Source organism: Mustelus asterias, chromosome 16, assembly GCF_964213995.1.
Source record: "Mustelus asterias chromosome 16, sMusAst1.hap1.1, whole genome shotgun sequence".
NCBI lineage: Eukaryota > Metazoa > Chordata > Chondrichthyes > Carcharhiniformes > Triakidae > Mustelus > Mustelus asterias.
In genome coordinates, this window is record NC_135816.1 from 99,945,765 (window position 1) to 100,017,853 (window position 72,089).

At 44.7% G+C, this 72,089-nt stretch overlaps 1 protein-coding gene across 1 annotated transcript; it reads left to right on the forward strand.

Moving 5' to 3' along the window:
• The first annotated feature begins 34,404 nt into the window (after positions 1–34,404).
• LOC144505583 (NACHT, LRR and PYD domains-containing protein 3-like) lies at positions 34,405–55,608 on the forward strand. The gene is made up of 14 exons (XM_078231703.1): positions 34,405–34,468; positions 34,948–35,114; positions 44,208–44,379; positions 44,479–44,544; positions 46,161–46,262; positions 46,361–48,098; positions 48,617–48,703; positions 50,134–50,304; positions 50,572–50,742; positions 54,001–54,171; positions 54,376–54,546; positions 54,694–54,864; positions 55,184–55,351; positions 55,521–55,608. Exons 1-14 carry the CDS (start codon positions 34,405–34,407, stop codon positions 55,606–55,608), a joined length of 3,507 nt encoding a protein of 1,168 aa, XP_078087829.1.
• Positions 55,609–72,089: the final 16,481 nt, after the last annotated feature.

Below are 72,089 nucleotides of genomic sequence, written 5' to 3' on the forward strand. Positions count from 1 at the left end.
AATTCCCCGAGTCGCCACACTCCGGCGCCTGTTCGGGTCAATGCACCCAACCAGCACGTCTTTCAGACTGTGGGAGGAAACCGGAGCACCCGGAGGAAACTCACGCAGACACGGGGAGAATGTGCAAACTCCGCACAGACAGTGACCCGAGCCGGGAATCGAACCCGGGTCCCTGGCGCTGTGAGGCAGCAGTGTTAACCACTGTGCCACCGTGCCACCGCTGAACAGTGTATGTGATGGTGTTTGGGCCAATTTGTTAACGAGCTGTAGTAGCAGGCACCTTTAATTGGGAGTGTCATGTGATCCGATCGCCCAATGGGGAACAAGCATGGGGATCACAGGGCAGAGTGCGGGCTTTTGCAGCCATATCTGGAAACCTCGGATGAACCTGTATCCGAGGTCACCATTGCAGATGTCGGAGCAGCTTTCTCGAAGGTCAACCCACAGAAAGCAACTGGCCCGGATGGGGTATCCGGATGAGAACTCAGATCCTGCGCGGATCAGCTGGTGGGGGTATTCACAGAGATTTTCAACCGCTCTTTACCCAGCACTCTGAGGTCCCTATCTGCTTCAAGAAGATGACCATCATCCCGGTACCTAAGGAAAGCCAAGCAGCGTGCCTTAATGACTATCGGCCGGAGGCTCTGACATCCATCATTATGAAGTGCTTTGAAAGGTTAGTCATGGCATGAATCAATTCCAGCCTCCCGGACTGCCTGGATCCATTACAGTTTGCCTATCGCTGCTACAGGTCCACAGCAGGTGCCATTTCCCTGGCCCTGCACTCAACCCTGGAACACCTCGATAACAAGGACACCTATGTCAGACTCCTATTTATTGACTACAGCTCAGCCTTCAACACTATTATTCCCATGAAACTCATCTCCAAACTCCATGGCCTGGGTCTCGGCACCTCCCTCTGCGACTGGATCCTGAACTTCCTAACTCACAGACCACAATCAGTAAGGATAGGTAACAACACCTCCTCCACGATAATCCTCAACACCGGTGCCCCACAAGGCTGTGTTCTCAGTCCCCTACTATACTCCTTATACACCTATGACTGTGCGGCCAAATTCCCCTCCAAAACGATTTTCAAGTTTGCTGACGACGCCACCATAGTGGGTCTGATCCCAATGATGAGACAGAGTACAGGAATGAGATAGAGAATCTGGTGAACTGGTGCGGCAACAATAATCTCTCCCTCAATGTCAACAAAACGAAGGAGATTGTCATCGACTTCAGGAAGCGTAAAGGAGAACATGCCCCTGTCTACATCAATGGGGATGAAGTAGAAATGGTCAAGAGCTTCAAGTTTTTAGGTGTCCAGATCACCAACAACCTGTCCTGGTGCCCCCCATGCCGACACTATAGTTAAGAAAGCTCACCAACGCCTCTACTTTCTCAGAGGACTAAGGAAATTTGGCATGTCAGCTACGACTCTCACCAACTTTTACAGATGCACCACAGAAAGCATTCTTTCTGGTTGTATCACAGCTTGGTCTGGGCTCCTGCTCTGCCCAAGGCCACAAGAAACTACAAAAGGTTGTGAATGTAGCCCAATCCATCACGCAAACCAGCCTCCCATCCATTGACTCTGTCTACACTTCCCGCTGCCTCGGCAAAGCAGCCAGCATAATCAAGGACCCGACGCACCCCGGACACTCTCTCTTCCACCTTCTTCCATTGGGAAAAAGATACAAAAATCTGAGGTCACGTACCAACCGACTCAAGAACAGCTTCTTCCCTGCTGCTGTCAGACTTTTGAATGGACCTACCTCGCATTAAGTTGATCTTTCTCTGCACCCGAGCTATAACTGTAACACTACATTCTGCACTCTCTCGTTTCCTTCTCTGTGAACGGTATGCTTTGTCTGTCTAGCGCACAAGAAACAATACTTTTCATTGCATATGAATACATGTGACAATAATAAATCAAATCAAATTAAATCAAAAAGAACATAGAAAAGAAGAGTCAACAAAGAAAAGTACAGCGCAGGAACAGGCCCTTCGGCCCTCCAAACCCGTGCTGATCATGATGCCCTAACTAAACTAAAAAATAACCTTCTGTCCTTACTCGGACCATATCCCTCTATTCCCTCCCTATTCACATACCCTTCCAGATGCCGCTTAAATGTTGCTAATGTGCTGCTTCCACCACCTCCTTGATGTGAAGATGTTGGCGTTGGACTTGGGTGGTCACAGTAAGAAGTCTACTGATGAAGGGGCAGCGCTTCAAAAGCTCGTGATACCAAATAAACCTGTTGGACTTTAACCTGGTGTTGTGAGACTTCTTACTGTGACCGCCTCCTCTGGCATGGACTCCAGGCACCCACCACTCTCTGCGTGAAAAGCTTCCCCCGCACATCTCCCTTAAACCTTCCCCCTCTCACCTTGAACCTTGTCCCCTTGTAATTGCCACTTCCACCCTGGGGAAAAGCCTCTGACTATCCACCCTCTCTCATAATTTTACAAACCTCTATCCGGTTTCCCCTCAGCCACCGACTTTCCAGTGAAAACAATCCTCGTTTATTCAACCTCTCCTATTAGGACTACTTACTGAGGGTAGAATTATAGAATAGAATCATAGAATCCCTACGGATCAGAAGGAGGCCATTCAGCCTGTCAGGTCTACACTGACCACTATCCCAACCAATCCCGAAGCCCCACGCGTTTACCCTGCTAGTCTTCCTCACTGATTTTTGATTTGATTTGATTTATTATTGTCACATGTGTTAACATACAGTGAAAAGTATTGTTTCTTGCGCGCTATACGGACAAAACATACCGTTCATAGAGAATGCAGTCATAGCTAGGGTGTAGAGAAAGATCACTGAGTGGCAATTTAGCATGGCCAATCAGTCTAATCCGCACATCTTTGGACTGTGGGAGGAAACCGGAGCACCCGGAGGAAACCCACGCAGACATGGGGAGAACGTGCAGACACCGCACAGGCAGTGACCCAAGCTGGGAATTGAACCCGGGTCCCTAGCACTGTGAGGCAGCAGGGTTAACCACCGTGCCACCGTGCTGCCCCTAGAAGATAGAGAAACATTTCAATCTGGCTTTGGTATCTATTCCAGTAAAAGGGCATGGGGCAGCGCCAAGGGGGCAGGGCCTGATGGGGGTGGGGCCTGATGGGGCAGGGCTTCTGGGACAAAGCCCCGGGAGGAGGGGGTGATCTGTGGGGATCCCATTGCCATTCTGCAGTCGGGGTCGGTGGGGAAAGGAGGGTGGCCAGCGATCGGGGCTGGCCATCCAGGTGCTGGGTGGGGGGGAGGGGGGGCTGCGGGTGAGGAGGGCGGGGAGGGTGGGATTGGGGGGGGGGTGTTGATCGGGAGATCAGGACGAATGGGAGGAGGACGAGGGGGTGGTGATGGAGACGGGCTGGAGGGGAGTGGGGCAGGGGAGGGAGGCTGGCCCAGGCATGCTTGGGGGGTGCGGGCAGCGATCAGGCCAATGGGCGAGGGCGGGGGAGTTAATAGTAAACTAATGGTGTCTTATTGAAACTTACAGGATACTGCGAGGCCTGGATAGAGTGGACGTGGAGAGGATGTTTCCGCTGGTAGGAAAAACTAGAATCAGAGGGCACAACCTCAGGCTAAAGGGACGATCCTTTAAAACAGAGATGGGGAGGAATTTCTTCAGCCAGAGAGTGGTGAATCTGTGGAACTCTTTGCCACAGAAGGCTGTGGAGGCCGGGTCATTGAATGTCTTTAAGACAGAGATAGATAGGTTCTTGATTAATCAGGGGATCTGGGGAAAAGGGCAGGAGAATGGGGATGAGAAAAATGATGTGGAGATGCCGTCGTTGGACTGGGGTAAACACAGTAAGAAGTCTCACAAACACCAGGTTAAAGTGCAACCTTGGGGTATGAGAGTTTGAGAAGCATCGTGGGGCTAGCATGTATTCACTAATACAGACACAGCTCGCTCAACAGGGCCTCCTATTTTAGCCACCCCCGGGCAGCTACGCTTGCATGTACTCATTCCTCCATTGATATAGAATGTGAACAAAGAACAAAGAACAAAGAACAAAACAGCACAGGAACAGGCCCTTCGGCCCTCCAAGCCCGTGCCGCTCCCTGGTCCAAACTAGACCATTCTTTTGTATCCCTCCATTCCCACTCCGTTCATGTGGCTAGCTAGATAAGTCTTAAACGTTCCCAGTGTGTCCGCCTCCACCACCTTGCCTGGCAGCGCATTCCAGGCCCCCACCACCCTCTGTGTAAAATATGTCCTCCTGATATCTGTGTTAAACCTCCCCCCCCTTCACCTTGAACCTATGACCCCTCGTGAACGTCACCACCGACCTGGGGAAAAGCTTCCCACCATTCACCCTATCTATGCCTTTCATAATTTTATACACCTCTATTAAGTCTCCCCTCATCCTCCGTCTTTCCAGGGAGAACAACCCCAGTTTACCCAATCTCTCCTCATAACTAAGCCCCTCCATACCAGGCAACATCCTGGTAAACCTCCTCTGTACTCTCTGCAAAGCCTCCACGTCCTTCTGGTAGTGTGGCGACCAGAACTGGACGCAGTATTCCAAATGCGGCCGAACCAACGTTCTACACATCTGCAACATCAGACCCCAACTTTTATACTCTATGCTCCGTCCTATAAAGGCAAGCATGCCATATGCCTTCTTCACCACCTTCTCCACCTGTGACGTCACCTTCAAGGATCTGTGGACTTGCACACCCAGGTCCCTCTGCGTATCTACACCCTTTATGGTTCTGCCATTTATCGTATAGCTCCTCCCTACATTATTTCTACCAAAATGCATCACTTCGCATTTATCAGGATTGAACTCCATCTGCCATTTCCTTGCCCAAATTTCCAGCCTTTCTATATCCTTCTGTAGCTTCTGACAATGCTCCTCACTATCTGCAAGTCCTGCCAATTTTGTGTCGTCCGCAAACTTACTGATCACCCCAGTTACACCTTCTTCCAGATCGTTTATATAAATCACAAACAGCAGAGGTCCCAATACAGAGCCCTGCGGAACACCACTAGTCACAGGCCTCCAGCCGGAAAAAGACCCTTCCACTACCACCCTCTGTCTTCTGTGACCAAGCCAGTTCTCCACCCATCTAGCCGCCTCCCCCTTTATCTGTGCTTTTCCCCTGTAATTTTGTTTCATGGTCTTCTTCTCTTCTCTTGTCACTTTCAATGATCTGTGCACCTTTGCCCCCATTTCTCCATTCCTGCCTCCCCGTTAAAGGGGGAACAATTCACAGCCATACAGCCGGTTAGCCTGATGTGTAATCCGATGCCTGACAGGGCAATAGAAGAAGTTACACCAGGAAATGTGAAGAGAGATTTGAATAAAGAAAGAAATTGCAGGACTGCGGAGACAGAGGAGGAGGTTGGGATTAATGCGATAGAACCTTTCACAGAACCAACTCACACAATCATCCAATCAGAATCCCTGCAGAAAGAAGCCATTCAGTCACCAACCTGAGACAAAGGACGAGCTGATTCGCGATTATACTTCAAATAAATTTTGGTCTTTATTTCAATGCTCGTGGTACCAAACCTCTTACAACACTTTTGTAAGTCAAATAAACAACTCTATCTTAATGTACCCAAGACCTAGATACTACCTGTGAGATTGAACTGGCCAAGCTCGCTCCGTAACAAGCCTCACAACACCAGGTTGAAGTCCAACAGGTTTATTTGGTCGCAAAAGCCAAATAAGCTCCCAAATAAACCTGTTGGACTTTAACCTGGTGTTTGTGAGACTTCTTCCTCTGTTTACCCCAGTCCAAGGCCGGCATCTCCACATCAAGCTCGCTCCATCAGGTACGAATCTGGGTCTTCGCTGGTGAATGTTGGTCTTTGCTGCTTCCTCAACGCGTCTCTGCTGCCAGTGCCAAGGCTTCGCTGAGGGTGGCCTCCAGGTGTCTCTTCTGAACTCCCTCTTCGCGCCCTTCTGGAAGGTTCTCTCGTTTCCAGCCAATGACCACAATCCCACCCAGGCCCCATAACCCCATGTATTGACCCTGCTAATCCCGCTGACACTACGGGCAGGTTGGGTAGACTGGCCATGCTGAATTGAGCCAAGTGGTTTTAAACAGGTTTCTAATTTGCTAAATGTTCTGAAATGTGAGTTGAAGATTCTTTGCATTTTCTGGGTCGGCTGTGCTTGGGCAGAGACCAAGTTGAGATAAAGATGCCTCGGGCAATGTACAGAGAAGGCCTAAGGACAAGGGGGTCTGATAAGGGGTCTGGGAAGCATGAGAGAGGACACCTATCTGTTCACCAGCTGATGCCGCTGCCTCATGATGCCCAGTTATTAATTTTATTGGACCTATATGCAATGTATATAAATCTGTAACTTGATTGATTGGATTGCGTCCAGCCGAGTTGAGCTGAGTAACTGTACAAGAATTAATGTTTTTCTTCTTGCAGTGGAGTCAGCACTGGCTGGCGTAACTTAGCAAACTCTTCGCTGATTAAAATCAGGCTTTAGTGTGGAATAATTATTCTGAGTTCATTCTCCCTCAAACTGGCAAGGTCAATTCCATTCTGCCAGACTCCAGGATGAGGGACACTGGATTGATTTGATCTGATTTATTATTGTCACATGTACTAACATTCAGTGAAAAGTATTATTTCCAGCGCGCTACACAGACAAAGCATACTGTTCATAGAGAAGGAAAAGAGAGAGTGCAGAATGTAGTGTTACAGTCATAGCTAGGGTGCAGAGAAAGATCAACTTAATGCGAGGTAGGTCCATTCAAAAGTCTGAGCAGCAGGGAAGAAGCTGTTCTTGAGTTGGTTGGTGCGTGACCTCAGACTTTGTATCTTTTTCCTGAAGGAAGAAGGTGGAAGAGAGAATGTCCGGGGTGTGTGGGTCCTTAGTTATGCTGGCTGCTTTGCTGAGGCAGCGGGAAGTGTAGACAGAGTCAATGGATGGGAGGCTGGTTTGCGTGATGGACTCGGTTTCATTCACGACCTTTTGTAGTTCCTTGCGGTCTTGGGCAGAGCAGGAGCCAGACCAAGCTGTGATACAACCAGAAAGAATGCTTTCTATGGTGCATCTGTAAAAGTTGGTGAGAGTCATAGCTGACATGCCAAATTTCCTTACTCTCCTGAGAAAGTAGAGGCGTTGGTGGGGCTTTCTTAACTATCGTGTCTGCATGGGGGGGACCAGGACAGGTTGTTGGTGATCTGGACACCTAAAAACTTGAAGCTCTCGACCCTTTCTACTTTGTCCCCGTTGATGTAGACAGGGACATGTTCTCCTTTACGCTTCCTGAAGTCGATGACAATCTCCTTTGTTTTGCTGACATTGAGGGAGAGATTATTGTTGCCGCATCAGTTCACCAGATTCTCTGTCTCATTCCTGAACTCTGTCTCATCATTGTTGAGATCCAACCCACTACGGTGGTGACATCAGCAAACTTGAAAATCGTTTTGGAGGGGAATTTGGCCGCACAGTCATAGATGTACAAGGAGTAGAGTAGGGGGCTGAGAACACAGCCTTGTGGGGCACCGGTGTTGAGGATGATAGTGGAGGAGGTGTTGTTGCCTATCCTTACTGATTGTGGTCTGTGGGTTAGGAAGTTCAGGATCCAGTCACAGAGGGAGGTGCCGAGGCCCAGGCCATGGAGTTTGGAGATGGGGTCATGGGACTAATGGTGTTGAAGGCTGAGCTGTAGTCAATAAATAAGAGTCTGACATAGGTGTCCTTGTTATCGAGGTGTTCCAGGGTTGAGTGCAGGGCCAGGGAAATGGTAGTTTAATAAAGGAAATACTCAGTATGTCTGGTCGTTGTAAAGAAAAGTTATTGGCCTGAAATATTGACATGGTTTCTCTGTCCACAGAAGCTGCCAGACCTACTGAGTATTTTCAGCATTTTCCGCTTCTGTTTTGGATTCCCAGCGTCCACGGTCTAACAGTTTAATCGTTAGAAACTCATTTCTCTCCTCCCTCCACTTTTTTGGGCAGGTCAAGTTCAACTATCTCGGGTTAGCAGTGGCCTGGGCCATGAGATCCTGGACGTAACTTCATCCATTTCCAGTCCAGCCTCCTGAGCTCTGTCTAACCAGACCACCCCTAACCCTCACCATGGGTAAATCAAAACCAATGCATCCACCATCCCTGCTGCCAGCTCTTCTCAATTCCTAGGATGCAGGTCACCAGGTGCAGGGGATTTGTCTGCACTTTTTCCCAGGAATTTCTCAAGCACGATTCGCACTTAACCAGATTCCTTAAACTCTTTATTCTCAACAGTCCTTTGGTTTCCCCATTATATTGGGGACGAAATAGAAAGGGTCGAGAGCTTCAAGTTTTTAGGTGTGCAGAACACCAACAACCTGTCCTGGTCCCCCCATGCCGACACTATAGTTAAGAAAACCCACCAACGCCTCTACTTTCTCAGAAGACTAAGGAAATTCGACATGTCCGCAATGACTCTCACCAACTTTTACAGATGCATCATAGAAAGCATTCTTTCTGGTTGTATCACAGCTTGGTATGGGCTCCTGCTCTGCCCAAGACCACAAGGAACTACAAAAAGTCATGAATATAGCCCAATCCATCACGCAAACCAGCCTCCCATCCATTGACTCTGTCTACACTTCCCGCTGCCTCAGCAAAGCAGCCAGCATAATTAAGGACCCCACACACCCCGGACATTCTCTCTTCCACCTTCTTCCTTCGGGGAAAAAGATACAAAAGTCTGAGGTCACGTACCAACCGACTCAAAAGCAGCTTCTTCCCTGCTGCTGTCAGACCTTTGAATGGGCCTACGTTGCATTAAGTTGATCTTTCTCTATACCCGAGCTATGACTGTAACACTACATTCTGCACTCTCTCGGTTCCTTCTCTATGAACGGTATGCTTTGTCTGCCTGGCGCGCAAGAAACAATACTTTTCACTGTATGTTAATACATGTGACAACAATAAATCAAATCAAAAATCTGGAATGCTCTATTTTGTCTTGTACGTTTACGGCAGGTACAAAGTATTCGTTTGAAATCTCTGCTACCTCCGGATGAAATTTATTGAGGGGAAGTGTGACACATTTTGGTAAAATGAGGAAATGCCGTAGAAACAGGAATGCGGAATTTTAACGGGAATAGAGAAATGGGGGCGAAGGTGCACAGATCATTGAAGCTGACAAGAGAAGAGAAGAATCCGTGGAACAAGAACATAGGGGGAAAGCACATTCTATATAAATAGAGGAATGAACACATGAGTAGAAAAGATTTACTGGGATGCTACCGGGACTTGATGGATTGAGTGATAAGGAGAGGCTGGATAGACTGGGACTTTTTTCTCTGGAGCGTAGGAGGCTGAGGGGTGACCTTATAGAGGTCTATAAAATAATGAGGGGCACAGATAAGGTAGATAGTCAATATCTTTTCCCAAAGGTAGGGGAGTCTAAAACTAGAGGGCATAGGTCTAAGGTGAGAGAGGAGAGATACAAAAGTGTCCAGAGGGGCAGTTTTTTCACACAGAGGGTGGTGAGTGTCTGGAACAAGCTGCCAGAGGTAGTAGTAGAGGCGGGTACGATGTTGTCTTTTGAAAAGCATTTAGACAGTTACATGGGTACGATGGGTACAGAGTGATATGGGCCAAATGCGGGCAATTCATAGAAAGAATCATAGAAACCCTACAGCACAGAAAGAGGCCATTCGGCCCATCGAGTCTGCACAGACCACAATCCCACCCAGGCCCTACCCCCATATCCCTACATATTTACCCACTAATCCCTCTAACCTATGCATCTCAGGACACTAAGGGCAATTTTAGCATGGCCAATCAACCTAACCTGCACATCTTTGGACTGTGGGAGGAAACCGGAGCACCCGGAGGAAACCCACGCAGACACAAGAAGAATGTGCAAACTCCACACATAAGAGCATAAGACCATAAGACATAGGAGCGGAAGTAAGGCCATTCGGCCCATCGAGTCCACTCCACCATTCAATCATGGTTGATTTCAACTCCATTTACCCGCTCTCTCCCCATAGCCCTTAATTCCTCGAGAAATCAAGAATTTATCAATTTCTGTCTTGAAGACGCTCAACGTCTCGGCCTCCACAGCCCTCTGTGGCAATGAATTCCACAGACCCACCACTCTCTGGCTGAAGAAATTTCTCCTCATCTCTGTTCTAAAGTGACTCCCTTTTATTCTAAGGCTGTGCCCCCGCGTCCTAGTCTCCCCTGTTAATGGAAACAACTTCCCTACGTCCATCCTATCTAAGCCGTTCATTATCTTGTAAGTTTCTATCAGATCTCCCCTCAACCTCCTAAACTCCAATGAATATAATCCCACGATCCTCAGACGTTCATCGTATGTCAGGCCTACCATTCCTGGGATCATCCGTGTGAATCTCCGCTGGACCCGCTCCAGTGCCAGTATGTCCTTCCTGAGGTGTGGGGCCCAAAATTGCTCACAGTACTCCAAATGGGGCCTAACCAGTGCTTTATAAAGCCTCAGAAGTACATCCCTGCTTTTGTATTCCAAGCCTCTTGAGATAAATGACAACATTACATTTGCTTTCTTAATTACGGACTCAACCTGCAAGTTTACCTTTAGAGAATCCTGGACTAGGACTCCCAAGTCCCTTTGCACTTTAGCATTATGAATTTTGTCACCGTTTAGAAAATAGTCCATGCCTCTATTCTTTTTTCCAAAGTGTACGACCTCGCACTTGCCCACGTTGAATTTCATCAGCCACTTCTTGGACCACTCTCCTAAACTGTCTAAATCTTTCTGCAGACAGTGACCCAAGCCGGGAATCGAACCCATGTCCCTGGAGCTGTGAAGCAGCAGTGCTAACCACTGTGCTACCGTGCCGCTAATTGGGATTAGCTTAGGGGTTTAAAAAAAAAAGGGTGGCATAGACAAGTTGGGCCAAAGGGCCTGTTTCAATGCTGTAAACCTCTATGACTCTATGACGGCATTAGGGCAGCACGGTAGCACAGTGGTTAGCACTGCTGCTTCACAGCTCCAGCGACTTGGGTTCAATTCCCGGCTTGGGTCACTGTCTGTGTGGAGTTTGCACATTCTCCTCGTGTCTGCGTGGGTTTCCTCCGGCTGCTCTGGTTTCCTCCCACAGTCCAAAGATGTGCGGGTTAGGTTGATTGGCCATGCTAAAATTGCCCTTAGTGTCCTGAGATGCGTAGGTTAGAGGGATTAGTGGGTAAATATGTAGGGATATGGGGGTAGGGCCTGGGTGGGATTGTGGTCGGTGCAGACTCGATGGGCCAAATGGCCTCTTTCTGTGCTGTAGGGTTTCTATGAGGGAGAATGTTTTGCTAAATCTTTATCTAAGATTGAGGTCAGTCCCAGCTGGAGTTTTGTGCTCTATTCTGGGCAACACCCTCCGGGCAAATTTCAAGATCTCAGGTGAGGGAGCAGAGGACACTGACCAGGATAGTTCCAGGAATGTGGGACTTTAGTTCATGTGGAGTGACTGGGGAAGCTGAGATTCTTCTCCTTGCAGCAGAGAAGGTTAAAGAGCTGTTTCGTAGCGCTCAGTAAAATTATGAAACGTCTCGATAGAGCAGGTAAAGAGAAGCAGTTTCCCATGTCAGGAGGATCAGTACGAATACAGGGCAAATTGCAAAAGAACCAGAAAGAACTAGAGGAAACAACACACAGCCATCCAGCCGGTTAGCCTGATGTGTAATCTGATTCCTGAAAGGGATGTAGAAGAAGTTACACCAAGGAATGCAAAGAGAGGTTTGAATAAAGACTCACAGGTAAACAAATTGCAGAACTCTGGAGACAGAGCAGGAGAGTGAGATTAATGCGATAAAACTTTTCACAGAACCAACTCGGACAATCGTAGAATCAGAATCCTGACAGTGCAGAGGAGGCCATTCAGCCCATCCAGTCTGCACTGACCACAATCCCACCCAGGCGCTACCCCATAACCCCATGTGTTGACCCTGCTAATCCCCCTGACACTCCGAGCAGTTTAGGTAGATTGGCCATGCTAAATTGAGCCAAGTGGTTTTAACCGGGTTTCTAATTTGCTAAATAAAAAGTTAAAAGTTTATTTATTGGTCACAAGTAAGGCTAACATTAACAGTGCAATGAAGTGACTGTGAAAGTCCCCTCGTCACCACAGCCCGTTCGGGTCAATGCACCCTAACCAGCACGTCTTTCAGACTGTGGGAGGAAACCGGAGCACCCGGAGGAAACCCACGCAGACACGAGGAGAATGTGCAAACTCCACACAGACAGTGACCCAAGCCGGGAATCGAACCCGGGTCCGTGACGCTGTGAGGCAGCAGTGCTAACCCACCATGCCACTGTGTTCTGAAATGTGTTCTGAGTTGAAGTTTTTGCATTTTCTGGGTCGGCTGAGGCCACATAATGATGGTGTTAAAATAATGTGCGTGTTTCAGGGCAACAGAAGGTTCATTGAGTTAGAATTCAGGGTGTGGAGTATGACTTTGAAAGATTGTAAATGCTCTTCTCCTCAGTCACAGATTCAACAATCTCAGGTTCACCACAAGGTCAACCAACCCAGTATTGACCGGAAATTCAACCAATAAACTAGTTTACCCAGGTGCTCTTACTCACAAGACAAAGAAAGGACAAGAGTTGATTCGCGATTAAACTTAAAATAAATTTTGGTCTTTATTTCAACGCTCGTGGTACCAAACCACTTTTTTAAAGTCAAATAAACAATCTAGCTGGCGGGAGTATTCACAGGCATCTTCAACCTCTCTTTACAACAAGCTGAGGTCCCTATCTGCTTCAAGAAGATGACCATCATCCCGGTACCTAACAAAAACCAAGCAGTGTGTCTTAATGACTATCGGCCGGTGGCTCTGACATCCATCATTATGAAGTGCTTCGAAAGGTTAGTCATGGCACAAATCAATTCCAGCCTCCCGGACTACCTGGATCCACTACAGTTTGCCTATCGCTGCTACAGGTCCATAGCAGACACCATCTCCCTGGCCCTGCACCCAACCCTGGAACACCTAGATAACAAGCACCTATTTCAGACTCCTATTTATTGACAACAGCTCAGCCTTCAACACTATTATTCCCACAAAACCCATCTCCAAACTTTGTGGCTGGGCCTTGGCATTGGGCGGCATGGTAGCACAGTGGTTAGCATTGCTACTTCATAGTTCCAGGGACCTGGGTTCGATTCCCAGCTTAGGTCACTGTCTGTGTGGAGTTTGCATATTCTCCTCGTGTCTGCGTGTGTTTCCTCCGGGTGCTCCGGGTTCCTCCCACAGTCCAAAGATGTGCGGGTTAGGTTGATTTGGCCATGCTAAAATTGCCCCTTAGTGTCCTGAGATGCGTAGGTTAGAGGGATTAGTGGGTAAATGTGTAGGGATATGGGGGTAGGGCCTGGGTGGGTGCAGGCTCGTTGGGCCAAATGGCCTCTTTCTGCACTGTAGGGTTTCTATGATTCTATGATCTCCCTCTGCGACTGGATCCTGAACTTCCTAACTCACAGACAACAATCAGTAAGGAAAGGCAACAACACCTCCTCCACGATAATCCTCAGCACCGGTGCCCCACAAGGCTGTGTTCTCAGCCCCTACTATACTCCTTATACACCTATCACTGTGTGGCCAAATTCCCCTTCAATTCGATTTTCAAGTTTGCTGACGACACCACCGTAGTGGGTCGGATCTCAAACAATGACGAGACAGAGTACAGGAATGAGATAGAGAATCTGGTGAACTGGTGCGGCAACAATAATCTCTCCCTCAATGTCAACAAAACGAAGGAGATTGTCATCGACTTCAGGAAGCATAAAGGAGAACATGCCCCTGTCTACATCAATGGGGATGAAGTAAAAAGGGTCGAGAGCTTTAAGTTTTTAGGTGTCCAGATCAACAATAACCTGTCCTGGTCCCCCCATGCTGACACCATAGTTAAGAAAGCCCACCAACGCCTCTACTTTCTCAGAAGACTAAGGAAATTTGACATGTCAGCTCAAACTCTCACCAACTTTTACAGATGCACCATAGAAAGCATTCTTTCTGGTTGTATCACAGCTCCTGCTCTGCCCAAGACCGCAAGGAAGTACAAAAGGTCGTGAATGAAACCGAGTCCATCACACAAACCAGCCTCCCATCCATTGACTCTGTCTACACTTCCCACAGCCTCGGCAAAGCAGCCAGTATAATTAAGGACCCCATGCACCCCGGACATTCCCTCTTCTACCTTCTTCCGTTGGGAAAAAGATACAAAAGTCTGAGGTCACGTACCAACTGACTCAAGAACAGCTTCTTCCCTGCTGCTGTCAGACCTTTGAATGGACCTACCTTGCATGAAGTTGATCTTTCCCTGCACCCTAGCTTTGACTGTAACACTACATTCTGCACTCTCTCGTTTCCTTCTCTATGAACAGTATGTTTTGTCTGTATAGCGCGCAAGAAACAATACTTTTCACTGTATGTTAATACATGTGACAATAATAAATCAGATCAAATCAATCTTAATTTACCCAAGACGTCGATACTACCTATGAGATTGAAAGAAGGAATATGGTATACATAAAACATAGAACATAGAACAGTACAGCACAGAACAGGCCCTTCAGCCCACGATGTTGTGCCGAGCTTTATCTGAAACCAAGATCAAGCTATCCCACTCCCTATCATCCTGGTGCGCTCCATGTGCCTATCCAATAACCGCTTAAATGTTCCTAAAGTGTCTGACTCCACTATCACTGCAGGCACTCCATTCCACATCCCAACCACTCGCTGCGTAAAGTGAAGAAGCTTCGACGAGCCTTACAAAGCCAGAGAACATTATCAGCTATTCTCTGTGGTAAAAAAGTAAATTACTAAGGGAGAGCCCCCAAGAACCCCAGCACACTCACGGTTCCGAGATTTGCCGCTGCTATTTTCTCGGTGCAGTATTTTAATTTTAGCTTCTCGTGACAAATAGCAATATATCGATCAAATGTGAAGGCAACTGTGAACCAGACCGAATTATTTGTTGCTGCAAAATGCTGCATATTCGTGGAACTGCACACAGGAGTAATGATGCGTGAATTACTGTGAAGGGTTCGCCTCAACGAGGGATCGATGATGACGACGAGGAGATCTGCCACTGCCATTCTCACCAGATAGGCTATGATACATTTTGTCAGGTTAACTTTTAAAGGAAAAAAATTGTGGAGAGAAATAATCATCATGCAAACAAGGCAACTATTTGAATAAATATGGGTTATGCAATCATGATTATTTTATGCAGCACATGGTAAATCCTTCACCAATTATCTGGGACGTTTTGGAAAGCGATGTTGTAAATGCAATTATGATTAATGGAAACTAAATTTCTACGAAACGTTCATAATGCTAGCCTCGTATATTCTGGAAGGACTCAGACGGCAACATGCAAATACAGAAGAGTGAAGGAGTTTTACACAGAGGAAATCGAGTAGGTTCAATTCGGTTCCATGCTTTTATTTTCAGCCTTCCAAGTTTGCGACTTTGCGGAAATACAACTGCACATTTGTCTTTTGGATGAATGGAAGTGACGGGATCAGCGAAAAAACACAATATCCTACTGAAAGTCGTGTTGTGAGTTTGGAGCCTTTGAGTCGAATTCAAGAGATGACCACATGAATCTGAAAAGCAGCCAAGGAAGGGGGCATGGAAGCGCTAGGGGCAGGAAAAGTAGCATATTTTGAGGAAAAGGACAAAAGGACAATCGGAAAGAATCTTATACGGCGTGAGATAAACGATCAATGCTTATAGAGAGTAACGGCAACAGATTTTTGATGTGCATCGGAACTAGAGATGCCAATAAAACTATGCAATTAAAATGATCACTCTCTGTGTGGAGTTTGCACATTTTCCTCGTGTCTGCGTGGGTTTCCTCTGGGTGTTCCGGTTTCCTCCCACAGTCCAAAGATGTGCGAGTTAGGTTGATTGGCCATGCTGAAAACAAATTGCCCCTTAGTGTCTAAGATTTCTAAGATTCTAAGAGTGTCCTGAGATGCATAGGTTAGAGGGATTAGCGGGTAAATATGTAGGGATATGGGGGTATGGCCTGGGTGGGATTGTGGTCGGTGCAGACTCGATGGACCGAATGGCCTCTTTCTGTACTGTAGGGCTTCTATGAGTTCTATGAACAATACGATATAAAATGCTGGTTAGGCCACAGCTGGAGAATTGTGTGTAGTTCTGATCGGCATATTATAGGAAGGATATGATTGCACTGTAGGGTTTCTATGATTTCTAAATCTCCAGTTTTCAGCGTTAGCATATCAAATATTATCAATCGGTTTACTTCCTATGACAGTTAATACTGAATTATGAAGTACTGGCAAAATCCATTTCGCCGTTGACTGAATTTCGCTGACAAAGCACAGCTGAAATACTGTATTCTTGCAATTCAATAAAAAAAGAAACATTGATTCTATTCCACAATCACATCTATTAACAACTAAACTAGTAAAATTAAATGTTTCTAAAATAGAGTGAAGGTCTACCCTTCATGAACACTATTCATGAGTGCACAAAAAACTATTAAACTATTACAAAGGCGTCATCACACTTTCAAATATCGTTTTCCATATTTTGTACTGGAAAGTTCAGCACCCTGTTCTCCCAATTATTCGCAAATTTCTCTCTCTCTGTCTCTCTCTCTCGACGTCACTCTTTTATCCTGTTTCTTTCGTTCTAATTTTTTCTCCTCAGCGTCTTCATCGACCTGATCTTCATCAACTTATATTGTCTGTATGATCTTTATTGATTAACGAAATTGTGTTCCTGATGCAATCCAGATATGCTGCGTCACACTCTGCTCACGATGCCTGTGTTTCAAGAACTATTTTCAGAGTTTTTTTTAAAGTGGTCAAGTTATGTGCAAATGTTTCAATGCAATCAACGATCACCCATTTCTCCACCTCGTTACCAGAGTGTGACTTTCCTCTGCAGATCATCGAATAATCTTTACACAATACCTCCCGACAAATCTCTCAATAAATGAAATATTTTCCCATTACTTTAAAGCGATGGAAGGTCAGATTGAATGATCGGAGATATGGCCATGTCAGTGGATATTCATTCACTGGATGAACTATTTACCAGGGACGCCCAACAAACCAAATGCAAAATCACTGTTGATAGCTATAATATGCGCATGAACGCATTGACTAAGTTCCACTCCATGCACGGTAAACGGCTGCACTTTAACATCAACGAATTTATTTTTAACTGCAGACCTATTGCATTGAATTAATTCACATTGCAAAGTGCTGACTCTCTCGTTAATTTTATATTTCAGTTGGTGCAGTGCGTTCTGTTGTCACCCGAGAGATTAAAGAAATGGACCACTTAAAATTATTTGGCTGAGCACTTGAAACATCATAATATTCACGGATATGGGGCAAGTGTGGAAAATAAGATGAGCGCAGCTTTCGTGGTGGTTATCGTCCGTGCAGTCTCGATGGGCCGAAGGGTATTTTCTGCGCTGTAGGACTATATTACTGTCTGACCAGTCTCATCATTTACTCCCTCATGAGGAACCAAAAGCACTTCTGACCAGGTGTTCCTTCTCCCTCTGAATTGCTCGCGTCATGAGAAGGATTAGTTCTCACAGTTGCAGAAATCAAACATTATCAGCAAGATCTCTCAGGCGATGCCCAATGAGCAAATAATAACTATATAAACAGGTGAATGCATTGAATTCCTAGATCATCTCAAACATTTTATTGGAGACGGGAGGATATTTCCCTCCCTTGTTGTATGATCGCAAATTGTCTCGTTCTCAATCACTGAGAGTCAACTTTCAAAATACAATCCACAAGTTAGTCCCACAATACATAGCACTTTCCGCTTCATCACAGAAGAACATGATTCTGTGGAATTCAGTGCAGAGTATGAACTAAGACCAACACTACGATTGGATAAGTAAATGTTATACATTATGCAGCTCCCGGAGAAGGAAACTTGTGATGGTCGTGAACATTCCATGCGACCATTGGTGCCGACCAGAGAGCTGTATGAAACATGCTGCCAGAAAAAGATTCTTCAGAGTATGATTTAACATAAGTATACATATTTGATAGCTGAGATAGCAGCTTACCTGGAATTCCAATCGCGAGCAACAAAATATAATAAACACGTTCTACCTCAACTATTAGAGCGGCCATTTCCCTGAGAATATAACTGATGTTGATCTGGAAAACAAAACTTCGGCAGGTTCTTTGAATTGATTCATTCCAGTGATGCCTCATTGATACAGTGAATAAATCTCTACTGACGTGGCCATACCTCTGGTTATTCCAGTTAGTTACAGCCAGTTGAACAAACATATTGCATTAATCCATTTGGCCCTGCCTCAAAGTTCAGTACAGCGTATTTATTACGTTCATTGGGAACAGGTCTGAAAGCTGCACTTGTACAACGACTGAAATGGCTGATTAACATAAAAGGTTACTATTTTTCCGCATTTTACAGTAATTTCAGGGACAGACACCAACAAGCTGCGTTCAGTCCTTGCCGTTGCCATGCAAATTGTATTGTTTCGCTCTTCAAGGAACAGATTAAAAACTATGTTAAAGCTTACAACCTGGAGATCATTTTGATATTTAAATGATACGGCATGGTAGCGCAGTGGTTAGCACTGCTGCTTCAGTTCGATTCCCGGCTCGGGCCACTGTCTGTGTGGAGTTTGCACATTCTCCTCGTGTCTGCGTGGGTTTCCTCCGGGAGATCCGGTTTCCTCCCATAGTCCAAAGATGTGCGGGTTTGGTTGATTGGCCAGGTTAAAAATTACCCCTTAGAATCCTAAAATGCGTGGGTTAGAGGGATTAGCGGGTAAATATGTGGGGGTAGGGCCTGGGTGGGATTGTGGTCGGTGCAGACTCGATGGGCCGAATGGCCTCCTTCTGCACTGTAGGGTTTCTATGATGATTTCTTCTTCTATGAAATAGTCTCTGACATAATCACCTGACTTTCCTTTCCAGTATTTTATCTCAACTGTTTACCTTCTTATTTTACTTCAAAAAGGCAACTAATAAAACAAAGCATATGCGAATTTGCGACTTTGAGCAGCTAAGTCCCACCAACTTGCTCACCTAACCTTCACACGCCATCAAGTATCAACTGAGCAAATTCTGCGGTGTTAATAGCCAGACAGAACATAATCTCCATCGCCCATTACCATCGTTCTCACTGACACTTCTTCGTTTTCACTGGCTTAAATATAACATGCTTCTTCTTGCATTAATAAATCCACGTTGCATTCCCTTCCCTCTCCACCTTCTCCGCCAGATCGACTGCGAATCCATTTGTCATCTCTACATAACTTTGATATAGATCTGGTTTAGTGGGATTGATTTAACTCACTCAGTTCCTACGCATTCAGTTTTAACTACAGAGTACCCAAAATAAACGGCTGTGTATCTGACACCAGAGCAGTGAACATCTCAGTACCCAACACATCCATTCTACCTCCCTGCACTTCATCCACTTCAAGCTGTACGCTGCTCACACCAATCACAAACCATGTGGTGAGTTTCAACTTACTGTAAATGCAGAACCCAGAATCCTCACCAGCTCTCTCAGTTCTTTACTGTCTCTGTTGCAGAATACAACTAGGTGTTTTTCCATCAGCTGCAGTTTTCTCCAATGATACAGAAGGAATATCAAATCGTCCACACTTGATGCCGAACACCAGCTGTACGGGTCTGATTGAGTCCTGAATCTTTCCATAACCTTCTCGATATTGTCTCAAGATAAAATTACTTCCACTATCTTCTGGCATTCAACGCAAAGGAAAAGTATTGGTGCTACCAGGCCATTGCACACTTCACGAAAAGTCAGTGTACCATACCTAAAACCTAAATCACACATTTTTCAAATTTAAAGTTTCAGTATTCGTCTTCGATTCACCATATCTTTATCTCCATGACACTGCCCCTTCTGTACATCTTCCGTTTTTTGTTGATATTCTCACCTGACAGATCATAGAAACAAATGCTCCAGAAATCTATTCCTCCTTTCACAGTTTGAGTGGTCAGCTATTGTTCCCTTTTTCAGTCAACGTGAGCTGCGACAGGGCATTGCCATAGCACAGCAGAGAAACTGAGTCTGTAGTACACATGTAATTTTTTTTGTGCTGAAGGGGGGAGTAAATTTTGTGATGGATGCAAGAGAAAGGATGTGAAGTGAATCAGAATGAGCATTGTTGGAGTTGATGGAGGAAGGGTGAGTGCATTGATGGGGAGGCAGGACTGAAGATGAGCTGTTCCATGGGTGAGGGTAGGCGTGAGCATGCTCGCAGGTTGGGAGATGGATGATCAATTATACAGAGAGAGTAAGAACGGCTATATGGGTTAAAGTTGATGAAGCATGTTTCTCTGTTGTATGAGCGAATGCGACTCAGGAGGGAGGGTGAGTATTGCCTGGCATTGAGGAGAAAGGATGGGATATGTTGGGAAGTTTGGGAGGAATTGTGAGCCTACTGAGATGTGGAACAATTCTTGATCGTACGGGCAAGAGAGATTGCTTTGCTGAGGTGGAAAAAAGAGGGCATGTGATGCTGGCAGGAAGGCATTCATTAATGGGTGTGAGTGATGTCTTTCGTGGGGCCTCGCCGAATGTGGTGAAGAGCGAGGGTGGACAGTAGGGTGAGCATTGTTGTGTCACGACAGTTGAGGGAGGGAGAAATGAGCATTTTTGTGGGCTGATGATGGGAATGTGGATACTGTCATGAAGTTGCAGTGGTACGCAGTGAGGAGGATTGAGCATTACTCATGTCCAGTGAGGATAAGAGCTGTTGCGTTTGAGCGGAACATTATTGGGGATTCAGTGGCGAGGATTTTATTTGCATTAATCGCCTGAGTAAAGCTTATTCAGGGTGCAATGAAAGGAGCGTGAGCAATTGGTGAGTTTGTGCATTTTCATGGATTGCCGTTGGGAGGATGTAATTTGTTTCCTCTCTGGGAGAGAATGGGCCTTGTCCGAGAATGGGTTGCAATGAGCTTTGTTGCAGTGCTGAACAGGGACAAAAGGGCACGTGGCTGTGAATGTCCTGGATTGGATAACCGGCATTCTTCCAACGAACTGTATTTTGAGCTCATTGAGCTGATGAATTGGTCTCATGGAGGCAGTCGTCAATTTTCAACTGCCAGACACGAGAAGGATATATTTGTGGAAGATGTTGGGTTGCTCATGTCAGAAGCACTGCGGAGATATATGAGAGCTATTGATACACGTGTCTACTTCTTTATGAAGGGAGAATAGATCTGGGCTACATAGCCGGTGGCACAAAGATGATTCGCTAGAACTGAAAGATTCGAATATCTTATCAGCGCAGATTGGATCCAGGAAGGAGGCAGGCGCCTTTTATTATTGAAGGAGACAACAGGTTCGCTGATGTGGGTAAGAAGGGGGAAGGGAACATGAAAAAAGAGTATAGGGAATTAGGGAGACAGCTGAGAAGGAGGAAAGCAAAGGTAGTAATCTCGGGATTGCTGCCTGTGCCACGGGAAGGTGAGGAAAGAAATGGAGTGAGGTGGAGGATGAATGTGTGGCTGAGGGAATGGTGCAGGAGGCAGGGATACAGGTTCCTGGACCATTGGGACCTCTTTAGGGGCAGGTGTGACCTGTATACTAAAAACGGGTGGCACTTGAATCCCAGGGGGACCAATATCCTGGCAGGAAGGTTGGCTAAGGCTACTGGGGAGAGTTTAAACTAGATAGGTTGAGGGGAGGGGATCAAAGCGACGTGACTGAGAGTGAGGAAGGTAGCTCGCAAACAGAGAAGGGTTATAGGCAGTGCAAGAGGGCAGGTGGACTGCCTGTGCACGAATCGCAAAAACTCAGTCTGCAGGTGCAGCAGGTGATCAAGAAGGCGAACGGAATGTTGGCCTTTATGGCGAGGGGGGATAGAATATAAAAGCAGGGAGGTCTTGCTGCAACTGTACAAGGCACTGGTGAGGCCGCAACTGGAGTACTGTGTGCAGTTTTGGTCCCCTTATTTGCGAAAGGGTATATTGGCCTTGGAGGGAGTGCAGAGAAGGTTCACCAGGTTGATACCGGAGATGAGGGGTGTAGCTTATGAGGAGAGATTAAACAGATTGGGCCTGTACTCGTTGGAGTTTAGAAGGATGAGGGGTGATCTTATAGAGACATATAAGATAATGAAGGGGCTGGATAGGGTAGAGGTGGAGAGATTCTTTCCACTTAGAAGGGAAACCAGAACTAGAGGGCACAGCCTCAAAATAAGGGGGGGCCGGTTCAGAACAGAGTTGAGGAGGAACTTCTTCTCTCAGAGGGTAGTGAATCTCTGGAATTCTCTGCCCATTGAAGTGGTGGAGGCTTCCTCGTTGAATATGTTTAAATCACGGGTAGATAGTTTTCTGATCGATAAGGGAATTAGGGGATATGGGGAGCAGGCGGGTAAGTGGAACTGATTCGCTTCAGATCAGCCATGATCTTATTGAATGGCGGGGCAGGCTCGAAGGGCCAGATGGCCTACTCCTGCTCCTAGTTCTTATGTTCTTATGTTCCTCGAGACACTCTTGCTGGAAACAGGAGCGCCAGATTAGGCATTGGATCTGGCAATGGGCTACTGGGACATTCACAGCATGATAAAAAGCGAACTCAGCATGTTAATCTCCTCTTCGGAGAACGGCAGTGGAGAAACTAAAGGGACTGTGAGATACAAGCATTGCTCCCCAAGACCTGGGGTCTTCCACAGAGAGCAAGCGTCCTGGAAAAAGATACTGCTAAAGGACAGAATGGCTAACCAATCTGTTATCCATGGACATTTGTGTCCAAGTCAACAGTTGCCGCATCGCACGTGGATGCCGACCCGACCCAGAACCAGCCTGGCCAGTACCCTCCTGTGACATGCCCTCAGAAAGCGACAATCAGGTTGTGCTCGCCATTCGCCTTTCAAGGGATGCTTGATTTGAATTGACGTTTGATTTCAATGAATATTCCTGCAGGTTGTTTCCAGCACCATTGATTGGGCGCCAAACGTACTGCCAAGTCGATTTGGCATTTCACATTCAGAAAACGATTTTGACGTGGGTGAGGCTGAGCCCGGAAAATAACTCACTACACAATTCTAGACCCCAGACTGAGCATTGAAACCCAGAAATTACGAAGAGAGTGGCTGGATAATCAGACATTTTAAAAAACTACACGGAAAAGGCTGTTATGAAATCAGAGAGAGGGTGTATGGATGTATACTCAGCATGGCTTTGGCAAAGGCAGATCGTGCCTTACGAGCCTGGTGGAGTTCTTCGAAAATGTGATTAAACACATTGATGAAGGGAAAGCGGTAGATGTGGTTTATATGGATTTTAGCAAGGCGTTCGATAAGGTCCCCCATGCAAGGCTTCTAGAAAAAGTGAGAGGGCATGGGATCCAAGGGGCTGCTGCCCTGTGGATCCAGAACTGGCTTGCCCAAAGGAGGCAGAGAGTGGGTATAGATGGGTCTTTTTCTAAATGGAGGTCGGTCACCAGTGGTGTGCCCCAGGGATCTGTTTGGGGACCCTTGCTGTTTGTCATTTTCATAAATGACCTGGATGAGGAAGTGGAGGAATGGGTTGTTAAGTTTTCCGACGACACGAAGGTTGGTGGGGTTGTGCATAGTCTGGAGGGATGTCAGTAGTTACAGAGGGACATAGATAGGATCCAAGACTGGGTGGAGAAGTGGCAGATGGACTTCAACCCAGATAAATGCGCAGTGGTCCATTTTGGCAGGTCAAATGGGATGAAGGAGTACAATATAAAGGGAAAGACTCTTAGTACTGTAGAGGATCAGAAGGACCTTGGGGTCCGGGTCCATAGGACTCGAACATCAGCCCCTTAGGTGGAGGAGGTGGTTAGGAAGGCGTATGGTGTGCTGGCCTTTATCAATCGAGGGATTGAGTTTAGGAGTCCAGGGATAATGATGCAGCCATATAAGACCCTCGTCAGACCCCACTTGGAGTACTGTGCTCAGTTCTGGTCGCCTCATTACAGGAAGGATGTGGAAAAGATTGAAAGGGTGCAGAGGAGATTTACAAGGATGTTGCCTGGATTGAGTAGCATGCCTTATGAGGATAGGCTGAGGGAGCTCGGTCTTTTCTCCTTGGAGAGATGTAGGATGAGAGGAGACCTAATAGAGGTATATAAGATGTTGAGAGGCATAGATCGGGTGGACTCTCAGAGGCTTTTTCCCAGGGTGGAAATGTCTGCTACGAGAGGACACAGGTTTAAGGTGCTGGGGGGTAGGTACAGAGGAAATGTCAGGGGTAAGTTTTTCACACAGAGGGTGGTGGGCGAGTGGAATCGGCTGCCGTCAGTGGTGGTGGAGGCGAACTCAATAGGGTCTTTTAAGACGCTCCTGGATGAGTACATGGGAGTTAATAGGATGGAGGGTTATAGGTAGGCCTAAAAGGTAGGGATATGTTCGGCACAACTTGTGGGGCGAAGGGCCTGTTTTGTGCTGTAGTTTTTCTATGTTTCTATATTACAAAGTTTTCTTATTTATGATAAAACAAATTCTAGTTCTAATCATTATATGCTTTTCTGAGGTTCAGAATGAATTGACCTCACTGTCATTTCATTTCACAAAATAGAAAACTGATCTGCAACACAATAAAATGTGAAGTCCCTTTTGGTACAAACGATTTGCTGCTTTGCCACACCTATTTGCGGATAAATTTCCAACAGACCACACCTGAATCTGAGATGTTGAAATCCCGAGTAAAGTCGAAATGATTAGTCATTAACTGAAGATTATTGGCTTGTTTTTATGATCATTGTTCTCTTATCAATATAGACCTTGTTTGCAAAAAAAACATAACCACTTACTTGAACCGAACTGAAGATATTCATGGCCTTCCAGATTTGGTAAAGATTTGAAACATCCTCAATGCCGAGATTAACAGAGTCAGTGTCATATTAAGTTGCATTTACCGTGATTTATAATTGACTCATTGATCAGCGAGGTGTTAGAAAACATGTTTTTTGATGCATTCATTCAGAAACTACACAATGGCCTGCCTTTTAATTGCTCATCCGAATAACGCTGTGACCTTTGTCCCTGGCTATCTATCTGCCATTGTAGGCCGCTGATAAAATATATTTTACTATATGCAAGGAAATAAAATTTAGGATATGTATCAGATTCCACATACGGAATCATAATTTCCACGGGGCCTTATGAACCGCAAGTGGAATAGTTGTGCATAGTATCACGTGAATGTTTTAAGGATTTTAGTTCGAGATCAGAACATGTCATAGAAACCCTACAGTGCAGAAGGAGGCCATTCGGCCCATCGAGTCTGCACCGACCACAATCCCACCCAGGCCCTACCGCCACATATTTACCCGCTCATCCCCCTAACCTACGCATCCCAGGACACTAAGGGGCAATTTAACATGGCCAATCAACCTAACCCGCACATCTTTGGACTGTGGGAGGAAACCGGAGCACCCGGAGGAAACCCACGCAGACACGAGGAGAATGACGTAAAGTGTTAACCTAAAGTCGGAAAATTGCTTATCTCGTTCTGCATCAGTAAGAGGGCGGGCCCAGAATGTAATAATTATGTTGAAAGTCGTGTTTTTGACTACGATGTGGAATTGATCTTTACCCAGGCAGTGCTCAGAACGTTAACTTACCAAGAAAAGAAAAGTTTTCAGGTAGGGTTATACAAGGACATGTCCGCAATTATACTGTTTCAACTATCAGAATCGATGCAGCACAATTCACTTGTGCAATTTTTCAATGACATCAATGTGCTAAAGTCTCCGCTTTGAGTTTGGTAACATTAATTCCAATTATTGCGTCTTGAGCAAGTTCTCCAATTCAGTATTGCAAACTAAAGTTTAGTTATGAGTATATATAAATATGTACATGACGAACAAAAATTGCTCCCAGTATCGACGCGTGAAAAAAATAAATTCCAGTACTACTCAAGATTCTGTGACTATGATGGTTTTCTATGTAGCAGTCCCCTTCCCTTTTATTCCAAGGTCCCGAGAGAGTTGGCATGGGTCGCTGAACTACTGGTCCCTTGGCAAGAGAATTACGCATTCGCTTCCCCTAATGGAAGCAACAGCCCAGAGAATGAAGCCCAGAAACAATCACGCAGTAGGCAGATGGAATGCAATGTGTATGTACGTGTGTGTGTGTGTGTGTGTACGGCCACAGGGATTACGTTTGGGTGGGGGACGGGTGGTCGGTGTGGTGGGGGGGGGGAAGGGTGGTGGGTTGCGGCTGTTGGTGTGTATTCATCTGAAGAGCTCCTGTGTGAACAAATATGGAGACAATTTGCATTTTTTGGCACCCGAGGAGGAACATGCTAAGAATGCGGATTGAAAACATGGAGGGAAGCAATAAGTTTGGAAAGAATGCGGTTGGAGTAAACCTATGGTATGGCACCCGAACAAAGTTAATGGGAGATATTCAGACGTGTATTTGGTAAGGTGGAAATTGCATCTGGACATTCTGAAAAATAGGCACGGGGACAATAATGTATAGCAGTGAGATGGTAAGGGTGGCTGGGGGGTAGTGGTTGGAGAGGGTAAACAGACAGGGCGCCGCGGTACAAAGCAGCACGGAAGGTAGTTAACCGCGGAGGAGTAAGTCTTTTGCATCAATTTATAATATGAGTGTTGAGAACGAATGCTACGGGATACCTATATTTTGAGTTCCTGAGAGTTGTCAGCAACTGAATATGTTGTCAGATTTTTGAATCAAGTTTGAAATAACCGCTTGAAATAAAACCATTGCCACTAAAGTTTAACATGAGAATGATACGGAACAGCGGCTAGATTATATGTTATAACACATTTGATTATTCAGTTCCAGTTAATCAACCATGGAGTCTGGTGATTGCGTGGAACAATGTAACCATCCTGTTAAACATTGGTACGCCGATGAACCAGGAAAAATTATCAGCAATCTTTGCCAGTTTCAAACTTTAGACCTCTGTTCCGATTATACAGGATTTATGCGGAATAATTCAGTTCCAGCTATTCAAACATGGAGCCTTGTGTTTGCATGGAACAACTGAATCATCCCGTTAATCATTAAGTTACGGCTATCAACCAGGACATGTTAACAGTAATTTTTGCCAGTTTCAAACCTTTACCCTCTGTAGCTATAATAAAGTGGTTTTATGGGGAATGATGAAATCTAGTCAAGGACACCAAAGTAGTTTTGAATGCCAAATAGGTTTTCACTGTGGTGTCTTCTCAATCGTAAATAGAATAATAGTGGGGTCATTTGATCACGATTAGCACACTCGGGATTTGTCACTGAAAGATCAGTCAACTATCAAGCCAATTGAAACTGAAATCATCCGTGTGTGGTCTGATCGATTTCTTTACCAGAGAATATGCCGGGGAAGGATTCTAACATTTAGGATGAAAGTCGTGCCCATTAATTATAATATGTTTCTTCTATTTATCCAGAAATTGCTTATTACTCTGCTGAATACAAAGTGCTAATTAAACAATACGTTCTGGAAAGAAAATCAGGAAACGCAGCACCAGGTAAATATTCTGAACAATGTGATATACATTCTTCCATATACTTATTTGGCGATCACTCATTAACGAGTATGTTTTTCCACCGAAGTAACTTTGGCTTCTGTGGGCCCTTCCGTGGCTGATCAACCCGATCCAAAAGCCATATCTCCGACCGCACACTTGCAGATATTTCAGCAGGTGGAGTTGGTCCTTCGTCTTGGATTTCAGGCTTTGCTATCCCAGTCTCATTTTCCAAACCTATTGTTGACGGCGGAAATTCTCGAAGTATTGTGTCCCTTCAATTCGTAGTTTCCGACCAAGCAAGAACAAAGGTCTTCCACGTCTATGTTGTATATCTCGAAGTGAGCCTTCAGGGTATATTTGAAGCTCTTCCATTGTCCACCTTTTAATCGGGAACCTTTATTGAGCTCGGCGAAGAAGCTTTGCTTTGGCAGTCGAGAATTTCCAATGCTAAGCATTTAGCTGGACTAAGGACTTGGTTTTGGATGATCGTGACCTCGATTCTGGTGCTCTTGGTTCCTTCTTGGTCGCTGATGCTAGTTCTTGTGGCGATTCCATCTCAGACAGTGTTGATGGCACCTCCACAGGGCCTTGAGATGGTGTCTGTATATCGACCAAGTTTTAAGCCATACAGGAAATGTTTGGAGGACGACTACCTTGCACATGATGATCTTGGTATCAGCACAGATGTCATGATCATCAAAGAGTCTCATCCTTGGGCATGGGAAGGTGCCGCTTCGGATTGGGCACAGTGTTGGATCTCTGCATCACTGTCAACCTTCGATGAAAGCTAGCTCCCCAGCTTGGGGAAATGATTGAAGTATTACAGGGTTTCGCCATTGATCTTGATGGAATGAGAGATCGGATCTGGCTGATGATTCGAGTCTTCTTGAGGTTGAGGCTGAGACCGATTCTTCAATATGCTTCCGTGAAGGCATAAATCGTGGCCTGGAAATTTCCTTCTGTAAACTCAGAGTTCAGGGTGCCATCGGCATACTGAAGTTCCATGTGAGATGTTAGTGCCGTTTTCTTCTTAAAATTCAATCGGTTGAGGTTGACAAGTTTCCAATCTATCCTGTAGATGATGTCCGGTGTACTAGATAGATTGTTCTTAACAAGGCGAAGTATGATAGTAATGGGAATGGAGTAAATGGTGCGGCGATAACACATCCCTGCTTGACTCCAGTCTTGACCTCGAAGGATTTTGTCTTACGTCCATCTGTGAGAACTGTCACCGATACCTTGTCATGGAGGATGTTTTATGAATTGCACTGGATAGCCGGCCGTTGGCAGGTTTTTCCGTAGTGCATCCCAACGACCTGATTCAAAAGCCTTCGTTAAGCTAAAGACGGCCATGCAGTGTGGTTGATGTTGCTTCTGGCTTCTTTGGCAGGAACAGTTGTTGAGCAGTGAAATCGTTCTCCATTGTTTCTTGTTTTGTCGGAAGCCAGACTGGCTTTCCAGGATGTTTACTTCAGAGATTGAGAGGCGATAACCAGTGAGGAGTGAGGCAATGATGTCCCCGGTGATGGAGAGTAGGGGGATACTGCAGTAGTTCCAGAATCCAGCTTTGACTTCTTGTTGAAGGTGATGGTCGTGCTGGAATCCGTGAAGTCGACAGGAATGTCTTCCTCGTCGAAGATTTTCAGGAACAGCATATGGAAGTGATCGGATTTCTGCTCCTCCATGTTCCGAAGTCTGTGCTGGCATCCTGACCACTCCTGCGGCGCTTCCATTATTCATATGTTTAATCATGGCTTCAACATCATGTGTGGTTTGTGAGAGCCCAAGATCATCGGAAGATGGGGGAACATGTCCTCCCCTACGACTGTATCATGGTTTAGGAATTCTTTGAAGTGTTCCATCCATCGAAGTCTGATGTTTTCTCAGTCGCTCAAAATGCTTCCGTCCTTAATCTGCACTGATTGTAGGCCTAACGTTTTGGGTCCACATATTGCCTTGATGTCAATGAGGAGGTTTTGGCTGTCATGCATATCGGCGAGGACCTGTACTCCTTACTTTCCTTAGTCAGGGCCAGTGTGATCTCCTGGACTCGCAAAGAAGAAGAGCACTCTGGGGGAGGACGACCTCACTGAGCCTGGGGGTCTGGAGTGCTTATACTTCAATGCAAGGAGCGTAGCAGGTAAAACAGACGAACTTGGGGCCTTAATGCGCACGAGGAATTTGGATGTGGTTGCGGTGACAGAGACTTGGTTGAAAGAGGGACAGGACTGGCAGCTGAATATTCCAGGGTACAAGTGTTTTAGGCGAGACCGAGGAGGGGCCAAAAGAGGTGGGGGAGTAGCGGTATTGGTTGGAGAGCATATTACAGCGGTGCAGAGGGAGGACAATTCGGAGGAGTCGTGTAGCGAGTCACTCTGGGTGGAGCTTAGAAACAGGAAAGGCGCAGTCACTATGTTGGGGGTGTACTACAGGCCCCCCAACAGCCCAAGGGAAGTGGAAGAATGGATATGTCAGGAGATACTGGATAGGTGCAGGAAATATAGGGTTGTTGTAGTGGGAGACTTCAATTTCCCTGGTATAGACTGGAAATCGCTGAGGGCAGGGACTCTGGATGGGGAGGAATTTGTAAAATGTGTACAGGAGGGTTCGTTGGAACAATATGTGGACAGCCCAACTAGAGAGGGGGCTATACTGGACCTGGTACTGGGGAATGAGCCCGGTCAGGTCTTCAAAGTTTTGGTTGGGGAACATGTGGCAAATAGTGACCACAATTCTGTTAGCTTTAGGATAGTGATGGAAAAGGATGAGTGGTGTCCCAAGGGTAAGGTGTTGGATTGGGGGAAGGCTAACTTTATTGGGATCAGGCAGAAATTGGCAGCTCTTGATTGGGAGAGGCTGTTTGAGGGTAAATCCACATCTGGTATGTGGCAGTCTTTTAAGGAACGGTTGTTAGGGCTACAGGACAAGCATGTGCCTGTAAAAAAGAAGGATAGGAAGGGTAGGATTAGGGAACCGTGGATAACCAGGGAAATTGAGGGACTGGTCAAAAGGAAAAGAGAGGCGTATGTTAGGTCCAATCAGCTAAAAACGGAGGGAGCTCTGGAGGAGTACAATGAAAGTAGGAAAATACTCAAACGGGGAATTAGAAGAGCAAAAAGGGGTCACGAAATGTTCTTGGCAGACAGGATTAAGGAGAATCCCAAGGCATTTTATTCATACGTTAGGAACAAAAGGGTTGTTAGGGAAAAAATCGGACCTCTCAGGGACAAAAGTGGGGAATTATGCTTGGAGCCCAAAGAGGTAGGGGAGATCCTAAATGAATACTTTGCGTCGGTATTCACAAAGGAGAGGGATGTGTTGACTGGGAGTGTCTCGGAGGGGAGTGTTGAACCGTTGGAGAAAATCTCCATTACAAAGGAGGAAGTGTTAGGTTTGTTAGAGAATATAAAGACTGACAAATCCCCAGGGCCTGATGGAATCTATCCAAGGCTGCTCAGGGAGACGAGAGGTGAAATCGTTGGGCCTCTGACGCAAATCTTTGTCTCGTCACTGGACACAGGTGAGGTCCCAGAGGATTGGAGGATAGCTAATGTGGTCCCGTTATTTAAGAAGGGTAGGAAGGATAACCCGGGTAATTATAGGCCGGTGAGCTTGACGTCCGTGGTGGGGAAGTTGTTGGAGAAGATTCTTAAAGATAGGATGTATGCGCATTTAGAAAGGAATAAACTCATTAACGATAGTCAACATGGTTTTGTGAGAGGGAGGTCATACCTCACTAACCTGGTGGTGTTTTTTGAAGAAGTGACCAAAATGGTTGACGAAGGAAGGGCCGTGGATGTTGTCTATATGGACTTTAGTAAAGCGTTTGACAAAGTCCCTCATGGTAGGCTAGTGAAAAAGGTTGGATCCCATGGGATAAAGGGGGAGGTGGCTAGATGGGTGGAGAACTGGCTTGGTCATAGAAGACAGATGGTGGTAGTGGAAGGGTCTTTTTCCGGCTGGAGGCCTGTGACTAGTGGTGTACCGCAGGGCTCTGTATTGGGACCTCTGCTGTTTGTGATTTATATAAATGATCTGGAAGAAGGAGTAACTGGGGTGATCAGTAAGTTTGCGGACGACACAAAACTGGCAGGACTTGCAGATAGTGAGGAACATTGTCAGAGGCTACAGAAGGATATAGATAGGCTGGAAATTTGGGCAAGGAAATGACAGATGGAGTTCAATCCTGATAAATGCGAAGTGATGCATTTTGGTGGGAATAATGTAAGGAGGAGCTACACGATAAATGGAAGAACCGTAAAGGGTGTAGAGACGCAGAGGGACCTGGGTGTGCAAGTCCACAGATCTTTGAAGGTGACGTCACAGGTGGAGAAGGTGGTGAAGAAGGCATATGGCATGCTTGCCTTTATAGGACGGGGCATAGAGTCTAAAAGTTGGGGTCTGATGTTGCAGATGTATAGAACGTTGGTTCGGCCGCATTTGGAATACTGCGTCCAGTTCTGGTCGCCACACTACCAGAAGGACGTGGAGGCTTTGGAGAGAGTACAGAGGAGGTTTACTGGGATGTTGCCTGGTATGGAGGGGCTTGGTTATGAGGAGAGATTGCGGAAACTGGGGTTGTTCTCCTTGGAAAGACGGAGGATGAGGGGAGACTTAATAGAGGTGTATAAAATTATGAAAGGCATAGATAGGGTGAACGGTGGGAAGCTTTTCCCCGGGTCGGTGGTGACGTTCACGAGGGGTCATAGGTTCAAGGTGAAGGGGGGGAGGTTTAACACAGATATCAGAAGGACATATTTCACACAGAGGGTCGTGGGGGCCTGGAATGTGTTGCCGGGCAAGGTGGTGGAGGCGGACACACTGAGAACGTTTAAGACTTATCTAGACAGCTATATGAACGGAGTGGGAATGGAGGGATACAAAAGAGTGGTCTAGTTTGGACCAGGGAGCGGCGCGGGCTAATTGTTCCTTGTTTCTCGTGGAAGTGGAAATGACTAGGGTTGGGAAGCATTTTCCGATCAGGGCCATTGTGATCTCCTGGACTCGTTTCGATCGCCTCAGGGGGTCGGAGAGGAATTTCCCAGATTTTTATTTTCCCCATATTGGCCCTGGGGTTTTTCACTCTGGGTTTTTGCCTCTCCCTGGAGATCACATGGTCTGGAATGGGGGGGTGGGGGTGAGTTAATAGGTTGTAATGAACAAAGCATCGTAGCTGTGGGGGACAGCTCGGTGGATAGGATATTGGTATGTAGATAGGCTGGAAAATTGGGCGGGGATCCTGGATTCAGGATTCAATCCTGGACCGGGGAGCGGCGCGGGCTTGGAGGGCCGAAGGGCCTGTTCCTGTGCTGTATTGTTCTTTGTTCTTTGTTCTTTGTTTCGATCGCCTCAGGGGGTCGGAGAGGAATTTCCCAGATTTTTTTTTCCCCATATTGGCCCTGGGGTTTTCACTCTGGGTTTTCGCCTCTGGAGATCACATGGTCTGGAATGGGGGGGTGGGGGTGAGTTAATAGGTTGTGATGAACAAAGCATCGTAGCTGTGAGGGACAGCTCGGTGGATAGGATATTAGTATGTAGATAGGCTGGAAAATTGGGCGGGGATCCTGGATTCAGGATTCAATCCTGGACCGGGGAGCGGCGCGGGCTTGGAGGGCCGAAGGGCCTGTTCCTGTGCTGTATTGTTCTTTGTTCTAGTCCATCATTGGTTATTGATTTCCATAGTCCTCTTTTGTACCTCCGCCATTGCTGATTGATGAGCTCTGCTCTTTCCCTTGAAGGTGATGTTGCTTTTGTAGGCGCAGATAGCATTCCTTTTCTTATCAATAAGGTCTTGGATGGTGTGGCCATTCTCCTCGAAGCAACCTTGATGTTTTTGTTTTAGAAGGCTTTAAAAATTGAAGTTGTGTCCACTGGCTCGAGTCTCTTTCGTATGGGGAAATATACTTTCGCCAACCACCCTATCAAGTACTGTGGTGATAGAGTCATAAAGAAATACCCCCAGTCCGCCCAACCCCCCACCTCATAAGGTAAAGCTCCACAGCCATCAGCACCCAACCCAAACTCTCCAACCCCCATTCCCTCCTCCCAAATGATGTATAAGTCGAGTGAAATATTTAACACAGGAGACCTTTTTTACCCCATTGTACTCATGTTCTTACATTCATCTTCCCACTCTTCCATTGGTATGATAGCTTCCCTTTGCCCTCAGCAGGGTAGTGGTACTTTCATTATAGGTTATCCTAATCCGTGCACCTTTCTGACAGCCACGCCCTTTATTTTATTACTATTGTGTTTCCTTTCTAAATTCTCAAAGCTTCTGAAGTGTGGTTTGCATTTAAGTCTTGGATTGCCAGTGTCGATTTCCTTATAGCCATCTCTAAGTAGTCCAGGCAATGTCCGTACCTTCGCAATGTTCTCATTTTATATTTAGCGAAATGCTGCATAAGGAGTTTAGCTCGTGTCATGGAACTTGGCCTCTTCATGTGCTGGTGGCCCCATTTGTAACTATACCTGCCATCTGAGCAGGAGGTCCTTCAGCTATTTAATTCGTTCCCAAGTCCTCCTTTCCCATTTGCTTAATATTTGGCACTATTTTAATCAGTGCACCTTCCACCGAACACCCGCAGCTGCCACAGCCCCTTGCCCCATCCTGACACCGTGCTGAGTCCATGGGTTAATTTGTCAAGAATTTCGCGATAATCAAGCCGGAGCCTGTGAACAAATGAAGGTTTTTTTAAAAAATCCACACTCTATCCTAGTAGTTACATTTCCTCTTACATTAAATGACTAAAGCCGCTCTCAGGTCACATTATCTAAACAGACAAATAAATTACATCGAATGAGTTACATTACACAAACGGGCGATAACATGTTTAGCAAGGGAGTAATCATCTTAATGTAACATCCTCATCTAAACCTCCAATTAATGTTTCATCGATTACAGAACATCAGAATTTCGGAACGTCTGTGACCACCATGGCTGAAAGTTCCAGCAGAAGAGAAGATCCAACATCTTCAACGGGAATGAGAACGGACACAGGTATTTTCACAATTATTTTTTGTTATGCGCGATTTGCCTCGAAATAGATCAGAATCAGGTTAATATCTGCTTGAGATAATTGCAGGTTTGGACCGCAGTACACAGATAAGCCATTGGTCAGAGATGATGTTGCTGTCATAAGTGCAGAATACAATGTGGTTAAATAGAGAGATCTGTTGTGGTGGGAATACTCCTCTCATGTTCAGATGTGGGTCCAAATAGTTTATATTTAGAGATACAGCGGATGATTCTGTGGGGATCGAACTCACTATCGCTCATCACGGCATACGTAATAAACATGATGTAGCTATTTTGTTTACTAGTTCTGTCGTTCGACACAATGTAACTTGTTGGTTGTACTTTTTTTTGTTTAGATAATGTGACTTCGAGGAGCCTTTAGTCATTTGAAATAAGTAGAAATGTATCCTCCTGGATAGGGTCCGGATAAAGTTTTATGTTTTCCGAATTTTTGTTCACAGATTCAAACTCCGACGTCGTTGATTTTTTAATAAATTTGGATGATTACCAGCTGTTCCAGTTCACAAAATTCTACCGAGACAGGCTAGAACAGGCAATCGAGGAAGGGGTGGATGGAGTCAGCTCTTTGTTAACATATAAGAGGCATTTCAGTGGACAAGAACATCGGGTAAGTTGGATGGATGCCGTTTGACTTTGTGTTATGCGGACATCATTGATATAATAGGATATCAGATCTTAGAAGCCTGTAGAAGAGACGCAACGCAAAGAAGAAATAAATGCGTGCAATCGCAAATGTTGTGAATCCGAAGATATCGTAGGAAAAGTGACACGTTTTGAATCAATCAGGATTTGCACAAAGTAAAAACGAACTATTGCGTTTTAACGCTTCTGTGGAATTAAATCAATGACAAATAATTTCAATGGGAATGGACAAAGGGAAAGCTAAGAGGCAACAGAAACGAGTTATATGAACTGGAAATGCTTCGAAGAAATTGCATAACTGACAGATAACAGCAGTTGTTCGCAATGTGAATCTCACGCGTTTCAATAAAAATATTTTTTAAATGGTTAAAATTCATGAAACCGAAACAGGGGTACTAACCATAAACAGAGAGTAGGGATTCTAAATGTGGAGCTTAGATAGTGTATACTCCACGAAACATCAGGGGGGATGATTCAAAATTCGTCAGAATCAGGGGTGTCGCTAACAGGGAGGAGCCATTCGGAAAATCCATGCAAAATGCATATGATATTTTCAGTTCCCAACAACAGGAGGGAGCAAGAAAATTATATTATAACTAAGCGAGTGGAATGGACGGTCGATTGATTACTACCTGCAGAATTTGAAAATCGAGGCAACCCAGTCTGATCCCAATCTCCTGTTCGCTACCCATTAACACTACAAAGAACAAAGAACAATACAGCACAGGAACAAGCCCTTCAGCCCTCCAAGCCTGCGCCGCTCATGTGCCCAACTAGACCATTCGTTTGTATCCCTCTATTCCCAGTCTGTTCATGTTGTTATCTGGATAAGTCTTAAATGATCCCAGCGTGTCCGCCTCAATCACCTTGCTTGGCAGTGCATTCCAGGCCCCCACCACCCTCTGTGTAAAATACGTCCCCCTGACATCTGTGTTCAACCTTGCCCCCCTCACCTTGAACCCGTGACCCCTTGTATTCGTCACCTCCGACCTGGGAAAAAGCTTCCCACTGTTCACCCTATCTATGCCCTTCATGATTTTATACACCACTATTAGGTAGCCCCTCATGCTCCGTCTTTCCAGGGAGAACAACCCCGGTTTACCCAACCTCTCCTCATAGCTAATACCAGGCAACATCCTGGTAAACCTTTTCTGTACTCTCTCCAAAGCCTCCACATCCTTCTGTTAGTGTGGCGACCAGAACTGGACGCAGTATTCCAAATGTGGCCTCACCAACGTTCTATACAGCTGCAACATCTTATGCCAACTTTTATATTCTATGCCCTGTCCAATAAAGGCAAGCATGCCATATGCCTTCTTGCCCACCCTCTCCACCTGTGCTGCCACCTTTAAGGATCTGTGGACTTGTACACCCAGGTCCCTCTGTGTGTCTATACTCCTGATAGTTCTGCCATTTATTGTATAGCTCCCCCTTACATTAGATCTACCAAAATGCATCACTTCACATTGATCTGGATTAAACTTTATCTGCCATTTCTCCACCCAATGTTCCAGCCGATCTATATCCAGCTGTATTCTCTGACAATGTTCATCACTATCCGCAACTCCAGCAATCTTTGTGTCGTCCGCAAACTTACTGATCACACCAGCTACATCTTCCTCCAAATCATTTATATATATATCACAAACAGCAGAGGTCCCAGTACAGAGCCCTGTGGAACACTACTAGTCACAGACCTCCAACTGGATAAAGACCCCGCCACTGTTACCCTCTGTCTTCTATGGCTAAGCCAGTTCTCCACCCATCTAGCCAGCTCACCTTTTATCCCGTGAGATTTAACCTTTTGCACCAGCCTGCCATGAGGGACCTTGTCAAATGCTTTATTAAAATCCATATAGACGACATCCACGGCCCTCCCCTCATCAATCGTTTTCGTCACCTCCTCAAAAAACACAACCAAATTTGTGAGGCATGACCTCCCTCGTATAAAACCATGCTGTCTGTCGCTAATGAGATTATTCAGTTATAACTGCACATATATCCTATCTCTAAGAATCTTCTCCAACAATTTCCCTACCACGGACGTCAAGCTCACCGGCCTACAGTTACCCGGGTTATCCTTGCCACCGTTCTTAAATAACGGGACCACATTTGCTATCCTCCATTCCTCTGGGACCTCACCTGCGTCCAGTGAAGAGACAAAGATTTCTGTTAGAGGCCCAGCAATTTCAACTCTTGCCTCCCGGAGGAGTCTAGGATAGATGCCATCTGGCCCTGGGATTTGTCTGTCTTAATGTTCCCTAAAAAAATTAACACTTCCTCCCTTGTAATTGAGATTTTTTCTAACGGGTCAACACATCTCTCTGAGACACTACCAGTCAACATGTCCCTCTCCTTTGCGAATACTGATGCAAAGTATTCGTTTAGGATCTCTCCTGCTTCCTTTGGTTCGAAGCATAGTTCTCCTCCTTTATCCCTGAGAAGTCCGATTCTTTTGCTAACAACCCTCTTGTTCCTAACGTATGTATAAAATGCCTTAGGATTCTCCTTAATCCTGTCTGCCAAGGACATTTCGTGACCCTTTTTGCCCTTCTAACTCCCTGTTTGAGTTCTTTTCTACTTTCTCTGTATTCCTCCAGTGCTCCATCTGTTTTTAGCTGCCCGACGTCATGTATGCCTCTTTTGTCTTTTTGATTAGACCCACAATTTCACTGGTTATCCACGGCTCCCGAATCCTACCTTTCCTATCCTTGCTCTTTACAGGCACATGCCTGTCCTGCAGTCCTATCAACTGCTCCTGAAAAGACTCCCACATGCCAGATGTGGATTTACCCTCGAACAGCCTCTCCCAATCAACAGCCACCAAATCCTGCCTAAACCGGCTGTAGTTAACCTTCCCCCAATTCAGCACCTTACCCATAGGACAACACATCTTTTTCCATTACTATCCTAAAGTTTACAGAATTGTGGTCACTATTTGCCACATGTTCCCCGACTGAAACTTTGATGACCTGACTGGACTCATTCCCCAGTACTAGGCCTAGTATAGCCCCCTCTTTAGAACCATAGAAAATTACAACTCAGAAACAGGCCTTTTGGCCCTTCTTATCTGTGCCGAACCATTTTTTGCCTAGTCCCACTGACCTGCACTTGGACCATATCCCTCCACACCCCTCTCATCCATGAACCCGTCCAAGTTTTTCTTAAATGTTAAAAGTTACCACTTTATCCGGCAGCTCATTCCACACTCCCACCACTCTCTGCGTGAAGAAGCCCCCCATAATATTCCCTTTAAACTTTTCTCCTTTCACCCTTAACCCATGCCCTCTGGTTTTTTTCTCCCCTAGCCTCAGCGGAAAAAGCCTGCTTGCATTCACTCTATCTATACCCATCAAAATCTTATGCACCTCTATCAAATCTCCCCTCAATCTTCTACGCTCCAGGGAATAAAGTCCCAAACTATTCAATCTCTCTCTGTAACTCAGAGTTGGACTGTCAACATATTGCTCCAAAGAACATTCCTGCAGGCATTTATAAATTCTCCCCCGTCCAGGCCCCCAGCCCTAAGGGATTTCCAGTCTATACAAGGGAAATTAAAGTCTCCCACTGCAACAACCCTATTTTTTCTGCACCTGTCCAGAATCTCCTTACATATCCGTTCCTCAACTTCCCGTGGGCTGTTGGGAGGCCTGTAGTCTACCCCCAGCATAGTGACTGCGCCCTTCCTGTTTCTGAGCTCCACACACAGTGACTTGTTACCTGACCATTCCAAATTGTCCACCCTCTGTACCGCTGTAATATGCTCCCTAACCAGCATTGCAACTCCCCCACCTCTCCTAGCCCCTTCTCTGTCTCGCCTAAAACACTTATACCCCGGAATATTCAGCTGCCAGTCCCGTCCTTCTTTTAACCAATTCTCCGTCACTGCAACCACATCCAAGTTCCGCGCAAGCATTAAGGCTCTAAGCTTGTCTGTCTTGCTCGGGACGCTCCTTGCATTGAAGCAGATGCACTCCAGGCCTCCAGCCCCACTGAGATCATCCTCCCCCAGAATGCTCTTCCTCTTAGATAGCCTTGTCTTGGCCCCAACCTCGTCCCCAGCCTCTATGCTTATTGACCTATTGTTCTGATCCCCCCCCCCCACCCCGCCCCCCCCCCCCCCCCCCCCCATGCCACATTTGTTTAAACCCTCCCGAACCGCACTAGCAAATCTCCCAGCTAGGATATTCGTGCCCCTCCAGTTTAGGTGTAAGCCGTCATTATTGTACAGGTGCCATCCTCTCTTGAAGACTTCCCAGTGATCCACGATTTTGAAACTCTCCCTCCTGCACCAGTCCTTCAGCCACGCGTTCAGCTGTGCAGTCTCCCTGTTCCTAGCCTCACTAGTACGTGGCACTGGGAGTAGTCCAGAGATCGCTACCCTAGAGGTCTTGCTTTTTAGCCGACTACCCAACTCCCTGAATTGCTCGCAGGACCTCCCTGCTCTTTCTGCCTACGGTCATTTGCACCAATGTGGACAATGACATCTGCCTGGTTACCCGCCCCTTTTAGGATGCTTCCTACCCGCTCAGAGACATCCAGGACCCCCGCACCAGGGAGGCAGACTACCATCCTGGAGTCTCATTCGTGCCCACGGAACCGCCTGGCTGTGCCTCTAACTACTGCATTCCCCACTACTACGGCTCTCCTAGTCCCCCTCTTTCCCTTCTGAGCCACAGAGCCCGATTCCGTGCCGGTGACATGGTCACCGTGGCTTACCCCTGGAGGGTCATCCCCCCCCCCAACAGTATCCAAAACGGTATACTTATTTTGGAGGGGGACAACCACAGGGGATCCCATCACTGACTGCTCTCTCCCCTCCTCTCTCCTGTCTGTCACCCATCCCTTACTGTTAAGGGGGACAACCACCGGGGTACTCTCTGGTACGTGACCTTTACCCTTCCTAACCGTGACCCACGTGTCTTCCTCTCGTGGCCCTGGTGTGACGAGCTGCCTGTAACTTCTCTCTATTAACTTATCATTTTCCCTGACTAGACCAGTCAGGGAAATCAATAGGTGACATTGTCTAATCCCAGCATCTTGTTGATTAGTCGTGGCTATTCCTATTCCACAGAGTCAAATCTTAATGTTCTGCTCTGTGCTCATCCCCAAATTATGCTGCTGCCCAGTACCACGAGTAAGCCATTTAGTCAACTTCATATGCTCCTTCCTCTATCCATTACCATTAATAATTTAGTTAATCATATGCGACACTCATACACAATATTATTAGCCACCTATTCTAGTCCCAATTGCATCTTTACTGACTACTGCACCTGTAATTGCAACTATTCCTATGCCAGGCTCTCTCTTCCAAACCAGTAGCGTTGGTACTCAATCTAATCCGAACCTGAATTCCTGTTCACTATACATTATTCCAAGTAACCAACCAATTTGCATGTCAACCTCCGACTCATTGTTCAATATCTTTGACAATGCATGTTGCTAACCCCAACCTCCTGTTTACTGTAAATGCCCTTTGCCTGACTGTTTCAGCGATTCAAATCGCCAGCGCATGTTTATGAATAACCATCGATTATCTCCTGCCTAGTCGAGTGAGTCTGCTATTAATTTCCGATTACAGTTAATGTCTCCCAAATTTAATACATTGATAGCAAATCGATTCAATCCTAGTCCGTTTCACTGCATTCATGTCTCATCAAGCCAATCCTAATCCGTTCTCCTGTCATCAATAAACCGGTCAATCAGTGGAAACGATCAAATACCATAAATTTGACCATAGGTATTTAGAATACGACATCTGTAGCAGATCCTTGTTTTTGTTGATTATTTACGCATCGCTGGCAAGAACCAGCATTTATTCTCCATTTCTAATTTTCCTTCAATTAATTGGCTTCCTAAACCATTCAAAGGGCATTTAACAGTCAACCAAATTGCTGTGGGTCTGGCCTCATATATAGATCAGGCAAGGGTGGCAGATATCCTTCCCTAAGGGGAAGATATTTTTTTCAACTTTTGACAATTGTGACATGGCCTTAATAGACTTTAATTCCAGATTTATTCAGCGAATTCTAATCCACGACCTGTCGTGTTCGATTGCGAGTCCACAGAACATTCCTCGTCAATTATCAAGGCAACCATACCGCCGACTGTCTTTCATCTACCCAGATATCGTGAAATGATTCTTGCATTTCCAAATACTTCTTTGTAAGATTATATCCACATTTCCACGTCCTAGCGGAAACACAGCCGTTCTTCTTTTATTCCATTTACCTCCGACAAATGGAGCATACAAAGGAAGCCATCTAAGAATATTTACTTTCCATATTTTTCATTAACAAGACTATAATTACTGGGATACACATTTTGAAATTGAACGAATTCTTTCAATTATTTTATGATCTTATTTGGAAAACATCACTGCGCCCATAAGATCAGGATAGAAAGTTGATGGAGTGATATTTTAGTTATGAGTGAAATGTCTCAGTGAAAGCATTAGTGATGGTAACAATGCTCATAGTATTTATTGTCTGCCTTGGACAACCACTTCCTGCAGCGTCCCCTGCACAGTTCAATATGCAAATTAGGACACTGCTTTCTGAGTTCTCTTGATCATCATATATCTGTGCGAATTATATATCGACGAAGACGTCACTACACAATAGTTTCATCTGCCTGAATTTGCTGTGCGAAGCTGGTAGATAAAGAGAATGTCGCTAAAATAATGGTTTTGCAATTCATTCGAACCGGTAACCCAGATAATTGAGGCGTTAATTGCAGCCAATTAATCTCTATCGTTTTTGAATTAACACCCATCGCTGCTACACATCAGTCAAATGTCGTTCAATTATTCTTCAAAATCTATAAACTTACAAAATAAAACAATATTATTGTTTACTGATTTATATTTTACTTAATTGAATCGTTATCTCTCTCTCTCTCTCTCTCATGCCTCCCTCTATCTAATTCGATTGAAATATTCGGAATTACACTTCCTGGTTCTCCTCCGTGTGTTTTGAAAGGATCTTCCATCCAATCTATCAAGGAGCTGCAGAGTCGCTTGCTCTGATTAGAGAAATCTCAACAGCTCTGCGCAGGGCTGGCTTGTTGGAAATATCAGTAAAAATAAGAAAACCAAACCTACTAAAAAGGGTTATGTGGAAGATCAGGTGCAAAAAATGGCCGACACTGACTCTTGACTGATCCTTCCGTAGAATCGTGATATAGACTGGAAACGGTAACTCTGATTCTCTCTCCAAAGCTGCTACCAGGCCTATTCAGTTTATGTATTTTCTGAAATTATATTTCAGATTTCCAGCATCTGCAATATTTTGTATTTTTTTTATTGATGCTATGTCAGTGTTTTTAAAAAAAATCTCAATCTTTCATACTTACAGGCCAAAGACATCATCGGCCTTCGTTGTTATGTTACTCTGTCTTGAACTGAAAATCTCAACCGCTATTTTAACAAATTCAGCTAAGATATTTCATCTAGTCGGTGCCTATCTTTTCCCCTTCTGCCCTCTTTCAAATCTGCTGCCTGTACCCTGTCCCACCTCGGTCCCGCTCAAATTCTGTTCATGCCATCGTTCAAATGTTGTGCGCATCTTCAAAACACAGGCCTAGTAAACAGAAGGAGCATTTTTTTAATTCATTCGTGGGACATGGGCGTCACTGGCTGGCCAGAATTTATTGTCCATCCCTAGTTGCCCGAGGGTAGTTGAGAGTCAACCACATTGCTGTTGCTCTGGTGTCACATGGAGGCCAGACGGGTAACGACGGCAGATTTCCTTTCCTAAAAGGCAATAGTGAACCAGGTGTTTCTTTTCGACAAAGAGAATGGTTTCAGAGTCACCATTAGAATTTTACTTCCAGATTTAAAAGAAAAATTAATTTAAATTCCACCACCTACCGTGGAGGGATTCGAACCCAGGTCCCCAGAATAAAAGCAAATTACTGCGGATGCTGGAATCTGAAAGCAAAAGAGGAAACGCTGGAAAATGTCAGCAGATCTGGCAGCATCGGTAAGGAGGGAAAAGAGCTGACATTTCGAGTCCAGATGACTTTTTGTCAAAGCGTTTTCTCAGGTCCCCAGAACATGAGCTGAGTGATTGAGTTTGATGGTAACTTCAATATAACATGTGCCATTTGGCCTCCACAAAAAACTCGCAATTCCTGTCCATTCAGACACGCAGCAGTCCATGATGTGTTTTTCATGAAGAAATTGGATTGGGGTCAAAGAGATCTAAGGATAAGAGGGAAAAGCGGCTACAGATAGTTGAGCTGTATGATCAGCAATGAGCATAATGAACGGCGGAGTAGGCTGAATGGGCGGAATGAACTTCTCCTACCCCTACACCTTTGAAGGGAAGGAGTATCACAACTGACCAGGATCCTGGAAGATGTGTGTGAGCTCTTTAATTTAACAATCTCCTGCAATATATCAGTATGGGGCAGCACGGTGGCACAGTGTTTACCACTGCTACCTCACAGCGCCAAGGACCCAGGTTCGATTCCGGCTTGAGTCACTCCCTTTGCAGAGTCTGCACGTTCTCGCTGTGTCTGCGGGGTTTCTTCATGCTCTCCGGTTTCCACCCACAGTCCGGGACAGGAACTGGTTATGTGCATTTTGCATATTAAATTCTCTCTCAGTGTACCCGAACTGGCATCGGAGTGTGCCAACTAGGGAATTTTCACCGTAATTTGTAACAGTTCAAATGTAAACCTATTGTGACATAAGTATTTTTTTAAAATCCCGCAATCTTGCCCAACAGTTTAGCAAGTTCAACCCAGATATCTGGTTTCTAAGTGTCACTTCTGACGAAATCACCCGCACCTGAAGTCTGCCCCCCTCTGGAGAAATGTTGCCTTTCTTGTTGATATGTCCAACATTTTACAGCGATGCTTCAGAATCATTTTTCATGATCATATTATTTATTTTCTGTTCGTCCAATTGCCTGGTCGACTGCTTGCTTAATATCGGTTAAATGTTTTTTAAAATCTGAGATATTATCACTCAGCAGGTCCATTCTGCTTTTCATTCTCCTTGTTTCTCTTTCACCCCGCTGCTCAATATTTCCATTATTACTCTTTGCAGAAAGTCACAGAGCTCGTAGAGAAGGGAAAACGAGCGGAGTGTTCCAAACTTCTCATAAATCTGGTTATGGAGAAAGGCTCGCTGGCCCGAAGGGTGATGTGGGAATCGTTTATGAACATGCGCCATGGGGTACCAAAACTGGACAAAATCTTAAAAGAAGTACAGAATTTCGGTGGGTTCAAAACACACAATGGGAACAGTTTCAAGTGCTGCACATTTTCCAATAGTATTACGCAGATTTGGTTTCAACATTTGTTAATGATTTGAACAGGTTCCGATTCATATTGTTTGATCGACACCAGTCGAGGTTTGGACGATGTACCCGATTGTGACAAAGGTAAGGAAAAGCCAAGTGGCGGGGGTGGGCTGGAGGGTGCGAACAATAATCTTCCATAGTCAGGTGTGCATTGGATGATTGACGTCCACCAGCAAGAAAGAAATGACGTTGAGTTGAACGAAACGATGTTCACAATGAGGTGGAAACAAGTGTTGTGAAAGAAGATATGGATGTATTTTTTCATTCATCTATGGGACATGGGCGTCGCTGGCTGGCCAGCATTTACTGCCCATCCCTTGTTGGCCGAGGGCAGTTGAGAGTCAACCACATTGCTGTGGCTCTGGAGTCACAATTAGGTAAGGACCGTCAATTTCCTTCCCTAAATGACATTAGTGAACTAGATTTTTTTTTTAGACAATCCACAATGGTCATTAGTTTTTATTAAATTTAAATTCCACTATCTGCCGTGGCGGGGTTTGAAACCGGGTGCTCATAATAGTTGAGGCTTTGTAATAATATGTTGATAATATCACTATGCCATCGCCTCGCCTATGTAATCACACGTAGGTTACTTTCCCTCTCAAAGTAAAGCTAAAATATGCCTTTCAAAAAGTTGATATTAATGCTGGTGGTATAATCGTTGTGGATTCCAAATTTCGGATTTAGTTTTGCTGTAAATATACAGCTTTCTTGCCATTTCACTCAGTCTGGAAATCAGTTACAATAAAAACGCAAGTTATTCGATTATGATTTGGCTGCGAATCTCATGCATATTGGATAGGATCCTGATACATTGCGAAACACAAAATAAAAGATTTAGACACACAGTAAAGCTCAAAACACACGTGGCAGAACTTTGGAACATTGCGAAGTTCCAGACACATCTGGCAGTACCCTGATAAACCATACCTCTGCATTGAACCCGATAGACTGTGAGGCAAGATACATGCCTTGCAGGACACTGATATATCGAAACGTCCATGCATATCTTACAGGACCCTGATCAATTGTGACATTTCATAACCATGTTATTTTTCTAAAATTTTGTGGCATCCGAAACACAATGACATGATCCGGATGCACTTTGCAACTGCGTAAAAATCTGGCGCGATTCTGATACATTGTGAAACTGCGTACAAACCTGGCATGATTCTGATACATGTGAAGTTCGCGCTAGGTTGCCGTCAACAGAGTTTGAGATACTTCCAATTTATGGACTATTTGCAGTGGTAGGCCGGCAGAAAAAGCAGATGCATATTGGGATCTGAATGGATCATTCCTTGAATAGGCGGGATCCGGCCGCATAACAAAAGTACAAGTAGGATTTCTTCATAAGTGAGTGAAAGCCGTGTTAAAATTCTAAGTCATAATTAGGGACAATGAGGACATCGAGTGGAACATCGTACAGAGGTAGTAATTTCCATCCCCAGTACCAAATACACATAGATGAAATGTGAACATTTGATACAGTGGAGCTTCTATCCACCACAATCTACAACTTTCCAAAGATACCCAATTATATCATTACCGAATCATTCCGAAGGTAGTCTTTCAAAGGTTTCTTCATTGGTATATAGATTCTTGGAAAAAATATGGTTTGTAATTGCTATTTGATGACTAGAGTACATTGCAGACTGATGTCATTGACCATCACCAAATAACTATCACTTCCATAGTCATCTTCGCGATTGGTATCATGAACATCAAGTGCAGATTTGAGAATTTTCTTGCCAATTGTTCACTGAAACGAGATATCCAGGAAATGATCTGGTACAGATGTAATTTTAAAATTGTAACATGCAATGGAGGTGCGATAGGCCTCGGAAGAAAAGCTTAATTCAATACAATTAACGCTGCCTGTCTGTTTTAATTCTAGATGCTCAGCAAAAACACAAAGAAGCTCTCCGGAAAGAAAATGAAAAACTGAGTGTGAACACGATCTTCATAAAGGAGGAGGTTAAGATTTTCCAGCTGGTAGATCGATACGTTGAACTGACAATAATTTCTAACTCTCGAGATCGGACATTTCAAGAACATGAACTGCTGGCAAGAGGTCGACATCATGAAGAGTGGAGAGAGAAACATCTGCGGAAAGAATTAGAGAAAATCCGAACTGACCAATTGTTCCAGAGAAGTTTTTCGCAGAGAAAATCAATTTCCGGGGGTTCTGCAGCAGTGACAGGGGTCCCAGGGATTGGAAAAACCACAATGGTACAAAAAATTGTTTATGACTGGGCCACTGGTAAAATTTACCAAAAGTTTCAATTTGTTTTTTGTTTTAAGTTTCGGGATTTGAACATATTCAACTGTAAAATGAGCATATCAAAACTGGTACTCAATTACTATCCTTACTTATGTAAAAGCCTGGAAAACATTCTGAAGAACCCAGAGGGATTGCTGTTTATATTCGATGGTTTGGATGAATTCAGGGACAGTATTGATTTTGCTGACAATCGGAGAAATACAGACGCTCAGTCCATGTGCACAGACCCCGATTTCCAGTGTGAAGTGTCTGACATTGTGTACAGCTTAATACAGCACAAGCTACTCCCAGGGTGTTCAGTGCTGGTGACCAGCCGCCCCACTGCATTACATTTTTTGGAGAAGGCTGAGATAAGTGTCTGGGCTGAAATACTGGGATTTGTTGGTGATGAACGGAAAAGATATTTCAACAAGTTTTTTGAAGATCAGGCACTGGCAGCAGCTGTTTTCAAACACGTGGAGGAGAACGAGACTCTGTATACTATGTGCTACAACCCTTCCTACTGCTGGATCCTCGGTCTGTCGCTGGGCCCCTTCTTTGCACAAAGAGACAAGAAAAAGCAGCAAGTTCCCAAAACCATTACACAACTATATTCCTATTATATTTACAACATTCTGAAGAACCATGGCCGAGATATTGAAAGCCCTCGTGATGTGTTGCTGAAGCTTGGTAAGATGGCCTTCGAAGGTGTCTCCGAGAAGAAGATTGTGTTTAGAAATTGTGATTTAATAGCATATGATCTGCAACCTTGCCAGTTCATATCTGGGTTCCTGATGGAAATTTTGGAGAGAAAGGAATCTGCCCAGAATGCTGTTTACACATTCCCGCACCTCACCATTCAAGAGTTTGTAGCTGCTCTCGCAAAATTCCTGACTCCAGATCCTGAGGATATGTTGAAGCTCCTCAAGCATGCCCACAGCATGGAAGATGGTCGATTTGAGATATTTCTCCGTTTTGTTGCTGGTCTCTCTTCCCCACAGGCAGTTTGGCTCCTGGAGAAGCTTTTGGGTCGCTTTACTCATCAAACGACCTGCCAAGTGATTGATTGGGTGAAGGAGACTGTTGAAGAACATATTCAACAGGCAAAACATGAAGCTGGTAAAAGAAACCTCCTGAACACCTTGCATTACTTGTTTGAGTCTCAGAATAAAGCACTTGCTCAGTCCACAGTAGGATCTATGGAAGTACTCACTTTTGAGGGACTGAGACTAACCCCGGTTGACTGTGCAGTTCTAAAGCATGCTATTACACTCTGTAATGCAATAAAAGAACTTCATCTAACGGACTGCTACATTCAAGGCGAAGGGATTCAGCGGTTGGGACCAGTATTGCAAAAGTGCCTTGTCTTGAGGTAATCATTTGTCTTGACGTATAAATGTTGAGCATAATGTGCAACACTCGTGGATTTTTTTTTCTTAATCTTATCCCTAGTTAAAATAATTAAACATATTTGCCATTAATCGAGGCTGCATATAATCGGCAGCTAATGTGTTCGCAACAATTTTGTGCCAACGCCTGAAATAAATTTCCAGCCAAGGGTCCCGGTAACTTACTGCTTTATCCGAAGTGTGAGCATGACAATCCAGAAGATTCCTTCAATATACAGAAATAATTTCATCCGGATTATCAGTAAGCGATTTTGCTGGAATTGACAAATAAGTAACTACATTTTCAGCAGTATCTAAAGCACACACACTATTTGGTACCATTTGATTTACACATTACAATGTGATAAAGAGCTGTCCAATGGAGTTCAGTTTTAGATTGCACTAATTTCCTGATATTGCTTCCAATTTCAGGACTTTATTAGAAGGTCAAAATTTAACTTAACGACGTGTTTTGGCTGAATGTTTTTCTTTGCTTCTTTAGTATTCAAGGAAACAATATCGGAGATTCAGGAGTAACACGACTGTCTATGGCTCTGAGGAACCCAGACTGTAAAATACAGAACCTAAGGTTAGTAATGGAATGCAAGGTGTGTCTTTTTTTGACTATGTTTAGTTCGAGTGTGATGCGTTATTGTTTGTATCAGTGATATATTCGATGGTTTGGATGAATTTATCTTATTGATCATTTTGTCACATCATTGGAATCAGTAAAATGAATAAAAACAGGCTTTGATTATTTCTTTAGCCGTAACACAGCATTCTTATTTTGAGTGACAATATTCTAAGTAATCAAAGTACATTTCCCAGAACCAGTAATCCTATAATTGAATTTTGTATTGTAATATTAATGTGGATGTATTAAGCTGTTGGAAATGTCCCACATGAGCTGAATGCAGAATAAAATGGGTATCAAACTGAAGGACAAAATGTCTATACATAAAATGCTTCAAACAGCAGAACGCTAGAATAAGAACAGTTTTTTTTAGAGACATGTTCAGATGAGATGGACATGTGACAGATTTAATTATAATAGTATCATGGTCAAGTATTCACGACATAATTATGCTGCACTCTGCAATATAAACAGAGATTTCATTTCAGGCAGAATTTAAGTAAACAAAAGTGCATTAACATTACAAATTAACACATGTGTAGATAAAATGCGTTATTATCCTACTAACCTAGGACAGAGGTGAAGAGACATTTCTTCACCCAAACAGTGGTGAGCCTGTGGAATTCATTACCACAGGAAGTAGTTGATGCCAAAACATTGACTGAATTCAAGAGGCGGCTGGATATAGCACTTGGGGCGAATGGGATCAAAGGTTGTGGGGAAAAAGCAGGATTGGGCTATTGAGTTGGAAGATCAGTCTTGATCGTAATGAATGACGTAGCAGGCTCGAAGGGCCAAATGGCCTCCTCCTGCTCCTATCTTCTAGGTTTCGATGTTTCTATTTTTCTAGCCACTGCTGCACTCTCAGCAGTCAAACTGACTGTCGCATAACAGTGAATCATAACCCCGTCCCCCGTTAACATGAAATATATCAATATCACAGAATCATCACATATGTTGCGAGATACTGTGTATGATAAATATTATTTTATGAGTATTATTTTTGAGAGTACTATTAAATATTGTACATTTTTACTGATATCTGTTCCTGCCATTAATGCACCCTCCTAGGAATGTTAATGTCGATGGTAATGTTACTAATGAACACCGTGGAATAATCTGATTAGTAATAACAATGCAAAATTATTATTATTTATGTTCATTATAAATCATGGATGTAAAATTGGATATAGTCCGAGACGCAAAACAGGGAGTATAATATATACTGATTGTTATATACACACATGATATTCAGATCTATTTGCAGTCCGATTGCAACTTAATATTTAGCAGATCAATCAACGCGTGTTTGTTTTGATGCCCATCTTTGCTGTACCTTCACTATGTTTTACCCTGACATTTATTGTCTTTGCGTTTCGCTCCAGACTGGATAACAATGGCCTCACAAGTGCTTGTGCTGAGGAATTCGCCTGCGCGCTACGCACAAACAAATCAATTAAATGTTTGAGCATGCGTAACAATCATTTGGGAGATTCAGGAATGAAACAACTGGCTATTGCTCTGAGGAATCCGGACTGCAAGATACAGGAACTAGGGTAAAGAACAATTTGTCAGATTGTTTTTATGTTAAGTGGCTATCTATCACGGTACAGCATTAGCAGTAATAATATTACTAGAAATTAGGTTGAAAAGATTGTGCAACACACGCTTCTCAAGCACAATTAGGCACAGGAAATAAACCCTTGTCTAACCAATCAATTCTCAGACCCCATGAACATGAAAATAATTAATGCTGTTACAATGAAAGTGACGATGAACTACGTTGTGATTCACAAATATTTCTGTCTCTCCCTCATTCTCAGCATGGATAAGAATGGTCTCACGGAATCTTGTGTTGACGATCTCGCCTCTGCTTTGGATTCAAACCAATCACTGACCCATCTGAACCTAAATAAAAATAATTTGGGAGCTTCAGGAATGAAAATATTGTCAATGGTTCTGGGAAATCCAAACTGCCAAATGCAGAAATTGCAGTAAGTTTCAATACTTGAGCGTATGTTTCTATGACTTGCATCCTTTCTGAGTCATAGGCCCGCCTATTCAACAAAACACTTTGTTCCAATGTTCTTCCTATTCCCAGGCCTGCAATATGGATAATGACATTTTTGAGCAATTCAATTTTTCCATATCCCATATACATCCGCCAACGAAATGTTAGCGTGCGCAGGATTTTGGCTTGGCAGTGTTGGTCGCAAACGCCGCTCATGCACTTTTCTAGCGTTTTATCAGAAAAGTAATCGCGAGTCACGAAGCAGAAAGCGGACAGAAGCAGACGTCCTTATCAAACACTTAGTAAAGACGTTTTGCTACAAATTTTGAAAGATGATGTGAGCAAATGTAAAAGAAATGAAAACAACCACGACCTGTACTCCGAACCAGTTAAAATAAAATAAAAACATCGCGCGCATCCGTGTTCGCCTCACAGCTCCCAAACCTGGAGGAGACCAGGGAAGGACGCAGTGGGACGTTATGCCGGGCCCAGCACTGGTTACGTTAACATGCTAAAAATTCCATTATGGGCCTGGGTTGGAAAGAACGTTGTTTTCATTCAATCGGCGCTGTGTTGTTAAAACCACAAATGATTGAATCCGTCCAGAGACCGTGGCTCTGATTGGCTGATGGACATCACCCCGCCTCCTCAAACTGATATGTAGGGACAGAGGAATTAACAATGGGAGTAGGTAATTTGCCCCGTCGAGCCTGCTCCGCCATTGAAGATGATCATGACTGATCTTTTCCTTGCCTTAACTCCGCTACCCTGCCTGTTCCCCTAAGCCCTTTATCCAGCTTTTCAGCAGAAACATAACTATCTCTTTCTTGAATCTGCTAATCTGATTGAATCTGCCTCCATGTAACGTTAGCATTGGTCATGTCCAGGTGCGCAGAAGTCGCTCTTTTATTTTTCCTACTACTGTGGCAGGCTGCCTGACATCATTGCCCATGCAATCACCAACGTTTTTTGGCACTAATCTTTTGCGGTTACCTGGCTGTTGCCAAGGGAAAGAGTATTTGTGATTTCTCAAACACAATTTATATTCACAACACTTAATTCATCCATGACTGGCATGTCTGAATCACACTTGCACTTTTGCTTTCCATGCCTTTGTCCCCACTGGCTTCGTTCTATCGCCACCACAGTTAGTCATTTGATATGATCTCATTCTCTTATCGGTGAAGTTGAACTCAAACAGATTTGAACATTTACTGCAGGTAACTGCTTGAGCGAGTCTACCCATGATTCCTTGGCCCACATAATGTGTTACGATCTCCAGCCCTTCTGCTAAAACTGTTCAACATTTGTTGACCATTCTGGCATCCATCTATAAGTCAGCTGTTCTCTTTTCTGGAGACAACCAACTTTGTTTTATGCATGAACCTTTTTTCTCTACATACACACCTCCAAAGGCGATTGTGAAGACCCCACAGTCCTATTTGTCATTAAGGCTTCTTCTGAAGATTTTCACACTCAGCCTTTCTAACTGAACCAACGTCATCCTACGCAGTCCATGGGCCAGCCCTCAACTCGTCTTTGCCTCTAGTTTGTTTCCTATATCCAGTAATCGCATCTCAGAGATTAGCCTAACAATGCGACCAGTCCTTGCTATGACCATTATTTCACTCTGAAGTCCAAATCACCCCAACTCCCTTCGTGTTGATCAAGTTAAATAACCACTGAACAGTTCCCTAAATTCAGGTACTGATTGGCCCATTCAAGCCTGTCGTCAATTCCTCTTGAAAATAAAACTATTGGCCTGCAGAAGCACCTTCAACTGCTCTTTCCCAAGCAATACCCCGGGTTGTTCTGCTGCCTTCCAAAGTCATTTGCATATTCGCTGCGTTTCCACATTTGCACATCATCAGTGAGGTTTTTCTGCCAACCACAAGACAGAAATTACAATTGGCATTCAGAAGCAAATAACCTTAGTCTTCTCTGTACTTTCATTTCACCCATACTACCAATTTCATACCCCTTCCTCATCACATTAGGGAGCATAGAATCCCTACCATGCAGAAAGAGGCCATTCGACCATCGAGCCTGGCACACACTCTCCCAAAGATCATCTTACCCATACCCTCATCTCTGCCCCATCCCCATAGCCCCGCGCATTTACCATGGCCAATCCACCTAAACTATACGGGGCGAATTTTCCCGTTCTGCATGCCACGGGAATCATGGCGAACGACGGGTGTATCATGGAAAGGTCTGTCCTCTTCTGGCGAGATTTTGGGGTTTCGGGGCGAGCGCCGTCGGAAAAACCCGCCGCACGACTTTGGAGTGTGTGAGAAACGGGAGCACCCGGAGGAAACACACGCAGACAGGTTAAAATTTGCAAACTTCAAACTGTCACCCAATCCCGTAATCGAACACAGGTTCCTGATGCTGTGGGACAGCAGTGCTATCCACTGTGCAGAAGCAGATTTTTAACTCGCTTGACCGCCTTTTTGACACTGATGTGAGATTTTCCCTCCATGTCCATTATAAGCTCGTGTTTCTTCGAGCGCCAGAACATTAACATTCCGCTCAGGCCTCAGCCCATCTGCTTTTCTTTGTATGTCCAATACATGTATCGATTTTATGCTGCACTATTATTGTGATTCCTGCGCATTTCCTTAATACACTCGAGTGCTTTGAAAATCCTGCTGCCTGCAATGATGCATGCATTAAGTCTGGTTGAACATCTAACCCTTGTGCCAAAATTTGCTTCCATCGTAAAATGTCAGATCCTGATTTATGTATCAGGATCCCATCGCATCCCCCAGCCGCCCCCCCCCCCTCCCAGCCCCCCAAGCCCCCCCCCCCCAAACCCCCGCCCAATCTGTTGTAGCATTCCTATTTCTGTGGAATCCTCCCATTCTGTCTCCTTGCTCATCCCAAATTTTCTATTTTCAACCATTGCCAACTGCATCCACAGTTGTCTTGGCCGGTAGTTCGGGCATTCCGTGCATAACCCTCCCCTTCTCTATTCTTCTGTGTTTTAAGAGCTGAAACTTCAACCTGCCTCTTTTAGTATACCTGATATATTGGGAAGTGGCTCTTGTCATATTCAGTCAAGCAATCAGTTGTGTGCAGCACGTGGGTATGTTTTCACAACGCCGCACATGCCACATAAAATGCAATTCATATTAGAATATTCCACTCTTCAGTTTAGTGACTGTCAGTAACATTCTTATTACTAAACGCTATATATTTACGCTGAATACAAAAATGTATCACTTTATTTTTTCTCCAGGATGGAGAATAATGGCCTCACAGATATGGGAAACAAGTATCACTATTCCGCTATTGGTGCAAATTATTCACTGATGGAACTGAACTTGGATAATAATAAACTCGGAGATTCTGGAGTTCAGCTACTGTTTGCGGCTTTGGCGAACCCAAGCTGTAAAATTCAGAAACTCCAGTAAGTACCATACTGTTCAAATCTCTGTTTATCACAACTAACTTGCGAGCAGCTAATGTTATTAATATCATTAGCGCCATTTAAAAACACAGTTTGTTTCAATGCAAAGAGTGCACACTGTCATTAATAAAATTATGTTAGTCATAATATTAATAATGCACACAGAGCAATTACTCTAATCATGTATTTCTGATCTATTTTAAGTTTGTGGAATAATGGCCTGACAGATTCTTGCGTTGGAGATCTCTCCTCTGCTCTCTCTGTAAACCAGTCACTGATTCTTCTGAACCTGGGTAACAATAAATTGGAAGATTCAGGAATGAAACTGTTATCTGAAGCGCTGAGGAACCGGGACTCTAAAATCCAGGAATTGCGGTAATCAACATACTGCTTGAAACAGTATTTCTATTAAATGAATGTCTGACATTGAACTTGGTTTTTCGCTATCTGCACAGCGTGTTGAATAAACATTGGAAATTTGTCGTGACAACTACTCGACTTTTTTCTCTTCCTAATATCTAGGCTATGGAATACCCACCTCACAGATTCTTGTGCTGAAGATCTCGCTTCTGTTCTCAGTACAAACCAGTCACTGATGGTTCTGAACCTGGGTAAAAATAAACTTGGAGATTCAGGAGTGCAACGACTGTCCATGGCTCTGAAGGGGTCGCACTGTAAACTACAAGAACTGCAGTAAGCAAAGTTTCTAGATGAATACAGCTTTCACTGGTACATTAATTAATTAAGAAACGTTTTGTATTTAACGTCGTCATTATCAGTAACAGGGCCATTGATTCCATTAATGAATTGATCCTGATTATTCAGTGTTCCAAAATGTGTTGGCTAGGGGGATTAGCCATGGCAAATGTGTGGCTTACAGTGAGAAAGTGGGGGAGAGGGCCTCCGTAAAATACTGTGTCAAAGAGTGGGTACAGACTCGATTGGCAGAATGGCCACCCTCTGCACTGCAGGAGTTTAATCAGTTTAATGGTACTCTCACTCTTATACACAGGCTATCGAATGTGGGAATAACAGATTGTTGCATAGAAGATCTCACCTCAGCCCTCAGTACAATGGGGTCACTGACTGATTTGTCATTGGGATCAAACGGCTTCACAGACAAATCTGTCCCTCAGCTCCGCCACTTTATACTGACCTGCAACAGTCTAAAGCAGATTCGGTGAGTGTTTGTGAGAACTTTTTAATGCTTTAGATCAAGTGTTGATGGTTTCAGTCACCCGTATGTATTTTCTATTACCTGAAATAATTGTTAATGTTAACTTCCGTCTCTATTATTGAAACGGCCATTCAAACTGTTCATTTCCTGTTCAATCATCAATCTCTTTCAGGCTGACATGGAACCAGTTCAGTTTAACGGGAGAAAATGAGTTGAAGTCCTTGCATGGATTCCGACAGTATCTGAGTGTAATTGTGTGAAATTTTAATTATGTCTGAATGAATAAGACGGAAACCAGCTGAATGCATGCTGCTAATTGGACTCGTGGTGGAGACGGCATGGAGGGGAATTATGTCGTTGAACTGTTAGTTGGGTTTCTTGATTCTTGAAAGTGCAAAGGTTCAGGAACGCAGTTCGTGTCAATTGGCATTTTCAAGTGGTTTTGCATTTTACGACTGAGCCGATCCAGGTGCAGCCCCTACTTATTGTGTCATTCCACATTCCAGGGTCCGTTTGTTGGAAATTTGGGACATGCCCGGGACACATTTTCCTTTGGGAAAAAAAAACGTTTTTATCAACGCTATCGAACAAATATTGTCTTACACGCTACTGTCATTCCTTAATCAATATATATTTTAAATATAATAGTCAGGTCTGTGCAAACTTTTCTCCAACCTAGAATTAGGGTGTTTTACCGGACAGCAACAAAGTATTCGATCCATCATTAACGGGCGGGTATTTTGATATGCTGACAAATGTATTGCCACATCTCAGCTTTTTCCAAGTTACACTGAAATCCTGTCAATTTCAAGTGCAGTATATTTCCTTTCAGAGTTTTGGTAGAAATCTGTTTATAAGCCTTTTTAAAGTGATGCACTCCAGAACATAATTCAAGGGCAATTGGAGACGACAACTGCCGACATCGTCAGCGGTGGCAGAATTTCAACAAAGTATAAAAAAGCGCTTTGTCAGAGCTCTGACAAAGGGCATCTGTACTCGAAACGTCAGCTCTTTTCTCTCCTTGCAGATGCTGCCAGACCTGCTGAGATTATCCAGCGTTTTCCCTTTTGGTTATACAACATCATGATTGTTTTCTGTTCTACTTGTTTGTAATTAATAGAAGTTATTGTTAATTTTATTTGTATGTGTTAACTGTATTCTTAATTAAAATTTGTTTGATAAAAGCTCCCGAGTGAGTCATTTGAATCAGACCTGAATTGAAACATCTTATGGTTACCCGGGCCAAATTCAAAGTGCAAAACTTATGGTCTAGGCTGACTTCATAAAACACTTCGGAGTTTCTGACCTGGTATTACAGAGTTAGATTTGAATATTCGTCATTACTGTTGGAAGGTAAAAACCTGATCATTTTTATGTCACTGAATGGTATAGAAGAAGTGATAATAAATGGAACATCTGGAATAGGTTTGCGAGTGGATGAGATTAAACGACCATTAGGCTATTGAAGCAAAAGGCTAAGGGTGTGCTAATCTCAGTAGTAAAGTGGCAACGCACCTCGCCAGCATGATAATGAATGCCAAAATGATGAACGGCTGTCTGAAAGCAAAGGTGTGAACAGAAAGACTCCAACGAGCATATAGCAAACAAGAAAAGAGAAAAACAAAACTTTTAGACCCGAATTCTTGAGTCTTCGATGTAACTTGGAGAGAGGCACATTGTCTTCCAACTAAGGACATAACATATTACAACACACAAATTTCAGTTCAACAGTTCATCTCAAGAGATCTGATCTTTGCCTTGTCGTCACTCATTCAACAGTGCAGCCACTTACTCTCCCACTAATTCCCTCATCCACTCACCAACCGAATCTCCAAGTCACTCTTTTCCACATGCGCTCAGGCACCCACTCAGTCACGCACCCGCCAACGAACTTCAAACCCTCAGTCAACCACTGACCAGCCCGTTGATCCACCCACGCATTCATCCCGTCGCTGTAACCTCTACTCACCCATCCACCACTAACAAAATTGTTCACTCATCTACCCACTCAAAAAGCCACTGACACACCCTCTCGTACACTCATCCACTCACCCAGACACTCATCTACTTTCCAGCCGACTCAGCCAGCGAGCAACGCATTTACTGATGCGCGATTAAATCACTCGGGAGGCTAGATTGTACCCGAGAAATAAAGGCTTTTAATACTAACAAGAATGGAGCACACTATATACAATACAATCCCAGACTAAAGGGTCACCAGGCAGTGCAGTGACCTTTATACTTCCCCAGGTAGGCGGAACCAACTGCAGTGTACCACAGAACAATATCAACAGGTAGAACAGCCCAACACTAACCCCAACAGTGACAACAGTAACATATCTACAAATACCCATAGTGCTGACCATCCATGGCTCAGCACTCATAGTGGTAACCAACTATGGTTCACCACATTCACCTCTCCTTTAAAACAAAGGCCGGCGGGGCAAAAAAAACAGAACAACTGTTCATATATTCACAAGTTCAGTCGTATTGGAGGACCGCACCGTCTCTGCGACCTCCTCAACACTGGCAGTAACGCCGGTTCTGGTGACCGTGGTGACCTTCTCTCCAAGGCGGTGTCCAGTGACTCCTCCAGTTCCTCACAGACAGGTGGACCACGAGGTGGCGACAATCTGCTGGACTCGAGCATGCCTCGAGGTGGCAACAATCTCCTGGACTCAGGCAAGCTGTACACGGGAGTAAGAGGATTAAGTGGTGGTCCCGATACTGCCCGCGCCATGTCAGGAGTGGAGATAAAGATCAAGGGGTCCCTAACTAGGGGTGTGGGAGCGACTGGGGTTTCCAAGTCCCCTGCAGGCGCCAGATCTCTAATAGAGACTGTGTCCTCTCACCCGTCAGGATATGCCACATAGGCATATTGAGGGTTGGCGTGGAGGAGATGGACCTGTTCAACCAAAGGGTCGGACTTGCGGGTCCTAGCATGCCCCTGCAGGAGGACAGGTCCTGAGTACATCAACCAAGACGCTAATGAGGTCCCAGAGGAAGACTTCCTAGGGAAGGAAAACATCCTCTCATGTGGAGTAGCGTTGGTTGCCGTACACAGGAGTGAGCGGATGGAATGGAGAGCATCAGAGAGTACCTCTTGCCAATGGGAGACTGGAAGACCTTTAGACCTCAACGCCAGTAAGACAGCCTTCCAGACTGTAGCATTTTCTCGTTCAACCTGTCCGTTACCCCTAGGGTTGTAACTCGTAGTTCTACTTGAGGCAATCCCTTTTGAGAGCAGGTATTGCCTCAAGTCGTCACTCATAAATGACGAGCCCCTATCACTGTGGATATAGCTGGGGTAACCGAACAGGGTGAAAAGATCCCGTAATGCTTTGATAACCGTGGCAGCGGTCATATCTGAACAGGGAATGGCAAAAGGGAATCGTGAGTACTCGTCAATCACATTGAGGAAGTACACGTTCCGATCTGTCAAAGGGAGGGGGCCCTTGAAGTCCACACTCAGTCTTTCAAAAGGGCGAGTGGCCTTAATGAGGTGTTCCCTGTCAGGTCGGTAGAAGTGTGGTTTGCATTCAGCACATACCTGGCAGCTTCGCGTTATGGACCTGACATCATCCACTGAGTAGGGTAGATTCCGGGCCTTTACGAAATGGAAGAGCCGAGTGATCCCCGGATGGCAGAGATCATTGAGGAGGGCCTGTAATCGATCCTCCTGCACACTGGCACATGTTCCACGTGACAGGGCGTCTGAGGGCTCATTGAGCTTCCCTGGATGGTACATGATATCATAGTTGTAGGTGGAGAGTTCGATTCTCCGCCTCAAGATTTTATCATTTTTGATCTTACCCCTTAACGTGTTGTTGAACATGAATGCCACGGACCGCTGGTCCGTGAGCAGGGTGAATCGTTTTCCCGCCAAGTAATGGTGCCAATGCCGAACGGCCTCCACAATGGCCTGGGCCTCTTTTTCCACCGCAGAGTGCCGAATTTCAGGGCCTTGGAGGGTGCGAGAGAAAAAGGCGACGGGCCTGCCCGCCTGGTTAAGTGTGGCGGCCAGGGCGAAATTAGATGCATCACTCTCCACCTGAAAGGGGATGGACTCATCAACAGCGTGCATCGTGGCTTTCGCGATGTCGGCTTTTATCCCTTCAAAGGCTAAGCGAGCCTCTGTTGCTAGGGGAAAGGAGGTAGACTTGATGAGCGGACGGGCTTTGTCCGCATAATTGGGAACCCACTGTGCATAGTATGAAAAGAAACCTAAGCATCTTCTCAGTGCTTTGATACTAGTGGGCAGGGGAAGTTCAAGGAGGGGACGCATATGGTCTGGATCAGGGCCAAGGACCCCGTTTTCCACCACGTATCCGAGAATTGCTAGGCGGCGCTTGCTAAATACGCACTTCTCCCTGTTGTAGGTCAGATTCAGGCGAGACGCAGTGCGTAAAAATCTAAGGAGGTTGGCATCGTGGTCCTGCTGGTCATGGCCACAGATAGTGACGTTATCCAGGTACAGGAAGGTAGCCCGCAGCCCGTTCTGGTCCACCATTCTGTCCATTGCACGTTGGAAGACCGAGACCCCATTCGTGACGCCAAAGGGAACCCTTAAAAAGTGGTAAAGACGACCATCCTCCTCAAAGGCCGTGTATTTGCGGTCCTCTGGGCGAATGGGGAGCTGGTGGTAGGCTGACTTCAAGTCAATGGTGGAGAACACCCGGTTCTGCGCAATCTGGTTGACCATGTCAGATATGCGCGAGAGAGAATACGCATCCAGCTGCGTGCATCTATTAATGTTCTGACTATAGTCTATGACCATCCGGGGTTTGTTTCCAGTTTTAACCACCACGGCTTGCGCTCTCCATGGACTAGTGCTAGGTTGAATGATCCCTTCCCTGAGGAGCCGCTGAACTTCAGATCGAATAAAGATCTGATCCTCAGCGCTGTAACGCCTGCTCCTGGTTGCGATGGGCTTGCAGCCTGGCACGAGATTCTCGAATAAAGATGGTGGGTGATTCTGAGTGTCGAGAGGCTACACGTGGAGCGCGCTGGGCAATTTGGAGGCTGCTGTGCTCCCACTGAAAGTGGAGGGAGTGGCCCATTGTACTGCAGGGTTCCACTCCTCAGGTGTGCCATGAAGTCTAGTCCCAGGAGTATCGGAGCGCAAAGGTGCGGTAACACGAGGAGCCTGAAGTTCTCGTAAACTGTGCCCTGCACCCTTAGGTTGACCACGCAGCTCCCTAGCACGGTAACAGACCGGGACCTCGACGCCATCGAAATTGTCTGTCTGACAGTCCGTACTCAGAGACTGCACTGTTTCACGGTGTCAGGGTGAATGAAACTCTCCGTGCTCCCGCTGTCAAACAAACAATGAATTTGGCATCCATTTACCTCTATGCCCATCATGGACTTGTCGAGTCTGTGAGTCTTGGCCTGGTCCAGGATGATTGACGCCACCGTTGGGTCTCGGGTGCAACTGCAGGCAGCTGCGATGGTTGATGATGATGACCCCTGCTGGTCGTCTGAGGTCGGTGCCGACCAAAATGGCTGCGCCCATGGATCGCACGTGGTCGGTGGCGCTAAAAGTGGCGGCCCCTGCAGGTCGCACGTGTCTTGCATCTCTGTCGTCAGGAATGGCGGTGCTCTGGAATCGCACGTGGTGGAAGACCTCGAAGAAGCTGGAGACAAGGAGACAGGCTCTGGAGAATCACACGCCGCGCTGCTATGCTTGGAGGGTGGTTTAGTCCTGCAGACTTTGGCATAATGCCCTTTCTTTCCACATGCGGAGCACAATACCATTCTCGCTGGACATCGCTGCCGAGGGTGTTTCGCCAATCCACAGAAGTAACACCGCGGGCCTCCTGGAGTTGCCGCCATCGTCAAGTCCGAGGTTGGAAACACAATCGCGCAGTTTTTCGGAGCCGCTGAGTAAAGTTCAGTTGGTGGCTGTACTTGCCACGATGTTCCCACTTGGTTAGTGGGGTACGTTTCTAGACTTCTGGAGGCCGTTTCCATAGTGTCAGCCAATTCTACTGTCTTAGCGAGGTCTAGATTACCTTGCTCTAGCAGCCGAAGGCGAATATACGACGAGCCGATTCCCGCCACGAACGCATCTTGGATCAAGTCGTTCGTATACTGGGCCACCAACACTGGCTTGCAGTTGCAGGCTCTGGCTAGCTGCTGAAGTTCACACAGGTACTGTCCTGTCGTTTCGCCGGGCTGCCGCTGTTGAGTGGCTAGAAGGTGTAGAGCATGGATCTCGTTTGGCGGTTTGTTGTGCCGCTTCTTAAGTAGTTCGATGGCCCCTTTGTAGTCTTGGGCATCGCGGATTGATGAGTATGCGGTGTCGCTTACCCTCGCGTGGAGGACCCGCAGTCTATCGGCGTCGTTTTGAATGGCTGTTGAGGCATCGATGTAGTCTTGAAAACACTTTAACCAATGGTCGAAAGTGTTCGACGCTCCTGCCGCACGTGGATCTAAAGTAAGCCGATCGGGTTTTGCCGTGGTTCCCCGTGGACGGCAAGAAGAATTCATCAATCAGAATAGAGAGTCTGAGTCGTGATCTTCCAGGCAGCAAGGCTTTATTAGCTAGTACATTTCAATAAAGCCGGGATTTCCAGATGAAATCCAAAAAACCAGTGCTCTGACAGTCCTTTTTATCCACATTTAGCTTCATATTTCATCATTCTTATCTTACAGTCAAGGTTTTTTTTGTTGCAGACCCCAAGGCCACTTTTCGTTAGCCACCATGGTTTACTAGACCTACGTTATCTGCCTTCTTTCTGTTTTTTCACTAATGAATGTGCTATGATATCACTGTGGTTACATCCTGCCTTCTTATCTGAAGTTTATTGTCTAATCAGCCAAGGTTGTTGCTTGTTCAACCATTGTAGGGCATCCTGCTATGCCAAGTCTTTTTTCCCGTTGTCTGACTTTCTCACGTTTATTTAAGAAATTACTTTCAGCTTCTATGTTCATTTATGTGAGTATCCATGTGTATGCTTAATAAGATATGTGATATATGAGAGCTTCTCAAGTAGTGATTATCTCTTCTATGTTAATTATTATCTCCTACTTGTCCTAATAATTATTCCTTCCAATATATATTGTCTTAATGATTATTCCTTACATATCCCCTCTTTGAGACATCATTGTCTCACTAAACTATTTCTTGATATATTTTCCCAATATATGTCTTAGTTATGTTTGGTTTCACGAAATGTGGAGGAGCTTAAGTGTAGGATCAATATCCCTTTTTGTTTATCAATAGCCTAATTGCGAACTGCTCCTCCAGATTTCCTTTACCTGATAGTTCATTAAAATACATTTTTGCATTAATACATTTCATACACTTTAGACTAACACATCTCTCCCTCCTTGATTTTGCTTGATCATTTAAGTATTTCCCTCTATGCGTATGGTATCTAGGGTCATATTATCTCCTCTTATTTTCAAACTATTGATAACGGTACATGCTGTCCCTTGCCCTGTTAATTACACATCGACATAAGCATCCTGCTAACGCTATCCCTACTATTATAAGCAGCAGTAACATAAATGATTTAAAAATCCAATCAAACATCCCATTTCCTACCCATCCTAACCATCCAGGTGGGTTATAATCATGGAATTCGTGACCTATCTTTTGGAGTTGGTCTGCTTGTGCCTCGATATGCTTTGCAAGGTTAGTTATATTCTCAGATTTATCTGGTATGTAAGTACAGCATTCTTGTTAAATTATGGCACATGTTCCTCCCTGCGAGGCCAATAGATAGTCCAAAGCCAGTCTATTTTGCAGGGCTACTGTGCGGACTGCCATCAGTTCTGCTGATACTTCTGTCAAGGCTTGCCCTGTTTATCGAGCTTCAGCTGCAGTGATATTAGCCAGTTGTTCCAGGGCTGTGGCCATCAGAATTAACTCGTTTGCCGTTCTTCCTGTCCCATGTAATGGAAAGGCCATCATAAAGAACCAGTCAGTCTTACTGATTGTTCGTTTTGCTCGCGAAGGGTAGCTTCGTAGGGAAGGCATGTGGTGCATATAGGGCACTACATATCCCAGATAACAGGAGCCTGTCCAGTTCGCAGGAAGCCAGGGATATGCCTTTGTACCACATATAAAGTAAGTTCCATTGTAGGCCGTAAAGTTATCAGCCAACGTCATCCAAGGTTGTACAGCTTTTCCTTCCCACACGTTGCTTGATGTGATGTTGCATATTTCAGTCCAGTCTATTTTGAACATACCAGCTGTACTTAAATCTTTCACAGGTGGTTGCCATTCTACAGTTTGCTGACATTTACTTTCTCCAACTCTTGCTCCATCCACATTTTTCTTTAAACAGAAGGATCCTGGTCCATTTGATTTTAGGACCGTTGGTACAGGTGGGAACTGGGAATGGTCGTAGGTTGGTTGGTACCATGTAGCAAACCTGGTCATTCTATACCCAGCTGACTCCCACATTGTCATGTTTCCTCCTTCCCCTGTCTTATTTTGTCTCAATATCCATTCTATAGTTTCTGAAATCTGAAAAGGGAGAGACTGGAGTGGTAGGCCTTCTTGGGAATGGCTTGGGACATGAGTGCAGACCCAACATTTGCTTATGTTCAATCTTTCTGCATACATATATGACATATATAGGTAAGTATTTATATGCGATCTGTTTTCTTCCTGTTCATTTTTACTCTTGCCACCCCCCATACTAAGTACTAGTATTATCCCCATACATCCTACCCCTACTTTTCCCATGCTATCACAAGGAGGGAGAGTACAATTTATCACAGTTTACACAATTCTTTTCCCGCGCTTAGTCGCCACTACTACTATTTAGTTTATACAGTCTTTCAGCTTCAATTTCAGTGATTTCTCTTGTTTTGTCAGTTCAGTTGATAGCTCAGTTTCCTGGGTCGAATTCGGTGAACCATGAACTTGAGCGGTAGAGTTTGTGTCAACTGTCCTTGTTCCTGAGGAAGGAAAATACTGATCACTGGTATACAAATCAAATTTCCATCTTCTTTTAACGCATTGAAACAGATCTTCCCCTCTTTTGCAGTCTTTAGTGCTACATTGCAAAACAAGGAGCGTCAGTCTCAATCAAAGTTATCATGAGTCTTTCGGTGGGGGTAATTCAACTTGACCCCATTCCTGGACTTCTTGTTCGGGGATTTGTTCATTCTCCATTCGCACTACCATTTGTCGCATCATTAGTCTGGTAATAAAAGATCTCAAAGCAGGCAGTAAACAACAAAAGATTAGTCCAATTATGATTATTACTACTACTATTATAACCCCTGCCTTTGCAAACCATGCTCCCCATTGTCCGAATACATTATCAAGCCAATTCCAAATATTATGGCCAATTCTTTTGGGCCCATCATAGCTTGTATTAAGGCTTTTATTTGACTTTCATGCTGTATTGGTCCCCCACTACTTTTCATAAAGCCTCTCTGTTTCCAGATTGATCCAAACAGATGACACACTCCATGTGCATGAGCCGAATCTGTATACACTTCTACTGCCTCCCCTTTTGCTAATTCACATGCTCTGGTTAGTGCCTTAAGTTCTGCTAGTTGGGCCGAACAGGGCTGTTCACATTTTTCTGCTTCTATAACTTCAAGTCCTCCTGGTCTTTGTTCAACTATGGCATAGCCTGCGTGGTTTCCCAAGTGATCCCTGTAACATGAGCCATCTACATACAGTGTCCTCTTCTCTTCTGTCACTAGTCCCTCTGCTCTTAAGTCTTCTCTCAGTTTCATAAATGTTTTTGCTTCTCTTAAGCATTCATGTTCTTCTCCTTCAAGAGGTAATGGCATGTAATCAGCTGGATTTACTCTGTTGCACTTTATTATCGTGATATCTGGAAATGTGGTTAGCATTCGATAATGATGGATCCTAGCAGGTGTCAGCACAAATTTTCCTTGCTCAATCAATTCAGCTACTTTGTGGTGTACATGTATGTTTATTAAATATCCTATTGTGATGGTAGCTGCTTTTTCGTAAGCCCACCAAGCAGCTGCCAAACCCTGATAACATGGAGGGTACCCCAGGGCCACATCGTCTAACTTGGTGCTATAATAAGCTATTGCTTGTTTCTTTCTTCCTTTACACCTGTCCTGCATTAACACAGCAGTTGCGAATCCTGTTTCCCTGTTGCTAACAAAAAGGTCAAAGGGTTTATCATACGAAGGCAGCATCAGTGCTGGTGCTTGCACCATCTCTTGTTTCATGTTATCAAATGCTTCTGAGGCCTCCCTGTCCCATATCAAGATCGCTTTTAACTCCTCACATCCGGCCTCTTTCATTATTTTCCTTAACGCTTGTGTTTTTTCTGCATAGTTTTCTATCCATTCTGAACTAAATCCTGTCATTCCTAAGAATGTCATCATCTGTCTCACTGTCTGTGGTTTTGGGATTTTCAATACTGCTTCTATCTGCTGGTGAGCTATTCTTTTTTGTCCAACAGTTATTTCCCTTCCAAGGTATTCTACTTTTCTTTGACAGAACTGTAATTTCTTTCTTGACACTTTATGTCCTCCTTTTGCCAGCTTTCCCAGCAGTTTTAAACTTTCTTCCCTACACTGTTCCTTTGTTTCTGTACACAACAAGTCATCCACATATTGTATCAGTGTTCCTTCTAGTTGTATCCCTGCCAAATCTGCTCTCAACACTTGGTTGAATACATGTGGGGAGTGTTTGAATCCTTGTGGCATTCTATTGTATGTGTACTGTTTTCCCTCGTACTTGAAAGCAAATAAATACTGACTCGCTTGTGCCAAGGGCACACTGAAAAGCGCTGAGCATAAGTCTATTACTGTAAACCATCTGCTTTCAGACGGTATGTTAGTCAATAAGGTGTAGGGGTTAGGGACTTCTACTGGCATATTTTCAACTACTTCATTAACTGCTCTCAGGTCGTGTACTAACCTCCACTTTTCCCCATCTGCCTTTTTAACTGGTAATAAGGGTGTGTTACATTTACTTCGGGTTTCTTTTAACACCCCTGCGTCTACTAATCCTTTGATTGTTTCTCTTATGCCTTTTACTGCTTCTGCCTTGATTGGATATTGTGGTTTATAAGGTCCTTGACATCCTGGCTTCAATTTTACTTCGACTGGGGTAGCTGTTTTAACTTTGCCTACATCTCTGTCGTTCTTTGACCACAATTCCTCAGGGAGAGAATCTAAATCTTTTTCTAACTTTGCTCTCCATTCTTGCTCTACTTCTTTATCTTTTAACTCTATTTTTACCTCTTTTGGTCTTCCAGTCATCCTTGCATTAACAGATATTTTCATCATTTGTCCGTCAGTCGACATCCAAATATTCTCATTGTTTGCTTTAATAAATTCCAGTTCCTGTGCCCTAAACGTCATAAGTCCCAAATCCTTTGGTCTGTAATCAGGATTCACCTTTAGCGTAACATGTGGTTCTGTCTCAGGCACTGAGAACCATTTTCTGACCCATTCATTCTTTCTAATTGTGAGGGCTGTTCCCTCTGGTCCGATTAAAATGCTGTCTGAATTTATTTCCTGTTCTTGTCCTGCCTCTTTATTCCACTTCTCCTGTATCTCTGACTGTTGCATTTTATCAAAAATCATTGTGCTATGTAGTTCAGTTTTTGGCCATTCGGCGTCTGGAATCTGTGACTCTACAAATGTCCCCCAAATTTCCCATACCTGCTTTTTAATTTGTTCTTCTATGTCCCCTAGCCAATATACATTGGCCCACTCTTCTTCCCTTACCCTAATTACGTACATGCCCGTCAGATTAATTCCTTGAGTTGTACACTCTAATTTTAACCCTAACCCTAAGATTGCATCCCGGCCTAACAAATTCAGTGGTGTTTTATTGCATACTAACACAGGCACATGAGTGGTTTCGTTTCCAACGGTGATAGGCACCGGCATCGTCATTTGAGTCAATACTGCTTTCCCCGAGAACCCCATAGTTTTTACAAACTGACCTGACAATGGTAGGTGTCCTGCATATTTTTCTTGCATGCACGTACAAGTAGCTCCTGTATCTATCATCATGGGGATCTCAACCCCCCCCCTATTCTAACATTGATTATAGGTTCTTGATTTGCTGTGTCCGTTATTTGTACATACTGGCCTACCATTTCGGGGTTCTCTGGGCCTCCCTATAGGAAACTCTGGTGATTTACTGGCCCCTGACTCATTGGGCAGTCACTGGTTGGCACTTGCATCATTTGCTGACTCATTTGTTGTTGACCTCCTTGTCTATAGCTGTTTTGGGGACAATTCCTTTTTATGTGTCCTGTTTCCCCACATCCCCAGGATACCCCTGGAGGGCCAGGTGGTCCTCCCTGCCTGGGGCCTTGATTATATCCTTGGTTTTGTCCCCTCTGGTTCTGATAGGGTGCTTTTCCCTGTCCCTGTCCTTTTCCTCCTGCACTTCCCTTGCTATATTTACATTTTTCATCCCATTCTTCCTTACCCTCCTCCTCTTCACACCTTGCCTCACTGTCCACTGCCTCCTCACCTTTTTTACTCTGTTCTTCCTCCATTTTTCTATTTGCCCATTTTAACACCCTTACCCGAACCAACTCTTCCTCTAACTCTTGCCTCATATGGCGTATGTTATCCAGTTCTCCTTCCACTTCAGCACCTTCTTCTTCCCTTTTTACCTTTCTTTCCACCTCCTGCTTTGCCCATTGTTCGCGGGTCATGTCCCTTTCTTCATATTCCCCCTCAAAATTCACTGTCCCCTTTATTACTGGATACAGCCCAGCAAAATCTTGGTTTTCCTTATAAGGGGGCGGGGCTATATGTGGGTCTTTCAATTTTTCCTTTTCCTGAATCTGAACTGGCATTTGCATTTTCCATATGCGCTTTTTCTCTTTTCCTTCCTTTTCAAATAATGTTAGTATCTCCAATTCTTTTTTTCTTTTCTGATTTCTCTTTTGTGATTTATCCCTTAGTTTATAGTTCTTTACCAGTCCTTTCTGATCCTCACATCTTTCGGTACACCAGGTGCCTCCCTCTGGCCACTGTGTGTTTAATTTACTTGTTCTTTTGGTCCATTTTTGGGAGATATGGGCTATGTCTCCTTTCAGGGCTGGGTACTTTTCTCCCAGAATTTCCACCGGTGTCTTAGTTTGATGTGGCATGTTCTGTTTCTTTGCACTGCCTTGCGGCTTAATATTTTCTGATATGTTGGTATTTGGCACTATTGTTATTTTTATGCGATATACTGTTTTCCCTTTTTCTGTCCTTGGACTATCTTCCCACTGCACTTCCCTGACTGACAACTGTATTTCCAACCGAGGTCTCAGTATTTGCTTCCCTGTTCTTCCCTCTCCTGGTGATAATCCTTTTTCTTCTGCTAGTGGATAATATGCCTCCACTTGCTCACTGATTTCCAACAGAGCCTTACTTGGTCTGATTTCTTCTATTAATTCTGTCAATGTTTCTTCTACTGCTTCACTCGTCCAATTTTTGTATATTATTTCGTCCCAATTTACGTATGGCCACTCCTTATTCACTTCCTCCAAATTAACTACTTCAGTTATTCTTCTTAGCAGGGCATTTCTCTCACCCTCATACCACTCCCTAAAACCTCCTCCAACTATTTTTACTAGATCTTCTCTAAAAAAATGTGTGTTAACACCACTACTTAAGAAATCTATTACTGCAATATTCCTACGTGATTCATCACTGTCGTGATCCTGCTTTACACTCCACATTTACCAACAGCTGCTTACACCGCTATTCCAGATCAACCTTTTCAGGCTTCTCCTTGTAGCCCCTTTACTTTATTTCACTACCTATCCCCTCTCTTCTTCCGGCGATCAACGTAGGTCCTTAATTACTATATCAGGTAGGAGACCAATCTCTCCTAGATCTCTCCTTCCTCTCGGCTGACGTCTCTCTCTCCGAGGTCCTGGGTAGGTTTGGACTGGCAGGCTTGCCTACACTTACTCTCCTTGGGCAAGTCGTAACCTGGAAGCCCGCTCCAAACCGCTCGACTAACCTAATTGCATCAATTAGCGTTCGGTTTTTGTAGCGTCTCACTTTTTACCCATTCGTGGACAATACAGTACATAAAACTAAAGCGTGCTTTTTACATGCAAAATTTGCCCTTCCGATCAGACTCAGTCTCTCAATATTTTACACAATTTTAACTTTACCAATGCAGGTTATCTTTTGGGCAGGTGAGATCCAGGACCAGTGGAGAACCGGGTGCGCCAGGCCTCGAAAACCCCTTTCTGACAACAAGGATTTACATGCATGCAAGTCTGCTTACCTTGTTGACAGAAGGCCGGCTGGGGACTTTTCGGTTCCGGTCGGACCACCGTCTCCCTCGATCCCTCCGGGGTTGAGTCACCGGACGACCTCAACTCTGCCCTGCTCGCAAGCGCCAGATTTGCCGTGGTTCCCCGTGGACGGCAAGAAGAGTTCATCAATCAGAATAGAGAGTCTGAGTCGTGATCTTCCAGGCAGCAAGGCTTTATTAGCTAATACATTTCAATAAAGCCGGGATTCCCAGATGAATCCAAAAAACCAGTGCTCTCACAGTCCTTTTTATCCACATTTAGCTTCATATTTCATCATTCTTATCTTACAGTCAAGGTTTTTTTGTTGCAGACCCCAAGGCCACTTTTCGTTAGCCACCATGGTTTACTAGACCTACGTTATCTGCCTTCTTTCTGTTTTTTCACTAATGAATGTGCTATGATATCACTGTGGTTACATCCTGCCTTCTTATCTGAAGTTTATTGTCTAATCAGCCAAGGTTGTTGCTTGTTCAACCATTGTAGGGCATCCTGCTATGCCAAGTCTTTTTTCCCGTTGTCTGACTTTCTCACGTTTATTTAAGAAATTACTTTCAGCTTCTATGTTCATTTATGTGAGTATCCATGTGTATGCTTAATAAGATATGTGATATATGAGAGCTTCTCAAGTAGTGATTATCTCTTCTATGTTAATTATTATCTCCTACTTGTCCTAATAATTATTCCTTCCAATATATGTTGTCTTAATGATTATTCCTTACAGTTTCAACATTTGCTCCATGGTTTTTTTTTAACCAAAATTTTGTTAGGAATAAAATTGATGCACGATTAAATCACTCGGGAGGCTAGATTGTACCCGGGAAATAAAGGCTTTTATTCCTAACAAGAATGGAGCACACTATATACAATACAATCCCAGACTAAAGGGTCATCAGGCAGTGCAGTGACCTTTATACTTGCCGAGGTAGGCGGAGCCAACTGGAGTGTACCACAGAACAATATCAACAGGTAGAACAGCCCAACCCTAACCCCAACAGTGACAACAGTAACATATCTACAAATACCCATAGTGCTGACCATCCATGGCTCAGCACTCATAGTGGTAACCAACTATGGTTCACCGCATTTCCCCATTGGCCATTTCGCTCCCTCATTCAAACACGCACTCACCAACTGACCCATGCAATCATCCACTCACTAGTCTTACCGAAAGACATTAGAACCTGATCTCATGGCTTGGATAGAGTCGCTAACGTCTTGAAAATCATGCACGGTCTTGGCCTCCCCGCTCCCCCCCCCCCGCCCCTCCCCCCCCCTTGCTTGTCAACCACTTGGAAGACTCCGCCGTTTATCAATGTTGCAGCTGAAATACAGTTGACACTCAGAAAGTCTCACACGCAGTGGGATCACATGCGAAGCATCCGCGTTCACCATACGATTTGGGTCCATATTGAAGGACAATTATTGTGCTTTCGCTCCACTGTAAGACATTTTGAAAGTTGTATGCAAGTCTAACTGTGCAGGCTCTAAAAGCACTCAAGCTTAAATTCAAAGGCACGCAATGAAGAAACATCGAGAAGGATCGCTGAAATTTGAACTCATTTGAAATGTGAACTGTCTGTTTATTAAGCAGACGGTTTAACTCACCATGCATGCACGCTAACAGAGCATACCTCTCTTCATCTTTTACCGATATATTTAGTATCTATTACTGATTGATATTAGAGTCATAGAGGTTTACAGCATGGAAACAGGCCCTTCCTCCCAACTTGTCCATGCCGCCCTTTTTTTAAAAAAACCCTAAGCTAATCCCAATTGCGCGCATCTGACCCATATCCCTCTATACCCATCGAATCATGTAACTATCTAAATGCTTTTTTAAAAAATATATTGTACCAGCCTCTACTACTACCTCTGGCAGCTTGTTCCAGACATTCACCACCCTGTGTGCGAAAAAATTGCCCCTCTGGACACTTTTGTATCTCTCCTCTTTCACCTTAAACCTATGCCCCCCAGTTTTAGACTCCCCTACCTTTGGTAAAAGATATTGACTATCTAGCTGATCTGTGCCCTTCATTATTTTATAGACCTCTATAAGATCAGCCCTCAGCCTCCTACGCTCCAGAGAAAAAAGTCCCAGTGTATCCAGCCTTTCTTTATTACTGAATCCATCAATTCCCAGTAGAATCCTAGTAAATCTTTTCTGCACTCTTTCTAGTTTAATAATATCCTTTCTATAATAGGGTGACCAAAATTGCACACAGTATTCCAAATGTGGCCTTACCAATGTCTTGTACAACTTCAACAAGTCATTCCAACTCCTGTATTCAATGTTCTGACCAATGAAACCAAGCATGCTGAATGCCTTCTTCACCACTCTGTCCAAATGTGACTCCACTTTGAAGGAGCTATGAACACGTACCCCTAGATCTCTTTGTTCTGTAACTCTCCCCTACCATTAACTGAGTAAGTCCTGCCCTGGTTCAATCTACCAAAATGCATCACCTCGCATTTGTCAGCCCACTGGCCCAATTGAT

What these genes read in the sequence shown, in the direction of transcription:
- LOC144505583 (XM_078231703.1), top strand. Translation starts at nt 34,405, where the DNA reads ATGGCTGAAAGTTCCAGCAGAAGAGAAGATCCAACATCTTCAACGGGA. An exon ending in AAAAGAAGTACAGAATTTCG is followed by an intron (nt 44,380 to 44,478) that starts GTGGGTTCAAAA and finishes TGATTTGAACAG; the next exon opens with GTTCCGATTCATATTGTTTG. An exon ending in TGCAAGATACAGGAACTAGG is followed by an intron (nt 50,305 to 50,571) that starts GTAAAGAACAAT and finishes CCTCATTCTCAG; the next exon opens with CATGGATAAGAATGGTCTCA.